This window comes from Hippopotamus amphibius, chromosome 5 (assembly GCF_030028045.1).
Source record: "Hippopotamus amphibius kiboko isolate mHipAmp2 chromosome 5, mHipAmp2.hap2, whole genome shotgun sequence".
Classification (NCBI taxonomy): domain Eukaryota; kingdom Metazoa; phylum Chordata; class Mammalia; order Artiodactyla; family Hippopotamidae; genus Hippopotamus; species Hippopotamus amphibius.
The window spans coordinates 79,488,370-79,559,684 of record NC_080190.1 but is presented as its reverse complement, the minus strand read 5'-3'; the positions used below and the strand labels follow the sequence as shown (position 1 = coordinate 79,559,684).

The 71,315-nt window shown below is 46.2% G+C and overlaps 2 protein-coding genes across 5 annotated transcripts; one reads left to right on the top strand and one right to left on the bottom strand.

Annotated features, from left to right (window-relative positions):
• The first annotated feature begins 4,811 nt into the window (after positions 1-4,811).
• On the top strand, positions 4,812-17,263 carry AGT (angiotensinogen). 2 transcript variants are annotated; one of them, XM_057737553.1, is made up of 5 exons: positions 4,812-4,858; positions 9,816-10,673; positions 13,716-13,983; positions 15,717-15,861; positions 16,557-17,263. In XM_057737553.1, exons 2-5 carry the CDS (start codon positions 9,845-9,847, stop codon positions 16,746-16,748), a joined length of 1,434 nt encoding a protein of 477 aa, XP_057593536.1. In that variant the 5' UTR covers positions 4,812-4,858; positions 9,816-9,844; the 3' UTR covers positions 16,749-17,263. The 2 variants fall into 2 exon arrangements, with proteins under 2 accessions (XP_057593536.1, XP_057593537.1); XM_057737554.1 differs by lacking the exon at positions 4,812-4,858 and adding an exon at positions 6,695-6,715.
• A 3,642-nt stretch (positions 17,264-20,905) lies between these two features.
• Positions 20,906-63,636, bottom strand: COG2 (component of oligomeric golgi complex 2). Of its 3 annotated transcripts, none has more exons than XM_057736193.1 (18): positions 63,441-63,636; positions 54,487-54,648; positions 53,211-53,276; positions 51,007-51,087; positions 47,833-47,936; positions 45,201-45,309; positions 43,978-44,157; positions 42,165-42,289; positions 38,962-39,088; positions 35,424-35,563; positions 31,181-31,242; positions 29,931-30,082; positions 28,086-28,283; positions 27,152-27,224; positions 26,709-26,851; positions 24,970-25,109; positions 23,349-23,532; positions 20,906-21,578 (listed from the first exon to the last, which is right to left on the bottom strand). In XM_057736193.1, exons 1-18 carry the CDS (start codon positions 63,510-63,512, stop codon positions 21,477-21,479), a joined length of 2,220 nt encoding a protein of 739 aa, XP_057592176.1. In that variant the 5' UTR covers positions 63,513-63,636; the 3' UTR covers positions 20,906-21,476. The 3 variants fall into 3 exon arrangements, with proteins under 3 accessions (XP_057592176.1, XP_057592177.1, XP_057592178.1); XM_057736194.1 differs by having other exon boundaries at positions 26,709-26,848; positions 63,441-63,610; XM_057736195.1 differs by lacking the exon at positions 63,441-63,636 and having other exon boundaries at positions 53,211-53,334; positions 54,487-54,575.
• Between the last annotated feature and the right edge of the window lie 7,679 nt (positions 63,637-71,315).

Sequence of the window (71,315 nt, the reverse complement as noted above, 5' to 3'; positions counted from 1 at the left end):
ACACCCCCCCACACATACACACACCACCCCACACACGTACATACACGCACCCCCCCACACACATATACACACCCCCCCCACACACACACACCACCCCACACACTCACATATACACACCACCCCCCCACACATACACACAGCCCCCCACACACATACACACATCACCCCACACACGTACATACACGCACCACCCCCCCACACACATACACCACCCCACACACTTACATACACAGAAAAACATACCTGCACCACACACATACACATACACCACGAACACACACACACAACCCACATGGACCATCACACATATACATACACACATCACACCACACACACACACCACACCACACACATACACACACACATCATACCACACACACACACACACCACATACACACACCACACACATACACACCTCACTGCACATACACAAGCACCCCACTGCAAATGTACATACACACAAAAACATACACGTACCACACACATACATATACACCACAAACACCCCCCCACCACACACATACACACACACATCATACCACACACACAGACCATCACCTATACATGCACACACCACACTACACCATATACATACACACACCACATGCACACACACCTCAGCACACACATCACATACTACACCCACCCACACCCAAATATGTATACACATATCACACCATACCTGCACACCACTTGTATGTACACACATAACACACGCACACACCACATCCCGCCACACACATACAGTGAAAGAAACCTTGTGCCAGCCAGCAAGAGTGATTCTGTTCGTCGATGGCCTTCCCAGAACTGGGATGTTCCAGAGGCAAGAGTCCTGGAGCTACTTGGACTTCTGGTCAACCCCTGGTGCCCCCTGGGGGATGAGTGCACTGAAGGGAGAAGCAGGAGTGAGGGACCACACAGGTCACGGTCCTGCCACCCCGCCAGTCCCAGGTGCCAGAGAGCTTAGAACATTTAGAGGAAGGTGCCCTGGAGCGTGACTTGTGGGATCTAAGGCTGGCCCTGTTGGGAGGCCCCTTCTAGTTCTGTGGTCCCAAGATTCAACACTTCACGCCTCAGTTTCCCCACTGCCATTAGGCCGTTTTGAGATGATGCAGTAAAACCTAGTTACACACATAAGTGGAGTTCAGGGCCCCTGCCCCCCAATTCACTAGTTTAATAAAAAAAAGTATGCATTTTGATTTGACTAGATAGCAGATGTCATTCCGCCACCCTCCTTGATACTGTCATTTTTGGGAAACATTTGTAGTCCTTTTGAGAGCTGGGCTAAGACCCATTTCAGTGCCACATCAACAAGCACAATCTCAATTTTATCTCTAATGCCCAAACCAAGAGCCTGAAGGGGAAGTGGCCAAGGGGGAGAGTACCATCCTCAGCCAAGACTCTCCCCTGGGCTGCATCTTTCTCTAAGTGCAGGGAGATCTGCGGGGCCAGCTGAATTGACTCAGCAGGTAGATAAGGGACTCCCAGGGCCAGAAGGGTGCTCAAGGTCACTCAGGTCAGAGAGAGTAGTGAAGGGAAGTTCCCAACCCAGCAGAACAGAGATCTGCCCGGAGGACAACGTGGTCCCTTGGTCGGTCCTGCCTCTGCGAGAGTCGTAGACTGTTAGACGTGGGTCCAGGTTGCCCCCGGGCAGTGTGGGCCCCTGCCCCACTAGCACTGCACCAGGGCCACTCCCGCTCAAGGCCTTGTCCTGCCTTCTCCTTTCTCAGAGTGCATCTTCCTGACCGTACAGGCTGGACCAGGCTTCCTGTTATACCCTCACATGGCTCGTGGCTCTTTTCCTCCCTAACATTTATCCAAACTGCAAATAAATCATTATTTATGCGATTATTGATTAATTTTGACACTTTGCAAATCTCTGGGTTTCATGAGAGTGGGGACTGTGCCTGATCTGTTTCCAGTCGTCACCTCAGAGATGAATTCCATTCTCGGCATATATGATAACAGGTTTTCAATAAATGGTTGTTGGACGCATGAACAAAAGTGATAAGAAAAGAATGGATGTTGGGGTCAGACAGACCTGGATTCTTTCTGGGTGACATTTGCCAAATAGCTGAGCCTCTTTAGACCTCAGTTTTCTCTCCCTAGATGGTGGGTATAGTAAAATTTGTACTGCAGCCATGTTGAAAGATTTATATACCCGGCATGTAGCAGCTGTTCAATAAATATTCATTCTTTCTTCCTTCTATTTTAGAGTTGAGAATACAAAAGAATGCTTCTACTTTCATTATCATATTTCCATAAAGAGGAGCTCACGGGACTTCCCTGGCGATCCAGTGGTTAAGACTTTGCCTTCCAATGCAGGGAGTGTATGTTCGATCCCTGGTCAGGGAGCTAAGATTCCGCATGTCTTGCAGCCAAAAAACCAAAACATAAAACAGAAGCAGTATTGTAACAAATTCAATAAAGACTTTAAAAATGGTCCACATCAAAAAAAAAATCTAAAAAGAAAGAAATTAAAAAAAGAGCTCACAACTCAGTCTGCCCACTTCTCCTTGCAAGTCTTTCCTAACTATCTCAGCCTGGTTCCTCCCTCAATCTTCCCTGAGGCCGCCCCTCCAACTCACCCATGACCTCTACCCACCTCCTCTTAGCCTTTGATTAAAGGGTTAGTAGGACTTCCTTGGTGCTACAGTGGCTAAGAATCCACCTGCCAATGCAGGGAGCACAGGTTTGATCCCTGGTCCAGGAAGATCCCACATGCCACGGAGCAACTAAGCCTGTGTGCCACAACTACTGAGCCTGCGTGCTGCAACTAATGAAGCCTGCTTGCCTAGAGCCTGTGCTCTGCAACAAGAGAAGCCACCACATTGAGAAGCCCACGCACCGCAATGAAGAGTAGCCCCTGCTCGCCACAACTAGAGAAAGCCCGTGTGCAGCAACAAAGACCCAACACAGCCTAAATAAATAAATAATTTTTTTAAAAAAAGGGTTAGTAAATGATTGATCAAAAGTGCTTTGGGTGGAGCTCTCTCAGTACAAATGACCCTAAGCCATTATGACATCCTGCCCCAAAGACCCCTTTCAGGCCCTAACTTCTCACTTATCAAAACTGCCCCCTGGCTTCTGGAACACCACCTCCTGTTTCTTGCACTGCCCCCTTGGACCCCTCCTGTGCTAGGCTGACTCCTTTCCCATTCCCTTTCTCCCTGGATTCCCCCCCACCTCCCCTCTCCTCTCCTCCCCTTCCCTTCTCCTCACTTTGACTCTCCCTGGGTAAACCATCTCCTCCCACAGGCCTTGGATTATGTGGTGGTACATCCGCCTCCCACATCTGTGTCCCCAGCCTGGACCTCCCGCTTGAGCATCAGAACTGTCTACCCAAGTGCCCAGCAGTGAGTTCCAAAAGAAACCCATCCAAACTCAAATTCTGTGCAGTCCTTCCCCAGAGCTCTGGTACCTCCCGTGTCCCTCTTGGGGCCATTGGTTTCGTCATTCTCTCTGTAGCCTGAACTTGGAAACGTGAGGCTTGCACCTGCTCCACCTTTCCTCCAGCCCTCCCATGACCATATCGCTGTAAAATGTTTTCAAGCAGAGGTCGGGCATCACACCCCCTGCCTTGCTGCCTCCCTCTTGGGGCATTGCCTCTCCGCTCCGATGTGGTGTTCGGGAGCTAAGCAGCGTCCTTCCTTCCCTGTCACTCACTGCACACGGCCCAGACCCGGGCTGGCATCTTGTGTGTCAGCTCCAGTCCCTGCAGAGTTTGGCCTGCAGCTCTGTGTCCGGGGCACGCTCGCCGTCCCGGGGGTCAGCCCAAGAGCACCAGCAGTTTTGCTGCCGTCACTGCCCGCCCTGGGCCTGTTGGGGACCCCCAGGCCAGCCCCATGCGTTCCCACCTCTGCTACTATCACATCAGCCTCGACCTCTGAAAAGCCCTTCTTTAACCCCAAAATCCAACGGATTTATCCTTGAAGGTTTGACTTAAAGGACAGGGAGAACGCTGACACCTTCCCCAGCTTTTTTTTTTTGGACACACCGTGTGGCATGCAGGATCTTAGTGTCCCGACCAGGGATGGAACCCATGCCCCCTGCGTTGGGAGCGTGGAGTCCTAACCACTGGACGGCCAGGGAAGGCCCCTTCCCAGCTTTAACGGATTGATCTGTCTCACAATCTTTTGGCATTTTGTGGGTACCTCCACATCTGCCTTACTAGTATTAGTGTGTAATGGTCTCCCCAGATAAATCACAAGCCTCTAGAAGGTGCTTTTGCTTGGTTGTGTGTTTCTCCCCATGCCTGTCAGAGGTCCTCGCGTGGAGTGGGCGCCCAATGGCTATTTGGACGACCACTGAGCCGCTCAAGGCCGTGGGGCTCGGCCACCCCCCGGGCCACCTGAGCAGGGCTTTCCCCTTCCCGCTGGGTCCATGAGCCCTCACATTCTTGGGGTCTCTCAGAAGCACTCCCCAAGGGGGCTCGGTCCCAAGGCTTGGGTGGCTGGCCTCGGGCCATCACATCTGGGGGCAGAGACACCATCACACACCCACAGGGGACGCTCCCGTGTCCCAGAACAGCAGCCCCAGCTCGGACGAACTTCAGTAAATGTGTAACGCGACCGTGCGGCAGCTCACTCTGTCAGAGGCAGCAGGGTGCATCGATCACCCCAGCTTCCTGGAAGGAGGCCCGGCATGAGTGTCGCCCGGCCTGGCGTCTGAACTTCTGGCCAGGCGGCTGCCGGAGGCCCCCACCCGCACGGCCTGGCCAAGGGATGTAACCCCACCCCCCGGCCTGAGCACAGGACGGCCTGGGAATGGCTCCAGCCCCACCCCTCACGCATAAATAGGGCCTCGTGGAGCAGCCAGAGGAAGAGGCCACCCTTGTCCTGGGGACCAGAGCAGAAGGTAAGTGGGCGCCTCCTCCACACACGCCCCTCCGCACCTCTCTCCGTGTGCGGGACTTGTCTGCTGGGAGGAGAGAGCTGGGGGCTCTGTGGGGAGGCGCTGCTGGAAGGCCGAGGCTAAACAGCACCCAGGGGCCAGGGGCTGCAGGGGACATCACTACTGGAGACGCAGAGGGCACCTCTCCCCCCAGGCGTGGGCTGTCCCTCCTCTGAGCCCACCCTGGGTCTCACCAGAGGACTGCTCCCCTCAGCAGCAGGGAGGCTGGCCAGGTCCTCTGCTCCCTCTGAGCAGGGCTGGGCCCTGGGGGGCTAGCGCAGGACCAGACTCACTGTGGTCAACAGTCCATTGGGTCCTCTTCTGGCCAGAGGAACAGCAAGGCTTGTGCAGGCAGTGGAACGGGAGGAAAGGGTCAGGTCAGTGAGCCTGGGGCTGTGTCCCCACAGGACTCAGGGGAGCAGTGGCCTAGTCTCCTGCAGCTCTTTTGAGGCAGTGCTGGCTCTGGTCCTAGGCTCAAGGCCCGGGTCTGTGCCATCAAGCTCAAAACTCTGTCTCCTTGAGCCTCGGTTTGCTCACCTGTAAAATGGAACCAATGGCAATGCCTGGCCTCCCTTGCTCAGGGACTTAGCTGTAAATTAGGAGTGTTAATACAACCTGGAAGTGCTTTCTAAACTTTAGAATAAACTAAAAAGACACGGACATTATTTTTGTTCAAGAGTAGGATAGATTAACACTTCAGTGTGTGGGCTGTGGAGTCAGGGCTCTGGGTTTGAGTACTAGATCTGTCTCTTACTAGCCATGTGACCTTGAGCCTCTTTATGAACCTCTCCGTTCCTCTGCAACACAGCATTAATTGATTCATTTAGCAACTACTTGTTGAGTACTTGTTGGCACATTTTGGGGAATGTGGAACACATCAGTGAACAAAACAGAGCGAGAACCTCACTCTCCTGGGATTTGCATCCTCGTGGGAGGAGAGAGGCAGTACACCCTCAACATAAGAAACAAACGAATAACTCCGTGATAGAGGGTCGCAGGTGACCTATGCTGTGTGCAAAGGAAAGGAGGGCAGGAGCAGTGAGTTGAGTGCCAGGTGTGGCAGGGTCTGTCGCAGCATGAAATCTGGTGGCAGAGAGCCCTGGGCAGGCAGGAAGGGCTGCTGTGAGGGTTTGAGAACTTGATCCTTGAAATTGCCAGAACAGTGACCAGCCTTATATACGCGTTAGCTGCCGTCCTCACTGCTGTGCTTAAGCGCAGAGCCCTGAGAAGCAGGGAAGCCTGGAAGGAGGCTCTGGTGAAGGGGAGGCCAAGGAGGGGCGGGCAGAAGAGAGAACCCAAGGAGAGGGCTTCGGGCTGGGCTGGCTGTGCGCAGACTTAGAACCGGGGCTGCAGTGACAGCCCACAACTGAGAGCAAACAGCAGCCTCGGCGATCACCTGAAATGATGCCTGTGCTGCAGGAAGCCGGGATGGGGCTGCGATGACCTGCCTGACCACACCCAGGACCCTCAGGCCTGTCGCTGAAGCAGCTGGGCCCCAGCGGTTTCCTCTGGAGACTCGACTCTATTTGGCCTTTTCCATCCTTTTACATGAGGCATCAACTGGCAACGTGGGCCCGCCTGACAGGAAGGCCTCCAAAGAGGGGAGACTTTTCCGTCCCTTTTTTCCGTGTCGTGTGGCTCCTCGTGAGAGCAGTGGGTTGAGTCAAATGCCTTGGAAGGAGGGTAGGTGGGGGCTGAGACCAGAGGTCAAAATTCCCCCGGCAATTCGGCGCCTAGAGCAGAGCAAGCACAGGCCGTGGAAGCTGGATGCCGAGAGCAGTTGCAGTGAGCCCACCTGGGAGAGGAAAGCACCCTGACCCGGTATGCAGGGAGGTGCAGGAACCATCCAGGCCTCCGGGTGACCTGGAGTCACTGGTGACATCCCACAGCTCCGAGGAGGCCCGGGCCAGCTCTGGGAGGGCAGGGGTGAGTGAGGAGGAGCAGGGGGAGGCTGAGCAGTGACTGGGTAGTACAGCACACCCCTCCACAAAAAAGGAGGCAGGTGTCCCATAAAAATGGCCAGAACTGAGTGAACCCATACGAGGCACATTCGTCCTCTCAGGGTGAACCATCGTAGAATAAATGAGCAGAGCTGGCCCAGGAGCCTTCTGTCCCAGGGGCTCCGTCCACTCCCAGCCAGAGATGAGGCTGGGGCAGGATCGCAGGCCTCCTGAGCAAGAAGGATGCTGGAGGCTGTTCCGCCCACCCCAGGCTACCCGTGTCTAGGGAGAGGTTCTAAACCATCGCTGCACATCCGCCTCCCCTGGGAGAGCATGAACCCGGCATGGACCAGTGAAATCAGGCTGTTGGTGGGTGGGGCTGGGCAGGGTGACGTAGAGCTCCTCAGGGATTCCACTCTGCAGGGAAGGGCTTGCTGGCGTGGGGTTGAGACAGGTGGGGAATGCCTGGGCTTCCCTGCACTGAGCCCACGGTGCTTAATCCCAGCTGCATGTTAGGACCACTGGGAGACTAAAAACCCCTTCCCAGACCCCTCCTCAGGGCCACTTAATGAGCATCCTGGTGGTGAGACTAGATCTTCATAGTGCCTGAGGCTTCCTGAGTGAGTCCCGTGAGTGCCAGGGTGAACAGAACCCATGAGAGTAAAGTAGGTTGGAATCAGATCTCTGTTACATCCTTGCTGTATGACCTTGGGAACGTTCCTTCACATCTCAGAACTCCCCTTTCTGTGTCTGCAAAGAAATGAAACAATTCCTTCCTTTCGTGATTGTGTAATAGGTTAGATAGGATAATCTATGGGAAAGGGCTTTTGTGAACTGTCACATACCATACAAATATGAACTCTCCGTTCTTCGATTATACACTGTAGCTGAGAAATGAGGGGAACATTCCCCAGGGGATATTTCATAGCTGGATTTTCTTGCCAGGCTGATTTATAACACAAGAAAAACCTCTGTGTGTGTTTGTCTTGTATTCCAAACTGGTTTACCACCTACCCTGGGGCTCGGAGGCCCACAAAGCCCTGCTGTCTGGGCCCCACATTTTGTTCTCTGGGGCAAACTTACAGCCAGAAGCATGTGGGCATATTAGTGTAAGGGGCTGTCACAAAAAGTCCAATACCACAGACCAGGATCTTTTTTTTTTTTTTTTTAAGATTTTTTTGATGTGGACTATTTTTTAGTCTTCATTGAATTTGTTACAATATTGCTTCTGTTTTATAGTTTTTGGATTTTTGGCTGCGAGGCATGTGGGATCTTACCTTCCTGACCGGGACCAAACCCCGACTCCCTGCATTGGAAGGCGAAGCCTTAACCACTGGACCCCAGACCGGGGTCTTAAACAACAGAAATCTATTTTCTCATGATTCTGGAGGCTGGAAGTCCAAGATCAAGGTGTTGGCAGGGTTGGCTTCTTCTGAGGCCTCTCTCCTTGGCTTGCGGGCCATCTCCTGGCTGTCTTCTCCTTATATTTTCACGTGGTCCTCCCTCTGTCTGTGCCCTAATCCCCTCTTGTTTGAGGACACTGGTCAGATTGGATTAGGGCCCATCCAGATGACCTCATTTAACCTAAATTACCTCTTTAAAGACTCTGTCCCCAAATATAGTCACATTTTGAGGCACTTGGGTTCAGGCCTTTGTTGACAAAAATTATCAATAAACAATCTATAACAGGAATAGGAAACGGTTTTATCTGAGCCCAAGCTGAAAGACTATAGAAGGGAGACATGGATTCGGGAAGCACTTGAGTTGGGTTCCACCACACAACAAAATAGAGGAGGGAAACACTGCAAAATTACATAAGTTGTTTGTCAAGAATTAGGATTGGAACTGGCAAGAAGTAAGGGTGTTTGTTAAGCAAGGATTGGTTGGGGTCCAAAATAGTTGCATAGTTACAAAGGGAGACCTTGAGACCAGAAGGTTGCGGCTCACAGCTGCTAGCAGATATTGTTTTGAGAACGGCCGGTAGTGTCCTTGAGTCTGACAGACTTCAGAAAATTCAACTTCTCAGTGATGTAGGAACATGGCTGAAACCACATCCAGGATGGCCACCCAGCTCCATTTTGGATAAGCCAGAATGACTTCCCCAAACCTCAATATGTAAACATTTCTTCCATCAACTTCAACATGTGAATTTTAAAAATTTTGCATAAATATCATGATACTTTTTCATTCAAGGGGTTCCTTTAAAAATAAATTAAAATGGAGACTTCTTTGGTGGCACAGTGGTTAAGAATCCGCCTGCCAATGCAGGGGACACGGGTTCAAGCCCTGGTCCGGGAGGATTCCCCATGCCTCGGAGCAACTAAGCCCATGTGGCACAGCTACTGAGGCCACGCACCTAGAGCCTGAGCTCTGCAACAAGAGAAGTCGCCACAATGAGAAGCCTGTGCACTGAAACAAAGAGTAGTCCCCCCACCCCCACCACAACTAGAGAAAACCCCGTGCAGCAACAAACACACAAGACAGCCAATAACTACATTAATTTAAAAAAATTAAAATGTTTCCATATTACTTTTTTATTAAACATGTAATTACTGACGAAAGCACTAATTAACACAAGGCAAAAATAATACCAGCCACTTGCATATTTTTGAAGAAAAATGCTTGCAATATTTTGTGAAAACACTTGTTTACATTTTTTCTTGACTTAATGAACCATTTCATATTTTTCTTTAAAATCTACAGATGTCGTAATATTCAGACAGCCTCAGCGCTCTGAAATTTAAACAAAACAAAACCCAAACCCAACTCCCAAGTAAAACCCCACAAAATCACAACTCAGTCCATGACAGTGCAGTCTGCACCTGGGTCATATATGCAGATATTTTCCACAGAGCTTTGAACAACTTCTTCTCTTTAAAATTTGTAAACCATGGATGGATTTCTCCCGTGCTAACTGGTTGTAGGGAATATTGCCAGAGGGCACTTACTAATCCCCTTTCACCCTTCACAAAATATTTCAGGGCACGCAGAAGCGAGCACCCCATCAGAGATGGCTCCTGCTGGCCTGAGCCTGGGCACCACCGTCCTATGCCTGTTGGCCTGGGCCGGCCTGGCCGCTGGTGACCGGGTGTACATACACCCCTTCCATCTGCTCGTCTACAGCAAGAGCAGCTGCGACCAGCTGGAGAAACCCAGTGCGGAGACGCCCCCAGACCTGACCTTCACGCCTGTCCCAATTCAGGCCAAGTCGTCCGCCGTGGACGAGGAGGCCCTGAGGGAACAGCTGGTCCGCGCCACCGAGGCGCTGGGGACCGAAGACCGGCTGCGGGCAGTGAAGGTGGGGATGCTGCTTAACTTCATGGGCTTCCACATGTACAAGACGCTGAGCGAGACGTGGAGCAAGGCTGGCGGGGCTGTGTTCTCCCCGGTGGCTCTCTTTGGCACCCTGACCTCTTTCTACCTGGGGGCCTTGGACCCCACGGCCAGCAGACTACAGGCATTCCTGGGCGTCCCTGGGGAGGATCAGGGCTGCACCTCTAGGCTGGACGGTCACAAGGTCCTGTCAGCCCTGCAGACCATCCAGGGCCTCCTGGTGGCCCAGGGCGGGGCCGGCAGCCGGGCCAGGCTGCTCCTGTCCACGGTGGTCGGCCTGTTCACGGCCCCTGGCCTGCGCCTGAAGCAGCCGTTCGTGCAGGGCCTTGCTGCCTTTGCCCCGGTCACCCTCCCCCGCTCACTAGACTTGTCCACGGAACCAGAGCTCGCTGCTGAGAAGATCAACAGGTTCGTGCAGGCCGTGACGGGGTGGAAGATGGGCAGGCCCCTGGAGGGGGTCAGCCCAGACAGCACCCTGATCTTCAACACCTACGTCCACTTCCAAGGTAAGGCCAGCCCTCGGGGGGCTCTGCCCCGGCCAGTGCAGAAGGGTGGTGGTTCTCTGTCTGTACGGACTTAATGTCCGTCTCAGCTCAGCTGCGCAGAGCTGGGCCTGGAGAGGGGCCGGGTGGCAGATGTGAGGAAGTACGTGGGGCCACCGTCACGGAGGATGAAGTGGCTTCCCCACTGAGCTCCTTGGATGAGCCCTGGCTGAGCACCTACCTCCCTTCCTGCTGCCCTACTATGTGCAGTTACTGCACTGCATCCTTTTACTTTCATCACTGAATCCCCTCGTGATGTGGTAAGAGGTGTGATTGTCTTCGTTGACTGGTGAGGAAACAGACTCAGACAAACAAAGTGACAGCTCCCGATAGCACAGCCACAAGCGGGGGTCCCAGGGCCCAAACTCACATCTCATGGCCCTTTGGCCCAGCTCCATGCTCAGAAGAGATGGGGTCCTGTCTGTTCAGAAAGTCAAGGGTTCTTGTCCTTGAGAAGGTCACTGTCCCATGCAAAAAATAACGGGTTTGTTTGCTTAAATCACTTTCCTTTTGGGAGTGAAATTCACATTTTTCATTATCACCAAAAAAATCCCTAATACACAAGTTGTTCAGAGGGGACAAACAGGGAGGGCCCACAGGCCCCGACCCCAGCCTGCTGACTGGTTGACCAGAAAGCTGGATTCGGCAGGCAGTGCCTCAGCCCCAGAGCTGCAGGTTGGGCATTCTGGGAAGGTCCCCCAGGGCTCAGAGCACACGGCAAGGGGCGTCACCTGGGAGAGGACAGAAGGAAGGCCTGGGAAATGGCACAAGTTTGCAAAGGTCAGGCTGAGGAACCAGAGCAGGAGCGGCTTTGTTTGGCCTGAACTCACAATAAGAGAATGGGACCAGTGTTAGGCAGGACCGGAAAGATGGGTCAGGGCCAGATTTGGAGACTTTGAATGTGATGCCGGGAGGTTGGAGCTGTGGGTGGCTGGGAGCTGAGCAGCAGGCCTTCTGCTCAGAGGTCATCCCTGGCCTGCGCTGCAGGGACTGGAGGCCGGGAGAGTGGCTGGGAGGTTGCGCAATTGCCCAGCAAACTCTCCCGAGAACAAGCCCTGAGGCCGTGGCTCTGTGAACGGATAGGTGAGCTGGGGAGGCTGCGCGTGAGGTGCTGTCGAGATGTGCAACCTAGGGGAGCCGAGAGACAAGGAGGCAGGCGGTTGGAGGACAGAACTGTGGGGACAGGGGAAGTTTGAATAGAGCACGGTGGTCTTCTTACTCTGACAATATCTGGGAATTCTGAACATCTGCAAAGAAAAGGCCTCCAGCCTGCCTTTGGGAGCAGGAGGCAGGTGCCAGCCCCAGGACTGCCCAGGTCCCAACACTGTCAGGTCCTGGGAGCAGAGTCCAGGCAGGGGCCATGCAGCCGAGGGCAGCCGCACCCCTTGGAGGGTGGAGGGGGCCCGTAGTCTCAGCTCACCGGGCCTAAGAGGAGCCTGGGAAGAGAGCTCACTGAGAAAAGCCTGTCCCCCAAAAGGCAGAGCCAGAGAGCCACTGGCGCCAGAAATGGGCCACACGGGGTGTCCTAACCTGGCAAGATGTGCTTCATCTGTGGTGAGGAGGGAGTGCTGTGCTCTTCAGACAGCAGCCACCCTCGTTTCAGACTCCCATATCTTTTTGGAGGCAGCACCCTTTTTTTACCTTTTAGTTCGCTGGTGGAAAAAACCTTCGTCCCTTTTTCCCTATAAACTAACCAGCCTCTTGCCAGATCTGTGGGCCGGCGCGGAGGTCCCCCGGGGAAGCCCGAGGACGGACACGGCAGCTCCTCGTGCGCAGCCCTCTCTGGAGCTGACCCTGTATGTAGACACAGGGCTCCGAGGATAGAGGACAAAGAAGGGCTGGGTGCCCCTGCCACGCCCCTCTCACAGACACAGGCTCCCTCTCCCCAGGTCCCGGCCCCTCTCTCCTTGGAAACCCTGGGTTCCATAAGAAGGGAGCCCTGACTCATTTCAGTCACCTCTGCTCAGACCACCAAGGGCCAGGTGCCCCGGGGCCGCTCGGTGATGGGCTCCTCCTCACCTTCACCTTGTTCTCCCAGAAACCACCACAAAGTGGGCCTTTCAAGGGCACTGGGAGGACTTCAGAGGGAGGGGAGCTGGTGGTGGGCCTGGCTGCAGCTACGGAGACTCCCCGAGGGACAGAACCTTCGGCAATCTGCTCAGTAACAGCTGAGCCGGCTGGCAGCTCCACACGCCACAGCCTGCGGTGGGGGTGGGAGGGGACGGGGCGGGCTCGGCCACCCCCTCAAGGCCCAGCACAGAGGATGCACGCAGCACCTCTGCTCACGTCCACTCGTCACCCTGGGTGGCCTCTCGGTCCCCAGCAGCAAGGGGTACCAAGAAACGTGAAACGATTCTGTATGATAGGATAACGGTGGATACCTCATTGTGTGTTTGTCCAAACCTGTCACGTGTCCAACACCAGGGGTGAACGATGTCCGCTCTGGGCGCTGGGGGTGAAGGTGTGGCCGTGGTACCACATGGGCCATCTCGTGGGATGGCGGCAGTGGCGAGGCTGTGTGTGGGTGGGGAGGGGGTGCAGCAGGGGCGATGTGGGAAATATCTGCACTTTTAATTTTGCTGAGAACCTAAAACCGCTGTGAAAAATAAAGGGTTTTTTTTTTTGTTTTGTTTTTTAAAGTAAGCATGGCAGAGCCCAGGCTTGGGGCCAGGACAGCTCTGGGTCTGAGTTTCCCTGGTCAGTTATGAGCAGGGTGGGATCCTCAAGCTGGTTTCCTTCGTGGGCCTCAGGTTGGGGCCTGGTGTGTGCTACATCTTCAGAATCGGCAGTTGGTGGGTTTTGCAGGAGGGAGAATGGATGGCTGGGGGTCCTGGGGCTCGTGAAGTTTTGGGGTCAGGAACGTGCAGAGCAGCCTGGGGCGTGGGGAGGGTGGGGCAGGGGCGAGGCCTTGGTGGTGGGGTCTGCGGCCCAGCCCTGCCCCTCTGCTCAGCGGGACCCCCGCCCTCTCCCTGACTCTTCCCTTCCTGTCTCCTGCCGGATCCCCAGGAAAGATGAAGGGGTTCTCCCTGCTGCCGGAGCCGCAGGAGTTCTGGGTGGACAACACCACCTCCGTGTTGGTCCCCATGCTCTCGGGCACCGGCACCTTCCACCACTGGAGCGATGCCCAGAACAACCTCTCTGTGACCCGCGTGCCCCTCAGTGCCAACGCCGGCCTGCTGCTCATCCAGCCCCACCGCGCCCACGACCTGCGGCAGGTGGAGGCCCTCACCTTCCAGCACAGCTTCCTGACCTGGATGAAGAACCTCTCTCCCCGGTATGGCTCCAGGAAACTGCTCGGACCCTCCTGGGCTGCCCGCCCGGAGAGTGGGGAGTGGCGTGGGCGGTGCTGCCCAGGGAGTGGGGGGTGCGGGTGGGCACGGGGCGGTGTCGGCCATCCCTGGGCACCGGGCAGGTAGGGTGGTGGTGGGGCCTGTGAGCAGAGCCCTGAGCACGCACCCACCCACCAGTGCTCCCGCCATCCAGGGACCCAGCTGGTGCTTTCTCTTCTCTCTCCGGGGGCTGGTGGGGGGTGGCCAGGAGAGGGAGGGGAGGAGGAGGCCGGCTTCTCCTTGCCCTTCTACTCGCCCACAGGGTTGGGAGGTCCGCAGTCAATATGCCCTCCGAGAGGGGACCTCTCCGTGTGTGTGATCCGCTGCCTTCCAGCAGCTTCCTGGGGACTGCCTTTCCAGCAGCCCTGGGGCCCCTCCTACAGCCCTGGGAGTGGGGGGCTTTCTCGGGGTGCTGCTCTTGACCCCAGGACTCCCCTAGCTGGCTGCCTGAGTCCTCTGCTCCTCTTTCCTACTGTGACGGGAATAAAGTAATTCCCCTCCCCGGGACTTTAGACTCGCTTACATATCAGGCCCAGAGCGGCTGGTCCAGACCTCGGCTCCGAGAGAGGCACTAAGGGGCCCAGGGGGCCTCCCGGGGTCAATTCTCTTTAAGTCATTTTTTAAAAATTGTGGTAAACACATAACATAAAATTTACCACCTGAGCTATTTTTAAGTGTCTATCAACGTGGCATCAATACCTTCACACTTTTGTGCTACCAACCATCCGTCTCCAGAAACGTTTCATTTTCCCAAACTGAAACTCTGTCCCCACTAAACACTAACTTCTTATTCCCCTCGCCGCAGCCCCTGGTGACCACCCTCCTACTGCCTGTCTCTATGAATTCGACTCCTCTGTGTACCTCCTACAAGGGGCATCACACAGTATTTGTCCTTTTGTGTTGGGCTTATTTCACGAGCATCGTGTCCTCAAGGTGCATTCATGTGGTATCAGGCGTCAGGATGTCCTTCCTTTTTAAGGCTGAATAGTATTCCATTGTGTGTATCTGCCACGGTCTCTTTATCCAACCAACCATCGATGGACACCTGGTCACTTCCACCTTCTGGCTGTTGTGAATATTGCTGCGATGGACACGGGTGTGCTGTCCATCCTGTAAGGGTGTGGTGCATCACTGGAAACATCTCTGGGCTCTCAGGGATGCCCAAGGAAGGCAGAGGTTCTACGTGGAGGTGAATCGACTTGACATAAGTGACGTGCCCGGCACAGAGGCTGACATTGAACCTTCTCCCTCCTCTCCCCCTCCCATGAGGAGCTCACTACTGAAGGGTAGTCAGTAACACACGACGCATCGTTTTAGACGATAGCATTTTAAAATTATCCAACGAGTATGCTTTCGATGCAGCCACCCTAAAAAAGGAATAGAAGAAAGAACAACTATTCACATCAATCCCCCAGAGAGCACCGTTGTTAAATACTGTACATCCTGCCCACAGTATTTCAAAGAAAATAATGGGTTTTTTTTTTATTATTGTATTTGTTGCTGAAAAATTTCCCAAGACCCCCTAGCTGCGCGAGGGTGGCAAATGTCCCCTCTTTCAGGGACACATGCCACCTGGCTTCCTGGGTCTTCTGTGAGCCTGGTGCGGCCTAGGGCCTCACAGCAGGAGCCAGCTGTGGCCTTGGTAACCGTGTGTGGTAACCTTGTGTCATCTCCCCAGGGCCACCCGCCTGACCGTGCCCCAGCTGACCCTGAAAGGGTCCTATAACCTGCAGGACCTGCTTGCCCAGACCAAGCTGTCCACCCTGCTGGGCGCCGAGGCAAACCTGGGCAAAATCAGCGATGCCAACCTCAGAGTTGGAAAGGTACCGGGCCACCGGCGTCTGTGCCTAAGTGGGCTCTGTGTGTTCACGGGGTGGGAGGCACGGGTCGGGGCGACAGAGAGGAGGCTGGGGGGCTGAGGAGGATGGAGAGGAGTGCATGGTCAGGTGGCTGTGGGCCCCGGGTGGGAGAGAAGTGACCAGAGCTCTCTGGGGCCTTCCAGGGACAGCCGGAGAGCAGCAAACCCCTCTCCACCGTGTGTTCTGTGGCTCTGTCCAGCCTGGCCTAGCCTCTGCTCCTCCCCGGATCCTACAATAGGGTTGGGACCAGGCCCTGGAGAGTAGTGCCACTGGCCCTGCCACCCAGCTCCTGGCTTCAGGAAAGCCCTCGGCAGTAGATGGACTGTCCAGGAGCACGTGGGGCGATGCAGCCCCACAGCCGAGAAGTGCCTGGATGCCGGGAGGGAGGGGAGGCAGGGTGGCTCACAGTCCTGGCCTCGGAGCCCTCTGTGCCACGTTAGCAGAGAGGAGCAAGCCCCGGCGGGCCGTGGCCCAGGGGCCAAGGACTCCACCTGCCCAGGACAGCAGGGGATGGCGGAGACTGGCGGGTTTGAGGGACACTTTGGGGAGGAGCTGTCACATCATGTGAGTCGGGCCGAGTGGGGGTGGGCAGGCTGGAGAATGGTCCTTCCCCTGGGCCCGGGCCTTCAGGAGTGACCCCCAGGCTTGCTGCTTTACAGGTGTTGAACAGCGTTCTTTTTGAACTAAAAGCAGACGAGGGAGAGCAGCCCACGGAGTCCGCCCCACAGCCGACTGGGCCCGAGGCCTTGGAGGTGACCCTGAACAGCCCGTTCCTGTTGGCCGTCTTGGAGCGAGACTCGGCCGCCCTGCATTTCCTGGGCCACGTGTCCAACCCACTGAGCGCCGAGTGAGGCCCACCACCAGTCACCAGTGTCACCACCCTTCCCTTTTCTCTTCCACTGAGTCCACCTGGAGCCGAGAGCGGCCGCTCCTCCCGGAAAACATGCGCTCCTTCCGGGAAACACGCGCTCCTCCTGGGAAACACGCATGGTGTACAACGAGCATCCTTCTCGGGGTGGGGGTGGGGTGCTACGGGACCATGAGCCCGTGCTCTGCACAGGCCACAGCTCCTGAACGAGCTTGAACACACCAGCCTGTTCGTGAGCAAAAATGGTTTCCTTTTTCACTGAGAACAGAAACTGGTGTTTAACATTAAAACACCCCTTCCTCATTGCCCCAGGCTCACCTTTGGCTTACTGAGTGTGACGATGACCTGCAAGTGGTCCTATGATGTCTTCCTTTCTCTGGGTTTCTCAGTTTTTCTTTCCCCTGATACGTGTGGTTTTTGAAAAACACATTATGAAGAACGTAGGTTAGACTGTAATCCCACGGCTGATTATCCCTGCGTTATTAATAAATGTCTTGCAACAATAAGCAAAAGAGAAAAATTCTTTCACGTCGCAGCAGCGGGACAATTATGTGTGAGGCAGCTGACAGGCGGTACTGACAGAAGGGCTTTTCAGGACTTGGAGCCGTGGTTGGATGGGGCCTCCATGGAAAGCACAGGCTGTCCTCAGCCTCATCTGGACGCGTTCCCGGTGATGGTGACCAGCTGTGCGGCCCCGGCTGGGAAGGCCCGGGCAGGGAACAGCTGGCACAGCACTCGTCCTCCGGATACCTCCTCGCCCTGTGCCCAGGACTGGATGACGGAGAAAGAAACCTTCACCCGTGCACATGGGCACAGCCCTCTTCTGCCTGTTGAACACCTGCCTGTCGCCCTCGGTGGGATTAGACCCCCACCTTCTAAGTCTCTTCTAAATCTAGAGCCTGAGAGGGAGGTGGGCCCTGAGAAATGCACGGAAAGCAGCTTCTGTCCCTCCCTTCCATGAATACCAAAAGGACTAAGCAGGCTTGTAGCGTGGCCCCTGTCGATGAGGGCAGGAGAGGGAGCGGGGAGGCTGGAGGGCTGGGAGTGGGGCAGCGTCTATGCTCTGCTTGTAGGAGCTGCCCCGCCCACCCTGGGCTGGGCCGCTGCAGACACTCCAAGGGCTGGGCTCGTCCACAGGGAGCTGTAGGGACAGGAGGCAGGTGGAGGCCAGCACAGGATAGCATCTCAACTTCCCCCCGCCCCACGCCCAAGCACCCCCTCTATAGTCGAAACACCTCTCCCTAGTTTCAGTGTCGGGAGAGATGACTGTCCTTCCCACCTCTGTGGGCCTGACGAGGCTTCTAGTCTGCTGAGCCAGGCACACGAGACAGCATGGGAGCTACTTAGGAGCGTGGGTTCCAGAGATGGGCGGGCTGGGCAGGAAGCCCAGCTCCAACACTTACTAACTACTGTGTGACCCAGATCCAGTTACTTTGCCTCTCTGGGCCTCCCTGCCCTTATTTGTAAAATGGGAAAGACTTGAATGAGTAAGTGATTAATAACCACCATTACATCAATGGCCCTCAGTCCACACAAAGGTCATGACCTCCCTGCCTGGAAGTCCTGTTCCATCCGTGGAAGTACGTCAGGAATGGGGGTGTCTATCTGTGGACAGCTGTGACGGGCTAAACAATGGCACCCAAAGATAGCCAGGTCCCAGTCCCTCGGACCTGTGAACGTGGCCTTAGATGGCAAACGGGGCTTTGCAGATATAATTAAAGGTCTTGAGACTAGAAGGGACCCCGGATTATGCGGGTGGGCCCTCGGGGCAGTCGCAAGCCTCCTTGTAAGAGGGAGGAACAGAGAGACTGGAAGAGGAGAAAGGAGATGTGACGCGGGGCCGCAGGGCAAGGAGTGAGGACATCCCTGAGAGGCTGGAACATCAAGGACAGGATCCTCCCTTGGAGCCTGTAGAGGGAGCACTGCCCTGGGAGCCTAGGAGAAATGCGGGCCCACCCAGACCTCCTGAGTCAGAAGCTGTAGCTTTACAGGAGGCCCAGGGATCACCTAGAGTTTAGGAAACACTGCTATAAGCGACGCTCAAGACCTCCCTTCCAAGCACAGGCTTCTAGAAAGGAACGTGGCCACCACCAGTCAGGACCCACCACTTAGATTTAGGATCTCAAGGGGACAGACACATCTTCAAATCCACACCACAACCATCGCAGTGTCTTCTGTAACTCCTAAAACAACTTCAAGTGAAAAATGGTTTTTTTTTTTTTTTTTTTCAAAACATGTGCTGACTACTGGATTCAGAGCTGCTTTAAAAAAAAAAAATCCCCCCCAGCGTATGCCTTCCTTCATTTGACAAATATTTGTGAGGGCTCCACTGAGTGCCCAGTTTTGTGCTGGGGGAGGGGACCCGGCAGGGAGCCTGAGAGTCACCCTGAGTCGTAACAGCTCTACCACGGCAGCCGGTAGAAGAGGAATGTTTGTGTTTTTAACCTTATTTCAAAAAGCAACTGGCAGTAGACTAACGGGCTTGCTGTTCTCTGCTCCGGAACTCTTTTATAAACGTGAAGTTGGGTCAGGACGTACAAGGATACTCGATACCAGCATCTTGCAGATTACTTAACACAAAAATATTAATGGTAGAGGCTTGTTTCTCTTACATGTTTCTGCAGCAACTCCTACGTCTTCCTGGGGTTGCAAGGTGGTTATCTGGTACACAAGCTCATCATCCGGCAACTACAATCCCTTCAATCTGAGATTCCGGCTGGGCACGGGCCCGGGCCCAGGGATGGCCAGGGGGACACATCTCACAGTCCACCGAGGCACGTCATCAGATCTCAAACCTGTTACTGACTCGACTCCTTAATTTCTGTTTCCTCCTCTGCAAATTGGGAATAACAGTGTTGGAGGTGGAGGCGCTCATTAACTGCATCTCTGTCCGCCACATTCTGAAACAACCAAAAAAGGCAAAGCAGCCGGGGAGATGGGGACGGCCCTGGGCCCTGGAGTCTATCGCTGACCGAGGCTGGGCCACGTGGCTGCCGAGGTAGGTTGGGCCGCGCATGGAATGAGGCTGGCGTGGCCTCGAGGGAACTCACGTGATGCGGAAGATGCAGCGTGTGCGGCGCACCCTGTTACACTGAGCTGCAGGCTCGCCTGTTGGCACAAGGCTATTCCCCAAGTCCTACGTGTGTGCAGCTTCGAGGTGGCACAGCTCCTGCGGGCACCCCCGCACTGAAGGTGAGACCCGAGGCAGCAAGAGTCCCAGTTCATCCCTGCAGGCGCCAGCTCGGCCGGCTCCCCTCCTCCACATCCACCTCTCCTCCCCATTCTGCCCCTGTGGCCCACGTGTCCAGCACCGCACAAGGCAGCACCAGCCTAGACCGGCGAGCTGGCTCCCCAAGCCGAGCGGGCTCAAACTCTTCTCATGAATCCCCTCTGCTGTCTCACTCATCATTCTGTTTCTCTGACCAGCTTCCTAATATGAATCAGAGTTAAGACATTCATCCGCCCCAGGGCAGGGCCTTCCCCGCTGAGACCAGAGCACCCGCTCTCCACCGGGAGCAGAAGGATGCCAGAGCGCGACCCTCTGGAGGCTGATGGCCTGGACAGAGCCTGCAGCCCCGCCTGCCGTGCTCGCTGCTCTTCCCCAGGGCTCCCCTCCCCTCCTCCTCCCACTTTTCCAGTTCTGCCGCATCCTCCCTGCTAACTCCCAACTCTGCTCTCCTAACTGTCACTTCCTCTCCTTTCTGTCCCTAGAGCTAACTAACCTTTGAACAGACTGAGACACAAAGAAACGCAAAGCTAGAGGACGAGGCATACCCACTCTCATATCATCGCTGGGCTGAAGGGGCAGATGCCACAGCCAAGCACAAGTGCTCTGTGCACGTATGCGCGTATGTGAGTCAAGGAACCAACCACATGCTTTCAATATACCTCTTTCCAACATTCCCAATTCTTCTCCCTCCCCCACATGTAGGAGTAGGCTGCTGGCAGGGGTCCTGCTGACTTCAGTGGGAAGGCGAGTTTGGTCATGTTCCCCGGGACCTGAACTGCCACACACCTGAAGGGTGGCTCTGTGATGGACAGGACCCTGCAGGTGTGACGCAGAGGGGACGTGTCATCCCAGGTACGACTGAGGAGGAGTAACTGACTTGTGCTGAATTCACAAACAGGAGGTACACATGCTTTGGCAGACTCTTCTTTTATTTAGGAAACCAATCTCCCCACTGGTTCTTGCTCCTGACAGAGGTCTAGGTTCCTGAACACCTACTGGGGGAATGGGGGCCACCAGGACAGCCTCTTCTAGAAAGTTAGGAAGTGAGCAGTTGCTTTCATCGTGGAGAAGGGCATCTGTACACAGTATGGTCACCCCTCTGCAACCGGTCACTTCTAACTGCAGCATCAGGGAGGCGACTTTTTATATTCATACATATTTATATATTTACTTCAATCACGTTTTAGAAATCAGCTCTGCCACACTAAGATTTACAATAAAAATAAAATAATTTGCTCTGTAAACTATAGTAGAAAGTTTCAAATGTCTTAGTTAAAAACTATCTTCCATACAACGGAAAAAAGGCTTTTGTGTTCTTTTTGGGTGAAAGAAGACCCAAATACGCTGAGGGAGGCTGCCCCAGCACGCTGCTGGGACCCGGTGGAAGCACATCTTTGCTGCACGCCGTGAGAGAACAGAGCTGCTTTCTTCCCTGCAGGCTCAAGGCCCAGCTTTCTTTTGCCCTGGGCTCTTCTCAGATGCTTACGGCTGCTCCGCTGTTGCCTGGTCCTTGGCAGCAGCAACGAGTTCTGCAAGAGCTGGAAAGCTTCTTATGTCCTTTGTCTGCAGGCCCATCTTTTCTATCTGCAAAGGCCACGGGGATGAATCAAGTTACTGTGATGTGAGCTGAATGTGGAGAAGACCCTTACAAAGAAGAAAACAAAATAGCCACCCTTACCTCACCCTCCGCTTAACCAGAAAAAGGCAGTTTCCTAAAGACTGGTAGAACATTTTTTCCTTTCAAATAAATGAAATGAAAAAAAATTTACTTATTGTAAAATTTATTTTGGGGGGGTCATTTTAAGAAGCCAGTGTCAATTTATCTTAGTTCATTAAATCAGACTCTCACCAGGATAAGAGCCTCTTTTGTGCACTGAAAGAGAAAATTCACGCTAAAAGAAATAATAAAGTAATTTTTTAAGTGGATAATATTCAAAAAATGACTGGCCTGAGATCTTCATCTCTTAGCGCGTCATCCACAACCTTTGCTTAGAAACTGAAGAAATGATATGGAATCTAAAAATGGTACTGATGAACTCAGTGACAAGAACAAGGACGCAGGTGCAGAGAATGGACTGGAGAACTTGAGGTTTGGGAGGGGGCAAGGGGTGAAGGGGAAGCTGAGACGAAGCGAGAGAGTAGCACAGACATATATATACTACCAACTGTAAAATAGATAGCCAGTGGGAAGTTGTTGTATAACAAAGGGAGTTCAACTCGAGGATGGAAGATGCCTTAGAGGACTGGGACGGGGAGGGTGGGGGGGACTCAAGGGAGGGTGGGGGGGGAGTCGAGGGAGGGAGGGAATACGGGGATATGTGCATAAAAACAGATGACTGAACTTGGTGTACCCCCCCAAAAATAATAAATAAATTAATTAAATTAAAAAAAAACAACTGATGAAATGAAACAACTCTGGCACAGCAACGCTGTGGATTATTTTGGTAACAGAGGATCTGGAAAAATCCAGACTGAGTACTGAGTCTCTGCTGGCGTGCTGTGGCTCACCTGGGGGCTGGGCTGAGGACTGACTTTTCTTTCCCTCCCCCACCCCGATCTTTTGCTTATTTGCTCTTCATGTGTCCATAACCAACTTTCCTGCCTGCAAAAAGCCTTTAACTTTCTCTTGTGAAATAAAGAAACAAGGCAATGGATGCCTGCCAGATATAGCTCTAAATTCACCTGAAAGGGGAGAAATTCAGATGTTCAGTGATGACCCTGAACTGTAAGAAAGAGTGACTAGAAAACCAGGCATCTTCTGATGGGAACGTTATGATCTCATTTTTTTTTTTCTCTAGCAAAAAGGTCTTCCTTGAGGATCGACTGCTACAGAAAACCTAAACGGTTTAGAAAGCCAGTTTCTGAACATCCAAAAGCTCTGGCACTCTGTGAGGATGGAAGGCCCTGTGTGGAATCCACAGCTGCCCCTACGTGATGGTACCTACGTGAATGCCATCCACATACACACCGTGACCCCAACATCTGTGTTTTATAGAAAGCCTACAAAACGCAGGCAGGGAAGCAAAGCAGCTGTGCTGAGATGATTTCTCAAGCACCACAGTGAGAAATCAACAGCCTAATGCTTCTCTAGTCATTCTAAAGCCAAATCAACAAATATCTCAAAAGACCTCATCTGGCTTTGGGAGCACGAATGCCAGTGAGCTAGGAGGATGCCAATTCCCTGGACCTCACGAGGTCTTTACTTCCCTAGAGGCACATCCTCTTCCTTCAAGGGTCTGGGGCCCTGGCCCTCTTTTCTAGCACTGGGAATGGACTCCTGCTCCCTCCCAGCTGGCTGCTGGGTCCTTGGAAAGTGGAGTTGGGCCCCCTGGGAGGATGGCAGCGTGGGGTCACCTGCTCTCCTAAATGTGCGACGTCCAAAGCCAACTGCAGCCTGATCTTGTCATCGTCACTCATGCCACCACCGCCGGGCCCAGCGGGGTTGGCGGAAGCAGTTCTCCTGGCCTGTTTGAGCCTCTTCAAGCTCTCCTCCATCTTTCGCACAGAGTTCAGGACGTCCGATACGGTCTCGTAGTACCTGGAACGCAAGACACACAGACTGGTGAAAGCTACATGACACCGGACACGCCCATTAGTTTTGTGGGCCAAAACAAGGACTTTTAAGATAAAAATTCAATTCAAATAAAAATCAGCCATGGTAAATACTGTTCCTTGAGACTGATAGAAAAACAGGGTCGTGACTCTCTAGCACTGCATCCCCTCAGAATTTAAGAACCATGTATATGAATTGTGCCTAAAATTTCAGTCCTAGGGGACTTCCCTGGTGGTCCAGTGGCTAAGACTCCACGCTCCCAATGCAGGGGGCCCGGGTTCGTTCCCTGGTCAGGGAACTAGATCCCACACGCCACAACTAAGGAACCCGCCTGCCACAACTAAGACCCAGTGCAACCAAATAAATAAATAAATATTTTAAAAAATAAAATAAAATTTCACTCCTGAACACTAAGAGAAAAATCACAGGCCAAACTGTCTTTCTTGTATCAAGGGTGAACAACTGCAGCTCATTCCCCAAATGCAAGTAACAAATTCATTTACAATGGGTTTTGGAACAGCTCACCTTTTAAAGAGTAAAAGTATTTCAAAAATTTGAAATAAAACTAATTGCCTTTAAAATATTTTCAATATCATTTCCAAATTATAAATTTCAAAATTTTGTTTACAAGCTGGTTACTTGGCATTTGGAATACATCTGCCCACAGAAACAGTAGTATAACTCACTGTTATGTTCTAAATTAACTCACAAATGCTGCTTACCTAGTAAGGAGTCAAAAGAAACAAAATATTACCGCAAAATTAATAATTAAAATCCAACAATAAAATCAAATAATCCTTTTTTGGACATAACTGAGTGCTGCCTTTGGGGAAAAGTAGGTTGAATTAGAAATGAAGAGATGTGTGACCACAGTGATGCTGAAGGCCTCCTCCACTCTCATCAGCGTGAAGACTTGGACACCAATCCTTCAACAGCTGTAATTACCCCTCATGGTGAATGTTTTCACTTCCTTGATTACACTGGTCTCCCTGATGCAAGTCTGCTGATTACCTGGCATGACTGGCGCCAGCATGGACTGACAGAGCTGAGGAGAAAGGACCCGAAAGCGGAAAGCATGCCTGGACTCGCAGAACATTTGTGCACGAAGTGACCTTAAGGACAAAGGCAGCGTGCCTGGGGGACCGTGGAACGTGCCTGGGGGACCGTGGAACGTGCCTGGGGGACCGTGGAACGTGCCGGGGCCCCAAAAGGTGTGTGAGCTGGGAGAGGCCAGGCAGAGCTCGGGGGAGTGGAGCGAGCACAGGCGGGAAGGGACTGAGTGCCCGCACCCTGCCGTGTCCAGCCCTGAGGCCACTGGATGTGCTTACTACCGATCTACAAGCAGCCTGTGATGGTCCCAGTGATCTCTGACTTAGGGCTTTTCTAAGAACGTCCAGCAGAGTCCACTGGTAAGTTACTCACTTGTGCGTGCTCTCAGAGAGTGCGCCTGCCACCCACTGCTGAATCATGGCTTGTCTGACCTTATCCTTGTGCCCGCTCTGAAGCTGGTACAGGGGCTTCAGAGCGCTGTCCACGTAAGAGGAGGCTGTCGTCGGCACCTCCTGGAATAATGATGGTAGGGGTTAAAGATGAACAGGAAAAAAAAAAAAAAGAAAGAGTAAGTTACTCCAATCTCACATTCAAAAGGACATTACTCAGGTACCAGCTGTGAGACACATACAAGTGTCGTCTACAGAAAGACCCCAGGAAACCTAAAGAAAGCTGCAGAGAGTGAGCGGGAGAGGACGATGCCCGGAGCCGACTGGACTCAGGTTCCCTAAGCTGGTGTCCACACGGATCACCTGGCCCCCTCGTTAATTCCGGGTCTGATTCGGTGCGCGTGTTGGGGGGGCGGGGGGGTGGGGAGCAGGGCTGAGTTTTGAGACGGTGCGTTTCTAACAAGCTCCCACCAGTGACCATTTGCTGCTGGTCAACAGACCACCATTTGAGAAGTGAGGATCTAGGGCATTTGACTTTCCTTAGCTTTGGTTTCTTCACCTGTAAATAAGGACACTGGCACTCACTCTGTAGGACTAATGACACTACAAAGTGTTCTGCACAGTGTCTGCCCCACAGTGCAAGCACTCGGCAAATATTACACCCCGTCGAAAAGAAAGGGAAAGCTGGGAGATTCCTAAAGGAAAAGTAATGAATTTGGCAAAATAAAACAGGTCTGTCTCTCCCACTTCAGACCAGAGAATCAGGAGATAAGGTACTCTCGCTAGAAGTGGGAGTCCTGCTGCGTGTCCCAGACTTTAAAAGGAAAAAGAGGACAGCCACAGAGGAGACGAGCTCGGTCTCAGCTCTGCGCTCAGCCCGGCCACCTGCTGCACCCAGAACACAGGCTGCGTGGGAGAAGCAACACCGACAGCAGACCAGGCCCCACACTCAGCGCACAGCAAAGAAGTGCTCCACACCAGGTGTGCTGTGGGATCTCCAGGGCTGTTCCAAAATAGCACAATGTTGTAGGAGGTTTTCACCGCTCCTGAGAATAATTTTGGTTGTAAACTGCCTAAAATCCAACTACACAACTAGGAGAAAAGAAAATTACAGGGAAAATAAGTGAGAACTAGCAAGAATGAAATGAGCATAAACTCATGAAAGTGAGAGTTCAGGAGGGAAAACTAAAACACTGGTAAAAACGAATTCCCCAACCCCCATTCTATAAAGGGAGGACACAGGAGAATCTGACTTTGAACACCAGTGTGAGCTTAATTTCTCATCTTATAAATGCCTTTAATATTTTTAATGTAGCTTTTTTTTATACCTTATCAAGTAAAAGACAGGAGAAAGCAGGTACTTCCAATGATAATGTAAAAGAAATAAGGTAAATTCAAATCTTTTCAAATATAAGATATGAAGACCAAAAGAAGAGGAGGACTTAAAAAAATATTTTATTAAAATGTTTTCTTTGAAAATACTATTTTTCTTTAAGGCTGAAAGTCCATCCTGTCCAAGTCCAACTACCTAAGCTGTGTTTGGGCCAAGCCCCTGGCCATCTACCGAGGAGCTCCCTTCTCACAAATACAGTTTCTTTGAATGAGACAGATCCTCCCCTGGAGAACCTATTTCTGTCCCTTGCTTAACTATCTCCTCCCTCTCTGGCGTTCCTGATATATATATTTCCCCACCTCAAAATTCTTTTCGATGAGGGAACTGACCTTATTGGTTCTTCGGTACAGCCTGGGAACCTCCAAGGCACTTTTCAGGTGACTGAAGCAAGACTCACTCAAGTCCTGGGTGATTCTGTCACTCAAGGCGGGCACACAGGCAGACAGAGACAGCCGGGAGTCCTCCAGGGCTGCTGCGGAGACAGAAGAAGGGTTTAATCATGCTATTCAGGCCCAGGTGGGAATCTACTTTAAATACTGTCACAGTATTTACAGAGAGTGTACGACCATAAACTGGATCGCATCAAATTATTAGAATTAAACAAAATATCTCATTCAGGGAAGTTATAATAACAGAACAGAATACAGAAACAACCAAGGGCTTACAACTAGAGAAGAAAATGATTAGTTAAAATATATCCTACAGTCTCTAAAATTCTATTGTAAATTATTTCTTATTCAAAGATTTGCTGAATCTAAAGATTCAATTTTACCTGAGATAGAAGAAAAATTCTTAAAGCCAATCACTTCAAGTTTTGGCTTGATTGTTGCCAAGAGTTCTGGAAGCTGAAATAAATATGCACTTTATGTATGCAGTTACTTTTTATAAATCAAAGGAAGAGGCATCTACAAACATCTACATGCATCTACAAACTCTAGAATATTATTAACGAACAATAAAACTAAACTCGGAACTTTCAATAATTTTCATCAGAAGAAAACAAAACTCTTAATTAATGCTTTCACTATAAAAGAATCTAACAACATTGAAAATAGCATTTTCACGGCTATTAACAGACCCAGAAAATAGGCAAAATCATCTTCTATCCTGTAGCTCTCCCCAGTACCAAAAAAAACCTCACAATAAAGACCACGTTCCTGCTCAAAACATACAATATTTGTCCAAGCACCAAAAAATATTTAAACTTGAGAAAAGCAGGATTATATATCATAGCACTTAAACACATTTATACCACAAAGTTCTGTTAATGGTAAAAGCAAGAACATGGAATCTATATGGAGAAAACAGAACGAAGTTTTAACAGGTCAGCACTTTCAAAGTAGAGCTGAAGATTAAATATTACCCTGAAATACTGGGTGAGTGAATTAGAAATAACTAAAATCCAACCCACTGAAGATCATGCCTGCACAGAGCTAACGCAAAAAGCAGAGGAGCCGGGCTTGCTGCAAGCCTGTGGCATCCCTGCTGCAAGGGAAGCTGAGGCTCGGGACGAGCACATCCCAGACGGGACTGGTAAGTGGGGAGGAATGAGCACACCGGGCAGGGGAGTGGGAGCAACACCCAGAAGGGAGGAGAACGGATGTCCCCACTCAGGGTGCTCTGGGCCCACAATTCTAAGCCCCATGAGGTCGGACGGTGCAAACACTGACACCACCACTTAGAATTCCTGTGGGACACAGGCTCACCTGCTCCTGAAGCCTGTGCAGGTCTGAGACCATGTAAACAAGCTGAGTGCTGGAAACGGGGACGATGGGCTTCGTTTCGGAGAGGGTGCTTCCTTGGCCTTCGCAAGTTCCTTGGGTGACGGAGAGATCTTTGCTGCCAGTTACCAAAGGCTTTTTAATATCCTTGGCACTTTCATTAGAGATGGGCCTGAGTAAAAGCTGGAAAAGGATTTCAATGATTAAATATGTTTCCACCAGCAAGAAACATGAGCATTTATGATATATGAGCATTTATACTGGTCAACAACGCACTGTAAAATGCCAGCTGTCTACAAAGCATTCGGTTAAAGTTTAATCATGAAAGAACACCCCATCCTCTCTCTCCAGGCAGATGTGAAAAATAAAGAAACGACAAACTGCAACCCCACGTGCATTCCCCTCCTTGACTTAAGTAACAGGCGGAAATAAAACAATAGGTCCCTAAACTAAAGCACAGTTAAGATCTGGAACATCACAGGTTTTAAAAAATTAACTAACTATTTAAGGTAAACAATGTACTGTATTTACTTAATAAATTTACTATTATCATAAGGGCAAAAAAATCAAAATCTAAACCTCAATTATGCTTCAAATAATACAGATGAGAGAAGTGTTCTTTGCATAATGGGTTGCTACAAGGGAAAAAACCAAAGAGAAGTGCAGTGGCATTGAGAGAAGAATGGAATATTCTGGACGTGAGAATTACTGACTAGCATCTTGCTGGGCGTGACGCAGCAGGCCCAGGCCTAACAGAACTGTACTGACCCCACCGTGTCCCAGGAACTGCACAGTCTATGTGAACACTTTCATGGAGCAGGGTGGTCTGCTGAGACCCCTCTGAGCAGAGGGGGGCAAAGGGGGAGGAGGAAAGGAACTTCGAGGGGTGCCGTTATCTGCCAGGCACCTTGGTTATCAGTTTGCCAGTGAACAAACCTCTCTCTACTCTTCATGACAAGCACAGATAGAAGCTGTTTTCCTACGTTACAGATGAAGAATCTGAGGCTCAATTTTCCTAAGACCATAAAATTAAAGAGCGGTAGAGCCAAGGTCTGACGCTGACTTGAAACCTGTGCTCTCTCTGCCGAGATTCTCTCCTCCAGTAGCCAGAGCACTTTGCTTTCCATGGATGATGCCTACTCCACGCAGTCCTCCCTAAACTTCTGCTTACGTCTCTCTTTTATACGCATCGCCATGCCATGGCCAGGGTGTGCGTCTGTCACTGAGCTGTGCAGAAAGCATCTCTGAGATGCTCGCAGGACCTGGGGGAGCCGGGGCTCAGCACTGGCCCACAGGAACGCTCCTGTGGCTCTACGCCCTATATCTAATAAACCATCAGAGGCCTATGGACACTTAATGCATCCAACTACTTGAAAAGGGAAAAAGTAGGATATTCTGAAATGAAGGGATGGTTAAATTAATTTTACCACGTTTTAATCTCAACCATTTGGAGTTTTTAAGCTTCCAAATATTAAATACTAAAATATGTACATTTTTATCATTTTCACTGAAGGCAGCATCTCTGTTTTAGTTTGGGGGAACCACACAATGATTCTGGTTTTCAGAAGGGGAAATGAGGGGGGTCAATGTGGTGCTTTACAAAAAGACAAAGCGCTGAATATGTGACAACAGATGCCCCTGTAGGCCATGCATGCAAGAGTGAAAAGGAAATTCAGAAATGGAACTGGATAGAAATTGAGAAGTCGGCCCTTAGTCCCCGCATCAACCTCTCCCGACAGCATGGTCTTTACAAATCTCGGCTCGCCTAGCCTCACCTATCTTAAACTCATTTCAGTCTTGACTAGGGATGAGCCACCCACCGGCTCTCACCTCCTTGACGAACACGGAGTACCGCGCCAGGATCTGCAGGGTGAGCCTCCACAGACGGTGCGCCAGCAGTGGCAAGAACATCTGGTCAGACCAGCACCTCTGCAGGCTGCTCCACGTCCTGTGAGAAGCCAAGAGGCAGTACGAACTTCCAGCTAGAGAAGAAACACACAGCTAAGGAATCTCAGCTGAAGGGCTGACAGCTAAAATCTTCAACGTACAATCTGAGAGTGAAGCCAGTGGCCTTCTCAAGACCCCTATGTGGTCAGCGAAGCTTTAGGGAGGAGGCGGGGACGGCCAAGAGGCCATCACGTGGACACATTACTACATCTCTCCTGTCACGCCGTTTTCTAATTTTACATGACTCCTCCTCCCAAGCATTTGATAAACATTAAACATAAACAGCTTTCAGAAATAATCAGTTAGCAGGTACTTTTTACCAAAGCAACAAAGGCGAGCTGGAGTGGCAGTCACTTGCAAGGGTTTCCTCTTTGGTTCTGAATCTGTCCTGTTTTCTCTTTCCCTCCTGAATACGCTATTTAAATACAGGACGTTGATTACATATAGCCATTTTTGGTAAAGACAGCTGAAAACTAACTTTGAGGCTAAAAGAGTGCAGTTTAGATGGAACTTGGCTGCATGAATGGGAACAGAGAGTGGAGTGCAGCTCCACTCTCCCCGAGACCTCTGTGGCTATAGCAACAGCCACCTACTAGGTGAGTGGCCACCGGGGATGGCTACAACGTGACACAGGTGAGCGAGGCTGCAGGGATGCAAACATGTCTGGAAAGTGTATCCTGACCCCCATCACATGCCCGCTGTCCCAGGACTGGGTCAAGGGCTCTGGAGGCCTGGGGCAGGAGCCCTAGTTGTGAGCCATCTCCCGGAGGGAAGGCCACCTTGATCCTTCACCTCCGCCTGGGAGAGAAGCACAGAGTGGCCCCTTCGCTACAAAAAAGGCCACTCACTTAAGCACAGCAGGGGTTACATCCCCTTGACGCATCATATTCAGGAATGAAAATGAGGTCTCCTCCTCGTGTTCTTAAAGCGGCCTTTTTATCATCTCTATCCAGCAAGAAGCTCTACAAACCTTTTTTAAAAAAAGAAGTCATACTATGACTTTAGGGTCTAACTTACTGGAAGACAGGAAAAGGTGAAAGTGCCCCCAGGGTACTGAGGTCACCAATATGACTTGGTGAGCCTAATTAACTCCCTTCGTGACAGCCTGTCATTTGTCACTTGGAGGAAGTTACCTGGTGCGTCTTCCAGGACATCCGTAAGTGCTGCTTCTAAGGATCCCGCGATTTCTCTAAATCTGAGAGAAAAACAAGAACATAAACTGCTGTTTTCTCTGCCGCAGGCGCCTATCCCACTCATCCCCTTTCCCCATGCAACAGGACCTTCCTTCACTGGCCTGTCAGGGAGGCCCCCAGTGCTTTCAGAGATGCCCCACCAGCCCTGATGCCTGTTCTCCAGACTCCTTTTTTTTTTACTGAGCAGGAAATAAATGTGTCTCAATTAATCCACCAGGAAGCCATTTCCGGCAAGTCCCACCGGCTATAGTCAGGTCATCACTTCAAGCCCGTAAGACTGGCTTCTCCAATCCTCTTATATCAGCACTGCCAGGAGAAAGTAAATGTCTCCCAAACTAAGCAATGGGAACGCTACATTCTGTATCTGTGTGTGCAGCTTGAGAAAAATCACTGAAAGTAGGCAGTTAAAGCAGTACAGCTCTCTGCCTGGTGCTCTTTGAGTGTCTGCTGCCTGTCTCTCATGCTGCCATGGTAACTGGCCCGGCCGGCTCCGAGGCTCAGGACCTGCCTCCTGGGTTTTTTCTCTCTGTCACAGACGTCTATTTTCATGGCTGGCGTGGGCACGTTTTACGACTCCATGGAATGATGCTGTGTGTGTGTGTATCTCCTTAACCAGCTGCTGCGCAGCGCCCCTCTTCCCAGCTATGTGCCTCTCCCATCCTCACACTCTCTTCACCACACACCCTTCTGTCACCTGCTGGTTCCCTTGCCAGCAGCAAATTCTGACACCTGCTTCACGTCAATTTACCTAACTTGTAATTTTGGTTTTTTTGACAGTACTTATGGGCTTTCAAAAAGCAGTTCAGAGACTGATTTTCAGGAAACTGTCTGAAGAGTAAAAGAAGCAGCACTTCACACAAGGAGCAGCAGCCCTGCCCTCCACAAAGGCGGAATGGCTGAGAGCGGAGGACTGGACTGCCCTGACCGCTGGAGTAAACGGTCCAGGGAGGAAAGGAACTCGCCCACCGCCCCGTGAAGCTTGCGAAAGGCTAGTGTCTCCAAGCAGCAGGGAGAGGCACAGACGGAACACGTGACAGAAGAAAAGTGGGGGAGGAGAAGACAGTGCCGGGGCCCAGCAAAAGAGGGGGCACCCTTGAGCACGGTGCAGAGGAGAGGGGAGGGGCTGCCCCGCAGTGGGGAGAGTAAACCAGCGCCCACATTCGGCCTCAGGCCCCTAACCCCACCTCTCCTCCAAATCCACTCAAAACACAGAACAGGCCTGACAGTGAACACACCACTGTCTGTAACAGGGAACCAAGAGCAAGCTCCACGGCCCCAGCAAGGGAAGGGGTCTGGTAACGCTCAGCACAGTCACACTGAACGCAGCAGGGAAAGAGGTCGGCTGGAAGCTCTTCAGCCATCAGAAGAACAGGTATAATTCAGTGTAAGTAAAGACACGGGATAAAATTATATGCACACCTATGACAATTCTGAAAAACATACAAATGAGAACGTGCAAGAAATAAACGCAGCAGACCCCCGACACCAGTGCACTTCACAAAGACCTGCTGACTATGTGTGACCAAGTGTTGGATCCTTGAAAGTAAAACTGTCCACATCATGGGATCCAGCTGTCTCCCCACCCCCACCCCGAGCCAGAAGCCCAACACCAGCCCCTCGCATAGCTCTGCTGGGCAGTAACTTCCAGGATTGAAGTGATAGGTTGTACTTCTTCTTAGAAAATAAACAAATGAAACGTTACTTTGGTGGAATTTGAAAGGTTGTGCTGTATTTTTCACATTATATGGGATGCCATTCTACTCTTGATAGGAGATCTGTAAGAAAGGCAACCTCAAATACAAACATTCCTAAATTCTTACATTTGGGTTTGGGGAAGGTCTGGAGACAGCACGTCTCCCCTTTGCGCATGCGCACACTTGAGGAGGGTAGAGGGAAAGGGAGGTACGTTAGTACCACACAGACTCCATATCAGGAAGGAGCTACACCATGCTCAGCACGTACTGAGTGTAACAGACACAGAACACACGTGTGACCATCCGGGAAGCAAAGAACATTCTAGCAAGATTCCAATTAAAAAGACCTAACACTTTGTCTGTGGCATTTCAGGGGCCAACACCCCAGTTTCCAGGCAGCTACTGATTCACTGCCATTTGAGACTGTTTTGGGCACGTGTGCATTTAATATTTAATCTCTTGCTATGAGAAACTAAGTCCTAACCCTATTTTCTGATACTCCTGTAAGAGCAAATGAAGTGCAGACACAGTAGGGTACCAGGGACAGGAGGGGCACACATGTGCTCACAGAACGGCAGTGGCGGGGAAGGCTGCCTTTTTTCCTGATGGTGACGGGGACATGGGCATAGGGTCAGACCTGAGAGTACCCACCTGCTACTGAGACTGCAATATTAATACTTCTTCCTAGAAACGTGTCAAAACACCACCACCCCACTAGCTTTTAGGCTTACTTTACATGACCCTGAAGTGAATCAGAGAGTACAACTCTACCCCAGCCATGTTTGCAGAACATTCTGTCATCCCTCAGAATAAACAACCTAACACCTGATAAAAACCAACAGAAAGGTGTCCTATAAAGTATTACTTGAATTTATTTTTTAAATGGAAAAACAAATGTATTGAAAACAAGTTCCACACTTCATAACTCAAACGTAATTTGTTTTTAATTTTATAAATTTTAAATAAAACTTTACAAAGAAAAGTTAACCAATCCCTTTGAGTGCTTATGGCTGAAATCTGGTGAAGGTGAAAATGTCTTTCAGGGAACCGGTTGAGTTTCAACATAGTTTAAGGCTCAATCACCAGCTTTGAGAGAACCCATAAGGAGAGGAGAAGCTGCCGAGGCCAGGTTCTGTGCCGTCCCTGTGGGGCCCAAAGCGCCAGGAGGTGGGGTGACAGTGCAAGATTACCAAGCGTGGGGTCATGGGATCTGAGGAAAATGACTTGGGAGGCAGTAGACAGGAGTAGGGGCTGTGATGGCGTCACACCTCTAAAGCAATCTAACTCCGAACCTGGACTACAGAAGACATGGGAGAGTGTAACACTATTTCTCCACTGCAGTCTTACATTATAAAATGATGCTTCCCATTTTAAATTCCTCTCACAGACCAAAAGGGCTTCTTGCCCTGGATTTATCCTGATCCTCATGTAAACGAGTACTTCCCATGCAGTCCGTGAGTATCTTAGATGAACAAATCCTTAATTTCCTACCTACATGATAATGTAACCTTGAAAAATTAAGCATAAAAGCCAGTACTGTATGTAAATGGGCACCTTACTAACAGTCTGACAGCTATGATTTCATTATCAAAAGATGATTACATACATTCTCAATCATGGCAAGTAATTGCAAATCAAGGTATCTAATTCTTAATATATTTCCCTCTCCATAATGATTCCTCAGAATTCTGGGGAGGACTGCATCATAATTAATGAAAGCATCCGGCAATTTAAACAAAAACCCTATGATTCCTTAAAGAGCATTCTAACTAAAATGCTCTAGTTAACACCATTACTGTGATCTCATTCAAGAGAAGCTGCAAAAATGGCTATCATCATCTATTTTTCTAGGGGAACATATATTGTTAAGAATTTATCCTAAATGTCCCCAAATAGTCTATAGAACCTCTTACTGACACAGGTGATATCTTTTTAATATCTGGAAGAAAAGTGTCACCATTTTCCAGAATAGAGAGGAAAAAATGTTATAAAGATTTATAAAGGAAGCCAAAACAATAACTAGAATTCGTATAAATCGAAAGATGTTATAAGCTACAAAGACCACTTGAAGAAAGAACACTTCTCCCGACTCCCTCTGAGGATAAAACGGTTACAGATGGAGGGTAGGTCTGCTATGTGAAGCAGGTGATGAGAGAGGAAAACGGAGAGAAAGAGCTGAGAGGTGACCCGCTCTCTGTGTCTCTTAACGAGGAACGAGGACATAGCACATGGGAATGAAGCCGGGCATGACCTAGCTCACTCTGAGTCTAGTGTTCTCAGCTCTCTAATGACCAAAGAGTGCAACTTTGGTCATAGAAGCCAGAACTTTGGCAATCATGATAGTTCTTGTGCATTTCCACTCTCAATTTTGTTTCCCGAGGAACAGTATGACGATCACCAAGAAGGGGCTGCTAGCTGGAGCCCACAGCCTTAACTGGCATTCAAGGTCTACTTTGGAAGGGTGGAGGGGGGGGGAATAAATTACTGACCTTATTTGAAAATAAACAGGCAAGTTCCACTTATTATTGAAGCTGTGATAGGCGGGATGTGCTCTTAATCTTTTTACACTGGCCTGTGATCCACATTGCCGTTCAAATGTTCTTACAAAATCCATACTTATGGTATATTTCTAAAATAAGAACAAACAGGTGGCATTTTCATTTTAAGTGAACTAACCAGAATTGGGATCATACACTGAAAATTGTAATCGAGATAAAGACCAACACACAGAATCACAGTTTCTAGATCTTATAAGGACCTTACGGGATCTTCCTTATAAGGTCCCCACTTAAAGATCAAGTAATGCCCAAAGTGGTTCTGTGACGTGTTCAAGGTCTTATGTGGCAAGCTCATCAAGAGACTCAGGCATTCTAAGTCCAGTGGTCTTCAAGCAGTTCTCACCCATCTTCGAGGGCACCCCTAACCCAGTCCATTGGGATCACCAGAGATCGCAGATAAAAGGGTATACTTTTCATTGCCTCTCCAGAAGAAGGAGAAGTAGAAAATGTTAAAAAGGAAAGAAAGACGCACACCATGTAATTACATTCTTTTTATACATGGGACAGCATGAAGACTGACGGGGGAATCTAATAACACCATTAAGAGCAGCAGCTAACACGTACTTAATATTTATCATCTGCACACAGTGCTTAAAATTGTATTATTTAATTTAACCCAGTAAACGACCCTACCAGGCAACTACTTTTACTATCATCCCCCATTTTATAGATGACGTTTCCTCTTCTGCTTAGGCTTAGAGAGAATTCACCCAGAAACAAAGCAAGGAAATAGGGGAAACAGAACCCACGCCAGTCAGCTGTGCAAAACCGCAGCTGCACGTTCCTTTGGCGAGGGCCCCACTCTGCTATCCCCAGGCTCTGGGGAGAACACTGCAGGACTTCACATGTACTTCTCACCTAGGACGGGCTCTGCTCTGGGTCACCGAACCAATCACCTCAATATGATGATGTCTGTGCTCACACAGGAATTTTAGTGCAGTAAATACTACTATAGGTGTTACACTTCTCTCGACTCGTTTTGAGCTACACTTACTGAATCCCCTGAGTGTGCTCTAGATGTGCTGAGTTGAGACAAAGAAAGGTATTACTCATCCGTTTTGGGATAAAACTATACCCCTGCATATAATGGATGTTAAAGGAATACAAAAATATTTCTCTCTTCACAAAAGCATGTCTCATTAAAGCTGAAAGCTAAAAGCATCTCTTGCAAGAAATGTACCCACAAACATTAAGTACTGGTTTAGAATTCTAAGGTCAACATTCTATCGGGAAGCTTCATTTCTGAGCTGAAAAACCTCCTGAGCCTAACATGATCAATATGATTCTATGTAAAGGCACTTAAAGTGCTAATGCTTAAGACCATTATTTAATTCTGCTTATGGTATCTATTTTTAAAAGCCCTACTTTTTATTTATTTATTTATTTATTTGTTTTTAAAACTTTACTTTTAGAGTCACAAAAATCATTGTCACACAACTTGTTGAAAATCATATTAGTCATATTGTTCAACGTACTGTAACATGGGCCAAGAGAACAGATAAGTGGTATTTCTGGGATAATAAGTTCCAAATTTGTTGTCTTACCTGTTTTGAAGTCTACCAGGCCCCAGGCGCACCACACTCATCTTGTGCCTCTCTACACTTTAAAAATTAACAAGCAAATTGACCAAGCAGGATTAGAAAAAGAAGCAAACAGAACTTGTAGAAATGAAAATAAGGATAAATTGGAAATAGGTAAAGAGTTTAGACACAACTGAAGAAGGAATTAGTGAACTACAAGAAAAGTCCCAAGAAATTATGCAGAATGTAGCAAAAAGAGATGAAAAATTAAAAAGTGAATTCAGGAAGCACAAAGGATAAAGTGAGGAAGTCTCATCAAGAGTTCTAGAAGAAAATAACAGAGGAATCAGACAGAAGCACAATTGAAGAGTTAATGAATAAAAATGATATAGGAACTGATTTAAAAAAAATCCTCAGATTCAGGAAACCCAACAAATCCTAAATACAGTAAATAAAAAGAAGTCCACACTAGATATATCACAACAAAACAGCACACCGAAGTCACAAAGAAGATTTTAAAGGAGCCAGAGAAAAAAGGCATTAAACCACAAAGAAACAACAGCAACACCTAGTTTCATAACAGAAATCAAGAGACAGTGTTCAAAGTGCAGAGAATTCTACTTCCAACAAAACTAGCTTTCAAACACAAAAGGTATAAAGTCATTTTCAGACAGATACAAACTGAGGGTTTATTATAAAAAAGTGAAATTTATTATCAACAGACCCTCCTAACAGATGAATTTCAGGAGGAAGGAAAATGATCAAGAAAAAAGGTCTAACATCCAAGAAGGAATAGTAAGCAAAGGAAATGATAAACGTGGAATAATTCCAAGAGGAGGAGGATGACCATGTAAAACAATAAAAATCATGCCCAATTTGGGAGATTAAAAAAGTCAAAATAGAAATAAGACCCTGGAAACAGTAATATATACCCTGGAATGGGGTGACTGGCATCAAAGTGCTCTAAGAGCCCTGGGCTGTTTGGGAGGCTGAAGAACACCAGTGAGCTTTAGATTCTGTTAGGCAGCCACTAAGGTTACTCAACACACAAAGAAATAAAGGGCAGAACTTCCAAATTAGTAGCGGGGAAAAACAGAATAAATAAGGAAAACAAATCCCCAAAAGTCTACAATACAAAGAAGGTGGAGAAGGAAAGAAAAGAAGGGAGAAAGGAAAAGAAGGAAGAAAGTTAGGACAGAGGAAAAACCAAAAAAACTTCAAATATATCAGTCACTACGACCACTGTAAACTTAACAAATTACTGAATTAAAAGACAAAGATTATCATGTTGAATAAAAAAATCAAAAACTAAAAATCAAAATCCAGAGCAGGAAGAGGAGAGGCACCGAGGGGCTGAGCAACACGGTACTGAGCAGGAGAGCTGGGCGTGGGCTCAGGTCACGTGGCCAAAAATGGTACAATGGAAAATTAACATATGAGTTTACTTTTGAAATATCAGCCATGAAGTCTTTTAAATGATAACACGATTTTTTTTAAAAAAAGGAAATATCAAGGCCTCCTAATCTTTCAAATTATATAGGGCATCTATATACTGCATTTTAAAATCCAATTAATACTTCTTGTTTTCCTTCAAAATGATACAGTAGAGATCTACAAACTTAATTTTTCATGGAAAACAACTGCAAAGAGACTTATTTTTAATGGTCCTTAAGACCTTTTTTTAAATTTAGAAAATAACATCCATATCTAGTCACAATTACGTCTAGACTGAATTTTACTTTACATTGTACAAAATACTCTTAGTCCCCAAAGTATTAGAGGCTGTGACTTGAATAGAACAATGTGTGTATTTTAGGTAAATGCTCGCTCCACAACTCAGATTTTGATTTTTAATAAACCACAGAACCAAGACTATGCAGAAAAGACATGATCATCCTAAAGTCTCAGGTTAACATCTTCAAGAATCAAGACTATGGAGCAAAAGGTACCTGGTGAAATGCGTCGGGATTCCCAGGATTAAAAAGTGATGGCAACTTTTCTTCTAATCCTCGTACTATTTCTGGCCAGACAGAATTCACCAAGAAATCATATCCAGGAACAGTATTGCCTTTTTCACTGGAAGATAAGGGAAAAATTTCAGTCAAATACACCAGAATGTTCTACTTAGAAAAAGCAAAATTCCATTGTGGTGCTTTTATTAAAATAAAAATTCCTCAGCCTAAAATTTATTTCAAACTTTTTAAAACAACTATATTTGTCAATTAGTTTGTTTTAGACCCAAACTTCTATTTCACCTTAAACTTGACACATCCTCTGTCCTGACTCCTAGATCTACCATGCGGTAGACAGGCTGGGGTCAAAGATAATGGAAAACTACACTGACTTGCCGTGGCAGAATTTTCTTCCCTAGAATGGGCTACTGTGTTTATACTCTGTCTTGAAAAAGAAGCAGTCTAACACCACAGGAAAAGCCGTCTTTGTATTCAACCTTAACACACTCAACTCTAAAGCACTGTCAATCACGCTAACTGGCCAAGTACTAAGAGCTTCTGATTCAGCTATCTCTAAGATTACCTTCGGTTCAAAGTTCTATGACTATTTCATGTAAAATCTCAATCACAAATCTTGATACAAAAAACTGATAACATTAGTGGGTTTTGTGTGTGCATACTTTATTCTGTATTTTTAGCAAAAAGATTGGACTCTGGGTTTCTAATTCACACACTTAGATGAGAGGCAACACTGAGATAAAAGCACGCACTTGGGAGCCAGAGTACCTGAGTTCAAATCTTGGGTCATTTAACTTCTCTATGTTTTGGTTTCTTCATCTTTAAAACAGGGATGATAATAATACCTACCTCATAGCGTCACTATATGGATTAATAGTTGTAAAGCATTTAGCACAGTGCACAGCATGTCATAAATGCTATGTTAATAGTGGTTAAATACGCAAGTCCATAAAAAAGGCAGGCTCCTTAAGTTTCTCTTGAACGTAAAGACTTGTAGATATCTTTGGGCAACACCATCTCACTGATCGACCCACTTTGCTGCATTATTAATATGCTCTGTATTAAGATAATTTTCTTTAAAATTGGTCATCAATATACGGTCTTATTTTAGCAAGACGGGGAGTTGTGTAGCTAAGTGGTGACAACAAACTAGCATTTAACATTCTGATAAGTATTAAAAATAAACAGTAAAAAATTTTCATAATTCTCCTGCTTAGCAAAAACTATGAAGACAAATAGCTTATTAAGGAAGCTATGCTTTACTGTTCAGAAAGAGCTACCAGATAATCTCATTCTATAATAGGTAGGAGTTGATGAGAAATTACTGGAGGGATTGGAGGAGGGTCGAGGAGGGAAAGAAGATGCCCATGTCCCACATACCCAACTTTTAATCATAATAAGAACAAGCTCTATTGAGGTATTGGAAGAAAGAACAGAATTGAAGATTTTAAAATACAAATGCACATAATCTGAGCAACACTGAATGACAAGATCACCTCGTTCCCCATGTAAATATCTAATTAAAGCTCCAAAGAGAAAATTTTAATCTGCGAGATCAACGATTAGAAAAGCTAATCCACATTCTTCAGAAGATAAATCCTGAACGTCGCTGCTGTTGCCAGTTATAAAGCACACCCGAAGGTGGAAGCTGAACAAAGGAAGGTCAGGGGCATGAAGCAAATGCAGGTGACCCACCAAGGTACAGTTTAGAGTCCTCAAATTTCTGAGGTTTCTACATGAATTCTGCCACGCTGAAAACTGTGGAAAAGAACATGTGAGGCTTTGAAACTTGACATTTCAGGACCAAGACCAGGCTGGTCAAATCTAACGACTGGTTGTTTCAAAACTGTGGCTTCTTTAATTTTACACCATGACTTCTATTAAATTCTTACCCCAAATCCAAATCCAACTAAATTTTCATGATTACTAGTGGCAAAACAAGGCTTCATCTGAAGTCGCAGTGGAAATAGGGTACTTCACAAGTCAAGCAGCATATTTATTCCCCAGATTTTTTTTCTTTTCAAAGAACAAAAATTGAAGAACAAATATAATGTTTACCCTGCGAAGACAGGGACCTGTTAGCCTTTCTAATGCTGCAAATAGATTAAGTCTTTCATTTTGCAAACACTGGGTAGTTGCTGTCTTCAAGACACTGGGCCAGAAGGGAGGTGTGGGCCGTGCAGGAGGGGAGCACACTGCTAAGGTTGAAAGGAGTCCTCAACAGAAGTGAAGACAACATGCAAGGGTCTGCAGAGAGCAGGACTAAAGCTAGACATCAGGATAAAAGATGGTCTCTTGAAGGAAGTGGCATCTGAGCTGGGGCTTCATGTGGAGTGACAGGTCCACAAAAAGAGCAAACAGGCAAGGCAGCGGAGCCTGAGGAAAGACAGTGTGTGCCGGGGTGGGCAAGTCCAACTGTGTCCTGGAGACCAGCAGGGGAGGGGAAGCCACAGAGAGAGCCACCCCCGAGGACCAGTGCGGCCACAGCACAAAGGGCCTCGTACTCTGCGTCAAGAAGCTGGACTCTCCTCGATAAGCAATGAGAAGCCACTACAGACTTAGGAGGGAGGCAGTGCACGAATCTCAGAATCGTGGGTAAACGCAACAGCCGCAGGGCGGACTGAGGAGCGACAGGGCAGAGGCAGGGAGAGCAGGTGGGGAGGCCCTGTCATTCAGGACAGAAAAACGACAAAGGCCGGGACTAGGATAGTGGCAATGGTGAAAGGTGATGGGATATTTACCAAACAGAACTGAGAAGTCGAGAAATCATACAAAAGGGGGGAAAACTGAAGAGGACTTTAACCACAATTAATATAAAAATTGTTGAATTAAACTAAATTGACATTTATAAACAGATTACGACATTAGAATAATGGAAGGAAACCAACTTTTATTTCAAACACAACTTAGGAAAAGGACAGTGTAGAAAAGGGAAAAGCACGGGCTGTGGATTCAGAGATGTACCCTGCACCTCAGCTGCACCCACTACAGCCTCCTTCTCTGTAAGACGAGACTAGTGAGCCACACCCACTGCAGAGCACTGTGTTAACAGTCACACGGGAAAGGGCCTCTGGCCCCGGTGCACACGAGGTGCACAGCAGACGGCAACAATCAGGAGGGCACGAGCAGTTTCCAGGTGCAGCCCAACCTGAGGGAGTTCTGAGCACAGCTGCTCAAACTACCTTGAGATGGCGCCTCCCGTGACCTCTCGAAGAAGGCGGCAGTGGTGGGGAACAAACTCCAGGAGCTTGCTGTACATGAGCTGAAGATCGCTCGGCTGAGTATCGACCATCTGCTCTAGGATCACCTATTAAAAGGAATATCGTTTTTTAAAAAACCATCTAAAAGAGAAATATGAATTGCACACTACAGGGAAAAGAATAAAGAAAACTTTAAAAGTATGTCTCTTCATGCCCCACTCCTCCCAAGCTGACGTGTTTTCTAATAGCAATAGTCACACTGAGAACTAGCTCCAGGATGCGGGTGCACAGCTCTGACCCAGACTGGGTGACAGAGTGGCCTGAAGCTGAAAAGTCAGGCACATTCGCCTGCTTCCCTCCTGAGCTTGAAAACGACATAAAACCACAAAGTCCCACGACAACAGCCCTTCGCTGTCTTGACCTTGGCCTTTTCTTCTACCAGTGTTCAGATTAGGGGAAGCTTTGAGACAGAGAAAGATGGAAGAAAGTATATTTTATTTTACTTTATTATTATTTTATTTTTTGTGTTAAGGTTGAGAGTCAAGAGGTGAATGACAAGATAAGCATACGAATTTAAATAAAATTAAAATGTGGCCATGGTTTATTTAATATGCCACTGAAACATCAAATATTTCTTTAATTTAGCACATCAGGTTCAGTTCAATGAAAAACAAAGGCATAAATTAGTAACCATTTTCACTTACTGATAAAGAAATAATGTGAGTAATTTGTCTTTTTCACTCCTATAGAGACAGCTATGAAATACAACAGGATACAAACAGAGGAAATTGACAGATCACTTATTATCAGTAATCCTAACGAAAGCTGACCAGATTATTGAAATTAATACTTAAGGTGCATTTTTATCAATGAGATTCAATTTTCCCCATTTATGAATGGGAGACTTTCATCCATGGTGAGTAGGGCTTTGTACTTACTGGACAGAGAGAGCATCCACACTGACAGGGGGCTGAAGAATGTCTGCAAACACTGAGGATGGGCCTGTGACTTCTATCAGCTTGAACCAGACGAAGTTGCCATTTTTGCATCAGAAAATGTTGAGTACTGGCAACCGTATATGGTACAATCTATACTGTGGCTGCTCAAAGGCAGAATACGCTTACTTCCCAAATTTTAACTGTATCCTCATAGGTGAAGGACACTGAATAGCCAAGTTCTGGATTGAAGGTATTATGCTGTTAATTTGCCTATGAAAGTCCTTCAACTGTGAATATTCCCTCCCTCCCACCTTCCTGGCCCACAAACTCCTCTGTATTTTTCAAGACTTAGGCCACATCTCTTCTGTGAAGACAACCCTCTGCGCAGACTTTCCACACTCAGGGTTCTTGGCATGCTCCCCTACCAGGCACTCGCGCTGCGGTGCTGGCATCTGCTTACTTGCTCCATTCTACCCACTAGACCAGTAGTGAAGAGTTCGTTTTAACAACTTCATTGACAAGTAATTTACAAGCCATAAAACTGACCTAAAAATATTTTGATTTTTAGGGAGAAGTCCCTAAAGTCCCCTCTCCCTAGGCAAGACCTGCCCCCCACTAAATTAAGATGACCCCTGGGCTACGGTATCACTAGAAAATACTGACTCCTGCATGCTGGTTGTAACCACCAGAGACCAACCTTTTCTTACAACTGATGCTGCAGTAACTATGAGAATCTTTACAGAAAGATCTCTGAACTACCCCTCACATCCAGTGAAGCATCCAAGACAGGGGGGACGCTCTATGAACATCTGCTGAATGAAGGCCGCGGTGGGGGGGCGGGGGGTTGGGGCACCAACCTCATCCACGTATGGTTTCACCAGGACTTGACCAACTAATGCCTCCGCGTCCCGTGTCTTGTCGATCGTGGCATAAGTTCGTAAGCAGTGCCGGATTATATCGACATTGGAAGTCTGAAGACCTTCTAATAGGAGGCCTTCCAGTGACTGTTGTAACATGGCTGTAATGCCAGCTATACGCTGCAAGAAAAACAGGTAAGAAAGCACCAGTTGGAACACTTTCTAAAGATTCAAATATATACATAACGAATCTCTTATTCCAACAGAAGATAATATATGTAAAATTAAATATTAACATTTTCTGGAGAGAAACAATGAATCTCTCCTCTTCCCCACATCTCTTTATAAGTAAATCTTTGCTATATCAAAGGAGGATTTAGACAGAATTGTAGAGTGAGAAAAAAAGTTATTTTCCTTTTAAGCTACAGAGTAAGTCTGACAAACATCATGAATCTGGCGGCCAGTCAAGAGTTTTGGGTAAATTAACTCTGACTCCATCATATAGTGTGTCAAGTTACATGAAATTCAGAATTGATTTTACCCTCGTAATCCAGAGAATATGCCTATGTCTTTACACAAAATAGACAACGTGTGACACTTAGGGGGCGGGGCCCCAAAAACAAAAACCGAAAGTAAAAATTCAAAGCTAGTTTCCAAATCCTGCAGATCAACAATTACCAGAGGCATTACCAGCATCCCTTGGAGACACTGTGGGGTGGGTCCGGACCACCACAATAAATTAAGTAGTATCACAATAAAGCCGGTCGTGGGATTTCTTGGTCTCTCGGTGCATATAAAAGATATGTTTATACGATACTGCAGTATATTAAGTCTGCACTAGCATTATGTCTAAAAAAGCAAGGTATATACCTTAATTACCTTAATCAAAAAATACTTTATTGCTAAAAAATGCTAATCATCATCTAAGCCTTCAGTGAGCTGTAATCCTTTTGCTGGTGGAGGGTTTGAAATACTGCGAAAATGACCAGAATGTGACATAGAGACATGAAGTGAGCCAATGCCGCTGGAATGGTACTGGAAGGCTGACAGACTTGCTTGATGCAGAGTTGCCGCAAACCTTCAATTTGTTAAAAAAAAAATGCAGTATCTGTGAAGCACAATACAGCGAAGGGCAATAAAATGAGGTCTGCCTGCACCAGGGAAAACAAAAGTATTTAGCAAATTCCTAGATACCACAGTGTGAAATCTAAAACAGCACTTACTGGTCTTATTTTGTCCAAAAGAGGCATGCCTTTGCTTTGAACAGCATGAAACTGTAACTGGTTAAATTCTGTGGCAATTCTCTCCAAAATCTGTCCAGTCAAAAGTGGGCTAAGTAGAGACAATTAGAGAAATTTAATTCCTAAAGGTTTTTAATTTCCAAGAGAATACATCACATGATTGGTCAGTAGTGGTGACGCTTTAGCACCCACTGAGTTTTTCCACAGCCCCCTTGTTACAAGGTAGAAGCTAAAGCATCCTTTGTGCCATCAGTTTTCACAAGTCACACACACAACATGGTCTGGGACATTGGACAGCTTCTTAAGTATAAGCCACTGATGCTGCCTGGCCTCGGCCACAGGGTCCGGGCAAGAAGCAGGAGCTGGACCAGGCCAGTGTGGGTGCGACAGGTGTTCCCACCGCCTCCCCTGGGCTCTCCCATCCGTGGCCTTCTTCATCTTTAACCTCCCTTCCCTCTTTCCTGCCCTATCCTATTATTTACACCTGAATCCTATTCTACTGCTCTCCCTGTCTCATTCTCCCTTCCTCAAAAATACCTCTAGTACTTCTAAAATACCAAATACTGCTACCTCCTCACTATATCAAATAAGTCAAAAGAGCTTACTTTACATTTTCATTTATCAGAGTTGAAAGAGCAGTCAATCTGTATCCTCTGGGTCCTAGTGAAAGGACACTCAGTGTGTATCTGCCACAAAGTGTAATAAATGCACTTTTTCTCCCTAAAACACATTATAGAGCAACAATGCCACTCAAAAGGAAGCTAAATACCAAAAGAAGAAAAATATAAAGGCACAGAAGCATCTGCTGGGCTTCTCTGAGGCATCCTATATCTAATGAGGACCAACCAGTGAGTGAGGGGAAAAAATCCACATCACAAGGAAATGAAATACTATCCATTTCAGGTCTACCCAGCCCTGTATTTGCAGCATTCAAACTAGTTTAGAGGGAGAGCAATTTCCCTGCAGGACCAACCCAAAAGGTTAATCCCTCATTCCTGAGTAACCTAGTGTGGACCTATTATGTAAATTATCTAAACATTTCTTGGCCTAACAAGCGTGATATAGTTACCATTCACTTATACTGCCCTGGTTTTCCCTTCTCTACAACTCAAAGTTGCTACCTGAATTTTTAAAGTTCTCAAAGGTGATGCTGAGCAAGAAACAGCATAATGTCTATTACATTAAAGATGGAACACTGAGGGACTTCCCTGGTGGTTCAGTGGTTAACACTCTGTGCTTCCACTGTAGGGGGCCTGAGTTCAATCCCTGGTTGGGGAAACTAAGATCCCATATGCCGCACAGTGCGACCAAAAAGTGAAAAAAAAAAAAAAAAGATGGAACATCAAAAAGGAATAGTATTATAGAAAAAGACGTCAGTGAGACAGAGTAGGGACAGACAAAAATGCAAAGAAAACAGGGAGGCAGGTATGGTGGATGTCGAGTGAGGACAGGTCGGCAGGAGCTGCCAATGCTGCTGAGGGCAAGAGAGACTCAGGGCAGCTCAAGACAAACAGCTCCGGCAGATGCGCCAGAAGGGATGACAGCAGAGACGCTCATCCACGCAGGTAAGGGCAGAAGCACAAGGGCAGTGGGCTGAGGAGACAAAGACCACAGGTGCTGACCACTTGTTCGTACATCTTGATTAGGAAAGGAAGTAGAGACCCAGGACAAGAGAATCACTTCCTTTTCGGATGGCGCAGTCCTTAACGTATACCACGGGAGATATGGAGCATACTGTCTTTAAGGTGCTCCCAAATCTAAAATTTTGATTCCTAAAATTAAGAAATCCAACACGTCTTTATCATATGACTAAGACTGTGGTATCGGTATATTCAGTGTGGCTTTGGTTGGTTTTACAGTATTACTCAGGGAAAAAATGTTATGGCTGTCCACGTGACCTTAAGAAAAGTCCACACTAGACCCAAACCTAGACACGTGTGAGGGCCTACTGCGTGCCAGGTTCGGGCTGATGGCAGCTCCGTGACTGTGCTGCTCCCCTGGCAGCACGGTGCTTCCCATGGTGCTGCTACCACCTGCTCATTTTCTGAGTCACTCATCTACCTGGCTGACTGAAAATTCAGACTAGGAAGGTAGGAAGACAGTCGCTGTATAACAAGGGACGCGGTCATCTTTTTCTCACTTCACAAAGCTTTTTTTTTCCTGTTTATACATTTTAACTAAATGTGTCCTACACTGTTTCTTAATGATATAAGGCTAGTGCAAGATACATGCATGGCAATACCCTGGGCATGTCTACATAAATTTTAAGAAAGATGAAAGCTATTCCATACCTTGAAGATGAACAAGGATTTTGCTAGTGCTGACATAAGGCAATTTCAAAGATAAAAGATAAAAGCCTTCCACTAAAAGCACACTCCTCTGACTCCCTGTAAGGTGATGTGTTGGAACTACAGCCATCACCACAAAGGTTTTAAAAGGATGTATTACAAACTTTACCATCTCATGCCCTCCACTTTTCATGACGTACATTCAAAAACACTGAGCCACAGACTTGGCTTTTCTTCTTTTTCAGAAATGAGTTTTATCTTAAAAAAAAAATGTAGCCTGGGTGTGAAGTATTAATTTATGTGATATTTGGTAAAAAAATACTTACCTGCTTGCCTCTAGTGTGGATGTTTCTTTAGAATGTTGAGAATTTAAGATTTTTTCAATTTTCTCCACTGATCGAATAACCTGTATAAGCCTCAACACACATATCTATAAAAATAAAAATTAAGCAAAAAAAAGTTATCATTATGTTTTATCTTAATTATCTTATTTCCCCATTCTAAATGGAGGAAAATACAAAGCCGAAAGTCAGCTTAGGTTACATAGAGCACTCTACATTTTAAATATATCTACATAACACTGAATTCCCAAGAATGCAAATCTTAATTTTAGCTGTCTAGAAGCATATTTCAATATTCGATTGCAAGTTTATAGTTAAAAAGAAAACCCCCAAAAACCTAGACTTTTTTGTTTTCTCATCTCTTGCACTTTTGTTCCTTCTTTCTTTTCCCCATCTTAAACGAACTCCCCTACGGACACTACATTTATTCTCTTATGACTCCTTTTTCATGTTTTCATTTTAGTTTCCGATCATCTTTACCCTCTCTATTTACAGGTATATAACACAATAAATATTATCAAAGAGGGTGAGGAACATCATAAAAACTCTCATCCTTCAAAGAACAGAAAGATACGAAGTCTTTCATTAAACAAATAGTTACTAGAACCTACTGTAGAGCACAGGGAACTCTCCTCAATGCTCTGTGGTGACCTAAATGGGAAGGAAATCCAAAAAAGAGGGGATGTATAACTGACTCACTCTGCTGTGCAGCAGAAACGAAGACAACATTGTAAAGCAACTGTACTCCAATAAAAACTAATAACAAAAAAAGACAAAAAAATCAGATGGTTACTGAGTACCTGCTGTGCATCAGACATTCTTCCAGACAGTGAGCACGAGTGAATAAAAGAGGCAAAAACTCCCTGCTCTCACAGAGCTTACAATCTCTTCCAGAAAGGCACAGCATTCTGGAAATCTTTGGATAGAAGCTGATATTTAAAGGAGAATTAAACAGAAGGTCTCTAAAATAGGCCTCTCCCTTGAGATATTGAAAAATATGCTATTAAATCCAGAAAACACTGAAGAGAGCACCAGGGTACCCTTAGAAGTCTAGACTTTTAATCCTAATTCTGCCATTATGTCATTAAATAATATAATTAAAACACAACACCACTAAAAAGTAAAAGTCATGCATACAGAGGTAGAGTTAATAAGTGGAAACAGAAGAAATAAACGTGGCAAAATGAGAGCACAACAAACTACTTTTTCAACCTGCAGCGGAACACTGGAAGAGTTGGCCTTAGAAAGCCCACTCACTCCCTAATCTCTAAAATCTGAATATCCTGTTTCTAAGGGTGCTGAGAAATTAGTTACATGCCTGTTAAACTGTAAAGTGCTTCACGGATACCAGTTATTACTGTTTCTTGTTTTGGAAAAATTGAGGAATGTTAATTTTGTGATCACTTGGGTACGTCTAAAATTCTTATTATTTCAAATAGTTAAAATGACATAAGCATAAGTATATACTGGGTTGGTCAAAAGGTTCGTTCATTTTTTTCTGTAAGATGGCTCTAGTAGCACTTAGTTGTCTTTCACTGCATTCGAAACAATTTTGTTATTGTATGTGACGGCTGTCATACCAGTGTGCATATAAAAAAAAGATTTATCAAAATTGGTGAATCTTTGTGTAGCCATTTTAATATTGAAGATGGAAGAAAAAAGTAACATTTTCATCATATTATGCTTCATTATTTCAAGAAAGGTAAAAATGCAACTGAAATGCATAAAAAGTGCATTGTGCAGTGTATGGAGAAGGTGCTGTGACTGATTGAACATGTCAGAAGTGGTTTGCAAAGTTTCATGCCGGAGATTTCTCGCTGGACGATGCTCCACGGTTGGGCAGAGCAGCTGAAGCTGATGGCGATCAAATCGAGACATTACCTGACAATAATCGATGTTATACTACGCGGGAGACAGCTAACAGATTCAAAAGATCCAAACCAAGCGCTGAAAATCATTTGCACCAGCTTAGTTACGTGAATTGCTTTGATGTTTGGGTTCCACATAAGTTAAGCAAAGAAACCTCCTTGACCGTATTTCTGCATGTGATTCTCTACTTAAATGTAATGAAAACGTTCCGTTTGTAAAACAAATTGTGACCGGCAATGAAAAGTGGATACTGTACAATAATGTGGAATGGAAGAGATCATGGGGCAAACGAAATGAACCACCAGCAACCACACCAAAGGCTGGTCTTCATCCAAAGAAGGTGATGCAGTGTATGTGGTGGGATTGGAAGGGAGTCCTCTATTATAAGTTCCTTCAAGAAAACCAAATGATTAATTCCAACAAGCATTGCTCCCAATTAGGCCAACTGAAAGCAGCACTTGACAAAGTATGTCCAGAATTAGTCAAAAGAAAACACATAATCTTCCATCAGGATACCGCAAGACCGTTATGTTTCTTTGATGACCAGACAAAACCTGTTACAGCTTGGCTGGGAAGTTCTGATTCATCCGCTGTATCCACCAGACATTGCACTTTCAGATTTTCATTTATTTAGATCTTTACAAAATTCTCCTAATGGAAAAAAGTTCAATTCCCTGGAAGACTGTAAAAGGCACCTGGAACAGTTCTTTGCTCAAAAAGATAAAAAGTTTTGGGAAGATGGAATTATGAAGTTCCCTGGAAAATGGCAGAGGGCAGTGGAACAAACGGCTGAATATGTTGTTCAATAAAGTTCTTGGTGAAAGTGAAAAATGTGTCAAAACGGAAGGCACTTTTTGGCCAGCCTGATCCATGGAATAAGAGCTTTGAGAAAAACCAGTTTCGTAGTACTGAAAAGTGTGAGCAGACATGAGGGGAGGGCTTTTAGCTGGCATGCAGCATAAAAAATCTACAGTTTTCTTTAAAAATATGAATGCCATCATGAATAAATTAAAGCACAAGAAGAATATGTAATTTTCTTTGTCTTTTTCTTCGATCAGTTACTTTACCACCCTCTCTTATTAACAGGACCTTAATCAGCCCAGGAGTGAGAAGACCTGGGCTTCTGCTCTGCCTCGACTGCTCACAAGCCTTGCTGAACACCAATGCCTAAAGGTAAAGGAAGGACCCCACAGTTCCTCTCTGCAAACATACCAAGAGGAGTAAATCAGACCACACGCATGAAAGTACTGTTAACTCCAAGGTGCTACCTTGAGCCCATGTGCAACATACCTTTTTTTTCCTTATGTCCTCTTGTTTAGACATTCGTTCATCTACTGCCCGAATTCCTTCACTGACAGATGACCTAAGACTCTTTAAAAGAATAAAGAAAACGTATCGCAGAAACTGTTTTGTGACATTATGAAACTTACACATTTAATTAAATTCCATGGAATTTAATTATCTTCGGGCCAGTATTGTGCAGATACTGACAAAAAATACAGAATATCAGACACAACTGCTATTGAGGGTACTCACGATTTGAAGGCAAAATGACATATAAAGACAAGGTCACAGAAGATTAATGGCCAAAAGAATATAATACATATACAATCAATATCTATCAAGAATCATCTGAATCAAAGTATAGGAGAGTCTGGCACAGAGGATGGGACTTGAGTCCAGCTCTGAGAATCTGTGGAAGCTGACGATGGTGGAGACGAGGTTATCAGAAGACAAAAGGTGGGAAGACACAACTGACAGGACACACTCAGGGTGAGTGAGGCATGCACCTGGGTGCACTGCAGGTTTCATTTTGGAGAGAAGTAGGAATAAACAGGGAGGGCTGATTTAGAAGAACTTCAGGTTCTATACATTTTAGGGAACTGGAGAATCCTAAGGCATTGATATTTCATGATGAGATATTGTTTTGGGGATAGTAGGAACCAAGAAGTAAGGTACAGAATGGCCAGGAAAGGGCAGAGGTCACAGGTGGAGAAACATGTCCAGAAACTAATAAATTAAGCCAAGTATGAAGAATTAGGGACAAAACAAAGGTAACGGAAATGACTAGAATAAACTGGACAAATCATAAAAATTTTATAGAAAGGTGAATTCATTCATTCAATAAACATTAGGAAATGTCTCCTAAATGTCAGCTATTGTGGGAGCCAATGAGGCCACAACGATGAATTAGACAGAAAGTCTTATTTCTCAATGATCTTAAAATCTCAGAGTAGCTTCATGAGTTGAGATCAAAAAGGCAGGTAAGGTCTGTGGCTGATGAGGAGAAAGGTGGCAATAAAGACAGCTGCAGAATAAGGGAGGCGACATGGTGCCGGCAGGTGGCAGCGCAGGACCAGAGCACGAAGGTGTGAAAGCAGCCCAGGAAGTTTAAGCACAGGTCGGCAGAGAGAAGAGTGGGAGGTTAATACAGGGTGAGGAGGCGCAGGAAACATCACAGCTCCAAGGCTGGGCAGAGGAGGAGAAGAAGCACCCAGAAGGAGGCAGAAGAGCCACGCGGAGGCCGCTGTGGAAGGAGCAGCAGGCCACAAAACCCCTTTCTCTTCCATTCCAAGGAAAAGCACTTTAATAAGCTTTTGTAAAATTCAAACAAGACATAAACTTTCAAACATATCTGCTAGTTCAAGGCACAGCTCAAGACATCTCTTTTATGAATTCTTGGCTGCCTACCCCTCCTCAGGACTTATCCTGCACTTCCTTCAGCTCTATCCGTGCAGGGCCTCTTTTCCTATGCTATGTACTGAGAGCCTTGTGTGTGCCAGGCGCTGTCTCAGGGGCAAGGTACATAAGCCCCCTGGTCTGAAGTGGTCCAGCGGTGACACACACAGGAAATGATGGTGCGCTACATCACAAGTAAAGGAGAACGGGGTTCGGGGTGCCTAGCACAGACTAGGGGTGAGGGAAGGATGGCGCAGCATGGTTTCCTGTCAGAGGTGATGCCAAAAACCCCCCTCCACTGTTCATCCAGATGGAGCCCCTGTTCTCGTGGTGCAGAGGTGGAAAGTCCCATCCCCACGGGAGAGATCTTCTCAGAGAAACTAGGTGTTACATGACATTTATATTATCCTTCAGCTACATCAGGGGTTAAACAGCTTTTGTAGACTGGTCCAGGAACCTAACCACACATAAAATATTGTCTGGGAAAATACCTGTAAAATTACAAATTTTAAAACATAAGTAAGCCAGTCTTAAGTCAGAGACCACTTACATATGGGTGAGTTCTCCTCCTAACATTTAAAGGTGTCTACTCTTTGAAAATCTGTCATTTTCAAACCGAACATGTTTTTCAGGTTGTAATATCACATGCAAAAAGTAGAGAATCATTTACAGCATTTTTGAAGGTGAGCGCTATAATCGTGGACCATTAAAATACAAGCACCACAACAACCTAACAGGTTAACGGAATTCTTGGAGAAGGCAAACAAGCAAAATATGCTTTACGGTAAATTGTTTACTGTTACTTGCGGACTTACCAAAACCTCTTCTCGTAACTGTCCCAAAGGCACAGAAAGCTGGTTGAGGGCTTTGTCCATGCCAACCTAAAGGCAAAATCACGTGGGCACAGACACATCAGAGTCAGGAGTAATAGTGAAGCTTCTGTTTAATGAGGAAAGCAGTACTAGACTTAGGTTATTCTTTCCGTACAATCATATGTTGCTAGTAACTAAATAACAGAAATGTTATATTGCCATAAATACTGCTCACAGAATGAGGAAAAATCTGTTGATATACACGCGACTATAAAAATAAGGAAAATCATAATAAATCAAAGAGTCCTTATGTACAATTTGCCTTTGGATGAAATTTTAAATGAATTAAAAAAAACTCTAACAGGAAAAAAAGCTCTCTGTATTTATGATATTCAACCAGCTGATGTGAAAGTCGGATGGGCTATATCTCTCTGAAGCATTATCACAGCCCTTGAGAAAATCCAAATTAAACAGAATGGAAATAAAATTGTCAGGGCTTCTAATCCTACTGGAACATTTATCTTAGTGGTGTATTCCCCAAAGCAAATACGGCTCACTATTCTTAATGCTTCTTGAAATTCCACAGAGATAGCTACTTTCTGTACTCCTTTGGACAAATAGGTTTAAAAACAAAATAAAATATGAACAATAAGACTTTAACAAGTATTAAAACTCAAGCATTTCTAAATGACTTTTCCAAGTAACTGATAGCTTCTTACGAACCATACATATGTTTTTATAAAACCAGGCCTCCTAAAGATCAATACTGGCCAATGTTTCCTCAACCTATCTCTGGCTAACACATGTACCTGAAAGTAAAGTAAGCCTTTCCTTAAGAATAGTTGATATCTGCTCTCGCAAATTAGTCTAAACCAGTGAGATTTCACGGTAATCACTTAGCAACTAACAAAAACCACCACTCTTGAGGTTGTGATCCTTTACTTTTCACTACCTCTTAACAAGTCATTCAAAAAAATAGTCAAACCAAACTAAGAACGAAAAATGTATATCAAGAAAGTTTAGTTCTTTTACTAGTAAGATTAGTAATCTCTTCAATTTCTGGGGGAAAAATCAACTAAAATGTTTCTAAACACACTCAGCACTTTTCAGAATAAACATGGAGTGAGAAAGCAAGTGTGTAGTATGTGCGTAAATACACTGACTGGTAGGAATTGTGGATTTAAAGTTTACCAGAACTTGGTGTACCCCCAATAAATAAATAAATAAATAAATAAATAAATAAATAAATAAATAAATAAATAAATAAAATAAAGTTTACCAGGTTCGTTGACAGGTTGACGAAGTCTGCGTAGTCCTTGTTGATGAGCTCGACCATGGCCGTTTTCAGCAGCTTATAGTAGAGCTCCAGGTCATCTCTCAGCGCTTCCAGCTGGACCCGCTTCCGACAGTCGGACACAAAGTGATCGACATCAAAGTCTTCCTGAAAATAAAACAAGAAAAAAAGAAATATTGCAACGATATCACATTTTACACATAAAAATAAAAGGAGAGAGAGTAAGAGAGAAAAGCCATTCTACTCATTTGAAAGGCTACATTGCTGCTGGGAAAAAGTACTTTTAAGTACACATGACAGAAAGGTACTTGCACACTATCAAGGTGCCACAAGGGAGGCCCCTGACCAAGAGTATTCTCTCCTGTTGCCTAAATTCTACAAGGGATTTAATTTTTTTTAACTACACACGTTAAATAGGCTCTTCTCAAAACAGAAACAGCTTCTTTTTCCTTAGTTTTAAAAATAACAAATGTTCACTGTGATACTTTCAACTAACAAAGAAATACAGCCATCCCTCAGCATCCATGGGGACCTGATGTCAGGACCCCCGAGGACACCAAAATCTGGCGGTGCCCAAGTCCCTAATATAAAACGGCATAGTATTTGCCTATACTTTAAATCATCTCTAGATTACATAATACCTAATGAAATGTAAATGCTATGTAGATAACTGCAAATAAAATGTAAATACTATGTAAATAGTTGCCAATGCAACAAATTCAAGTGTTGCATTTTGAAACTTTCTGGAATTTTTTTTCTGAATATTTTTGATGCATGGTTGGTTGAATCCACAGATGTGGAACCCGAGGGTGCACTATAATTACACAAAGGAGAGTAGAAGACATCACGTCTGATGCTCTACAGATAAGCACTATTCATGTTTTTTTCACTGTTTAACACTGATTCACATCCTTCCAGAATTTTTTTGTCTTTCTCTTTAAAATATAAGTTATTTTTAAAATTGAGATACAATTGACATATAACATTATACTGGTTTTAGGTGTACAACATAGTGACTCCACATTTGTATCTACTACAAAATGATCACTGCAGTAAGTCTAGTTAACATCCATCACACGTAGTTACACATTTCCTTTTCTTGCTATGGGAACTTTTTTTACTCTCTTAAACTTTCCAATATACAATATGGGGTTATTAACTGTAGTCACCCTGCTGTACATCACATCCCCACGACTTACCTAACTACCTAGAAGTTTGCATCATGTGACCCTGTTCACCCATTTCATCCACTCCCCACATGCTGCCTCTGTTCTTAGTACCAACGAGTTCATTTCCCCTTGCTTTGTTTTGTTTTTAGATTCCACACGCAAGTGAGATTGTGATCAACTTTCTCTAACTCATGTCACTTAACACTGATGCCCTCAAGGTCCATTCATGTTGTCACAAATGGCAAGATTTCTTTCTTTTTCATGGCTGAATAACATTCCATTGTGTGTGTGTGTGTGTGTGGTGTGTGTATCACAGCTTCTTTATCCATTCATCCATCGATGGACATTTAGGTTGCTTCCACATCTTGACTGCTGCAAATAATGCTGCAGTGAACACTGGGGACCTACGAGTGTAAGCCTCACTAGCCACCAGAGCCAGGTAACGTAGAGGTGTCACCAGGCAGCAGCTGCAAAAATCAGGGCACCAGACAAATATACAAGTTCCTGTCCAGGAGATATTGTTGAGCTGGAGCGAGGCACAAAGAGAGCAAGGATGGCCCCTGCTGGCCTCTAAGACCCCAGAGTGGGTTAAATTAGAAGCCTGCCCCTCAGGCCGATGCTTTAAGGTAAACAAGCCTCTTTCTCAGAAAGTCTGGGCCCTTTTCAGTCGCTGTCTCTGTGCCGGGCCCTGGGGAGGGTGAGTAAATTCATGCTGCCCCTTCAACCACTGCTTCTCAGGTCACTATAGCCTCGTGGGTTTTGCTCCATTGACTTTCAAAGCTAGTTGTTTTGGGGGCTCATCTCACAGGTGCAAGTCTTGAAAGCAGGGGTGCCGGAGTGGGCAGGTTCAGACCCTTCTCTCCTCAGGGAGTAGCTTGGCGATGGGAGTTCCCTCCTGATTATGGGTCACCATGTTGGGGGTTGGGGTATACGGTGAGATCGTGTCTCAGCCTCTCCTACCCACTTTGATGTGGGTCTTTTCCTGTTTGCCAGAAGTGCAGGAGCTGCTCAGCTAGTTTTGGGGGTTCTTCCCAGAGGAAACTGCTCCATATGTAGCTGTCAATTTCATGTGTCCCCATGGGAGGAGGTGAGTTCTGGATCCTCCTACGTTGCCATCTTGAATGAAACCCCAGAGCTTTCTGTGTTCACAGGCACACACACACACAAACACGCACACAGAATCTTAATAAACCTTTTCTAAGCTACTTTTCCCTATATGAAAATATACCTCCAGTGTCTTTTCACAATATATATACATTTGTGTCGACATTTCATACGGATGTTGAGTATTCCATTGAACAGATGTTCAGAATCTTTCAAAACCACTTCCAAGTATTGGTCTCACAGGATTGCCATGCCCTGTTTGCCTTTATAATATTCTGATACCCCGGTAGGCGGACACACATACAGCCAGATTACTGTCTACTGCACCTGTGACTCTGCTACTAACTGAGTTGTTTAGTCATCGAGAATCAGATATGATGATTCCCAAACTTGTGAAGGCCACGTGTACTTAAAATTATAACCATTTTATTAAACGTTATATAAACCAACAAAATATAAGTGCAAAAAGATAACTGTTTTCATGAAAACTATGATGCTTTGCACAGACTTGACACTGAGAAATTGATAAGGCAATTTTCGCTGACTTATATATGAGATGACCATGAGCCAGGCAGGGCAGCGGGAAGGAGGATCATACAAATCCTGACAGATTCTAGACCAGATTCTTTGCAAATGTCTTAGGGTCCTCATTCAACTTACAGGACAACATAGAAGTCTAATGAGCAAATTTATAGACAAAAGAGCTTAGTACCACATCAATGGAGGATAAATGGACACATGTGTGATTTAAAATAAAATGTTAAGGACTATATGCACCATTCCTTAACAGTACTTTTAAAAACTGATTTTCTTAATCACCCAAACACCTGCTCTGATAGTGTCAGATAAGAGGATTTCTTACTAAACCATAATTTCACAGCCACCAAGTGAAAAACCATCTGCTTCTTTACCTAGAGCCAGAATTAGTCTAGACATTCTGTTGCTTGAGACGACCTCAAATAACACCTTACATCCACAGTTACACAGCAATCTCAGAAATAGCTGTGACATCCTGACAGCCTGACACCCTGGCCTTGCTACTAACCAGCTATATGACTCCGGGCAGAGCACTCTGCTTGCCTCAGTTCCATATTCTGTGAAGGTATGAACTTCAGATGGATGAGGTTCAGATCTGAACTTCATGGTGGCATTCTAAATAGTGTAACAGCTCTAACAAACAAACGCTATTAGGTAATGTTAGTACTCAACTTGCCACTTATTAATTTGTTCTTGGATAAACAAGTGTTGCATTGCACAAGACTAAATCACTTAGATCATCTGTGAATACTGGATTAGGCAGCTTTTGCTATGCAGCAAACCACCTCAAACTCACAGTGGTATGTAGCAACTGCCACATTTCATTTACCAGAAATAGTTTTACCTCATACTATAGATTTACTAAACATTTAAAAAGAATGAACTTTTAAAACCCATACACTTATAGTCAATTGATTTTTTTTTTACAAGAGTGCCAAGATCATTCAATGGGGAAAGAACAGTCTTCTCAACAATTGATGTTAAGTCAAGAGACTATGTACATGGAAGAGAATGAATTCGGACACCAACCTCACACCATATATGAAAAGTTAACTCAAGACAGATGAAAAGACTTAAATAGAGGAGCTAAAACTATAAAACTCTTAGAAGAAAACAGGTGAAAATCTGTGTGACCTTGAATTAGGCAGTCGTTTCTTAGATATGACACAAGAAGCATCAAGGTAATAAACTGAACGCGATCAAAATAAAAACTTGTGTGTGTCAAAAGACACTATTAAAAAAGTGAAAAGACAACCCACTAAATGGGAGAAAATATCTGCAAATCGTATATCTGACAAGGGTCTAATATGCAGAATATACAAACTCTTACAACTCAACAATAAAAAGACAAATTACCCAATTAAAAAATCTGCAAAGGATCTGAACAGACATTTCTCCAACAAATGGCCAACAGGCACATAAGAAAGTAAAACTAACTTGAGCATTTGACTGTAATGTGGAAGACAGCGACAGGACAAAGGCTAGAGGCAGGAGGTCAAGTGGAAGCGACCAAAGCAGGAGGGTGTTTGAGAGCCAGTGGGGAGGAGTACAGAGAAGGAAAGGCTAGTAACAAGGTCGGGAAAGTGCAAGAGGGCCTGGGCTCCAAGCACGGGCGGAAGGACTAACCTCAGGAAGGAAAATCCCTCTACATACAGGCAAGGAGGAGAAAGAGGATGGGTACAAATACAAGAATGGCGCTGTCATCAGCAGGATGGATTTCCCATTCGACGGCACTATTTTTTCTATACAACAGGAGATGAAGTCATACTCTGGGATAGAAGGGGGAGGCTAGGATTTCTACAGCATACCCAGGTAAATGGATCTAATTTACCTTTGTTAACAAGCTACTTTCTCTCCCCTACTACCAATATCTTATGTCCTATTTCATCTAACAGTTGCTATCAACCCTTGCTAAGGATTTTTGTACTTTTTTAAGCTGACAAAGCCAACAGTATGATGTCACCACCACCTCTGCCCCATGTGATTCTTCCATCTGTCACTCCTTTTGATCACTGCCATCTTTCACAAATCTGTCCCCTCCTCTGTATTTCTCATTAGATCTCACAAGGACCACTAAAATAACTTTTTGGTAGCCTCTTTTTCTTATTCTGTGTTCAGAAAGGTAGTTTGTTATTTATTCAGCATTTATTAAGTACCTTCCTAAAGGTCTGAGTTACCACTAACACACTGAATTAGGACTGAAACATGTGCAAGAATGTCCCGTATCAAAGTATTAGCTCATCAGTTCAAATGCAACATAATTTTCCCTTGAAATAGAACCTTATATTAATGTGAAGTAACCAGCACAGCATCCTCTAACGCAGCTCCAATGCAACTGATACGACCATGTAATTTCCTGCTTTAAACTTGACTGCAACTCATCAAGCACAAACCCCTCAGTGTAGTACACAAGGCCCAGTTCAAACTTGCAACCCCATCCAGCTGCCTTTCTACCTTTCCAGTCTCACTCCTGGCCATCCTTCCAGCCTCTCTGAACTAAGTCCAATTTCTCAGCACACACTGTGGTCTTCCTGTGACCATACTCAAAAAGTCTAAACCGTATCTTATCTGCCCTTGTACTATCCCATCTAGATTGCTGGGTGACACAAAGCAGGTGATCAGTGAAAGCCTGTTTACTAAATGAGCAATTGCTACCACTGTCCTAACAGACCCTTGTCACGTCTGGCAGACTAATGACACCGTTTCCAATCAAATGACTGGATTTCAAGTAATCTCAACTCTCCCAGTGTAAACCGGATGTTCCCACAGGCACAAATTACAAAATGTGTCGAATGAGACACAGATGTATAAATATAACCCCAATGGCAAGCTCTCCACCCATCATTTCTGCCATGTAAATGAAACGTATAAAACATCTCTTTTAAGGAAACACAAATTGCAAGCAATTTTATCTCCAGGTGCCACCTAGAAAATCAACAACATTTAACACAGGACAGCTGTCCTACGTATTTCTCTTCTACATGTGAAGTGGTCACATTTATTAGCACTACAAATTGTAGGGCACATTCAGAGACTTAGGAGCCATGAAAGAACATGGAATTGCTGGCATTCCAGCCACCTCCCCAGTTTGCTCTCTTCTTACTTTACAGAACTTTTATAAATTTCTATGAGTATTAGTCAAAAATTATCTGCACTGCGGTTATATTAAAACTTCTGTTGGCTGAACTGTCTTATCAGCGCTTTCCGTTCAAGGCTACTGTCTCCCCAGTCACTGCTGTGCAGGTGTGAACGCATTACATCAGTTCATCTGTAACTGTGGTGTGAGCAAAAATGGATGCCCCACTAGTGACCTACGTGAAAGAAGAGCAGCGTGCAGGGATTCTGTTTTTGTGGTCTGAGTGTGTGCACGTCTGTCCACTTCTGCCCACACTGTCGACACTCTGCAAAAACTTCGTTCTGAGGTGTTAAATCATCCTCCCTATAGTCCTGATCTTGCTCCATCGGATTTTCACCTGTTTGATCACCTGAAAGCAGCCCTACGAGGATGTCACTTCTGATGAAGAAGTGAAGACAGCAACAGCGGTGCATTCGTGGCTCACAGCTCAGCCTAAAACATTTTTTAATGAGGGAAGATGAAAGCTTGTTGACAGATGGACAAAGTGTATTGAAAATTAAGGAGATTATGTCGAAAAATGATGTATTTATCTTTTCTAAAAGTTAATTAAAACAAATTCTACAGGCAGAGTGTGGATAATTTTTGACTCACCCTTGTACTTTGGAACTTATATTTTGAGGTTTCTATTTTCTGAAGCTCCTCTTACCAAAGGCATTCTGTCAGCTCAGAGCAAGAAACATGGTGGGGCTAGCGAATCAGAAATAATGCTGGTGTTGAGCCTAAAGAAAGCCTTGAAGAAGGCAAATGCTGGACAAGGTGAATTTTCTGTATTCTGAGATTCCTGAAATCAGAAGTCTGAACAAAGCCCCTGATCTCTGCTTGTGCCTTTTCTTCTTCCAGTGAGCCTCCCCTCATCGTGCTCTTTCTTTCTACTCTCACTCCAGGGCAGCTCTCAGGCAGGAGGTGGAACAAAGGGCTCCTGGATCAGCAAGTTCACTCTGTACTCCCTTTTACACACCCCTTTCAAGTTACACCCTTCATTATCGCGGTTTAGCAGAAACACCACTCTTGTACAAGAACAAGAGGACATTATTCCTGAGCCTAGACAGCCCCGCATAGTAAAAATGATGTGGCAACACTGGAGAGGATCAGATGCAAATACTTTTTTTTTTCCCCACATTTAAAAACAAAAATTTATTGGAGTATAGTTGACTTACAATGTTGTGTTAGTTCCAGGTGCACAGTAAAGTGAATCCGTTCTACATATATCCATACTTTTTTGGATTCTTTTCCTATATATGTTATTACAGAATGAGTATTAAGTTCCCTGTGGTATACAGTAGGTCCTTATTACTTATCTATTTTATATACAGTAGTATGTATGTGTAAATTCCAATCTTCTAATTTATCACTTCCCCCAAAGTTTCCCCTTTGGTAACCATAAATTTGATTTTGAGATCTGTGAATCTGCTTCTGTTTTGTAAATACATTCATTTGTATCATTTTTATTAGATTCCACATAAAAGTGATAGCACATGATATTTCTTTCTTTGTCTAACTTACTTCACTTAGTATGATAATCTCTAGGTCCATCCATGTTGCTGCAAATGGCATTATTTCGTTCTTTTTTATGCACAGTATGGAGGTGCCTTAAAAAACTAAAATAGAACTATCATATGATCCAGCAATCCCACTCCTGGGCATATATCTGGAGAAAGCCATAATCTGAAAGGATACATGCACCCCAGAGTTCACTGCAGCACTATTTACAATAGCCAAGACATGGAAGCAACCTAAATGTCCATCAACAGAAAAATGGAGAAAGAAGATGTGGCACATATATACAATGGAATATTACTCAGCCATAAAAAAAAGAACAGATGTAAATACTTTTTAAAACCAGAGATGTGATCTGAATGCGACTATCAAAAAGAGAGATGGACTAACGAACCTAAAAGAAAGAAAAAACACATTATGACTTAAAGTCATCGAAAGAGAGCAGTAAGAGACTTAAACTCACTTGCTTAAAGGTTTAGGTGTCTACTGAGCCAAAACATTTAACTTTTTAACACTGAAACCAGCAACTAAGTGGTATCAAAAACCTCAATCCTAAAGAACGAACCTAAGGACACCAAGTGGGGAAGGGGGGTGGGGGTTGGGGTGGGATGAATTGGGAGATTGGGATTACCATATATCCATTACTAATAAGAAAAAAATATCAAATGGTACACTTTAAATTTAAAAAAATCCGTAGAAATACAACATAAATATATTTCTTGATGGTTTAAGTACAGACCCAGAGGGTTACACCAAACAGGTATGCAAAAGTTCCTCCTAGCTCTGATTCAAATCTTGGACATTCTCAACGCTGTGCCAGATGAAGCTTTATTATCCATAAAATGTTTTCAGTTAATATTTCTATTCTGTTTATGTAAGTTTATGTCCTACCATTACCTGCGCACAAACTTCAAGTTCACCTTATAAAGAGAAGTAGAGCTATTTTAGAAAAGAAACGTTTGCTTTGTTGTACTGCAACCAAATGAGTAAGAAGATTCTGATTTTTTAAATATCTCATTCAGAAGCTTTCAGTGAACGTTAAGGAAAAACTTTCGATCAAGTGCCTTTTTCCCCCACCCGATCTCTGAGTAGGGACGTAGATTCAGAGATTTGGTCAACACATTCGTACTGAGCTTCTAGGTGCAAAGCGCTGGTCAACAAACTTCTGTCCGGCCAGGGGACTGGCAATCCGACTGCACTGTATGGTAACGGGGTCGGGTAATCACAGGGCTTTTACACTCAGCTCAAAACCACTTGCCCACAACTTCCAGGCCTTTTCGCTCACTACGCACGATCTCACAGAAGTGCTTTCTCCAGGCTGCCCCGGCCACCCCTAAGGCCAGGAGACTCACTGCGAAGCGCAGAGAGGTCTCACCGGGGGCCGGTCCGGGGCGGGCGCGGCCCAGGACGCAGCTGGAGCGGCCCGAGGAGGCCCCGGAGGGAAAGGCAGGCAGGCCACCTGCCCCCGGCTCGGGGAGCAGAACCCCGGCGCGCACCTTCATGAACTCGTCCTTGTCGAAGCAGAGCGTGTCCGGCCCCTTGGGCAGGTTCATCCTACTTTTCTCCATCCTGCCGGTCGCCGCCTCTCAGCGCCGAGACCCGAGCGAGGCGAAGAGGCAGGACGCGGCGCGCACAGACGCGGCAGCCGCAGCCACGGCCAGCTTCCACGGCACACAAGGCGCCGCTTCCGCCAACATGGCAGCGCCCGCGCCGCAGCCAATCAGCGAGGGCGCTGCGGGCCGGCCTCAGCCCGCCGCCGGCAAGAGGGGCACCGGGATCGCCGCCGCCGCCACGCTCCAGGTGGTGCTGCCCCCTTTCGGCGGAATGCGGCGCTGCAGCCCGGGCGAGCTCAGACTCGGCGGTCCGGCTCCTGGGGAGGCGGGGCAGAGCGTTAAGAGCACGGGCTGGAGGGGTCCAGGGCTCCCTCCCCACCCACAGTTTCCATTGGGAAAAGTCTGCCTGCAGAGCCCTTCCAGGGTCTTTTCCCCGAGCTTGCTCCTCGGAGAAAACATCAGCGGCCGTAGTTCTCGGCCCTTTAGTTCTCGTGTCCAGGGTTGGGCTCAGATCCAGGTGGGCAGTCTGAGTGCAACTGGGTCTTCAAGGTCCTTAAAGGAGCGCCCCATCACCTGCCTAGTCAGAACACAGCGGACAAATACACGTGCATACATACTTATTTTTAATCTAAACCAGGAAGGGGCAAATTTTTGTGTTTGCGGCCAGTATCGGTGCGATTATACCCCCAAACCCAGTTTCTCAGACTTTCTCCCTCTTTCTGCCCCCATACATCCCAATTTTATTTTGGCATTTTCTTTCTTTTTCTCTTCCTTACTCTTTCTCCCATTATCCCTCCCTCTGGCTGTGAATACCATCATCAAATGATGATGAGTCATTTCTCTTTTTTTCTCCTTGAGACTCTGATAACTCAAATCACAAACCTCGGTTAACACTCTTCATCCTGCAAAGTCTTTCCTTCCTGTAGCAGCTGCCTTTATACACCAGGTATAGGCTGTGCCTCCCAAGGCTGTTTTCTCCTTGGAGATAACATTAACCCCTAACAGTCCTTAAAAAGGAGTGGGACAGAGGAAGGCAACATCTTAAAATTAGACTCTTGCATTCAAGTTACTCCAAATAAGAAACTGGTCACATTTTTTAAATGTGGGTATAGAATCCAGAACAATACACTCCCTAGCATTGGGCCTGGCAAGTCTTGTCAAAGGGAATGTTCCCTGCTAATGTCTAGAGAAGCTGATGGATAGCATGAGAGCTGGGATCTATCTGGAAAAACAAAATAAATTGCAATTATAAAAAGTACATCCTGTTTTTTTAAATATGGAATTGGAAAGCCTCATTATTTGTCTTTGGTCTGTTTACTCTTTTTTTTTTTTTAAGTATTTATTTATTTATTTGTGGCTGCGTTGGGTCTTAGTTGCAGCACTTGGGATATTTCATTGTGGCAATCGGGCTTCTCTCTAGTTGTGGCACAGAGCTTAGTGGCCCCGCAGCATGCAGGATCTTAGTTCCCCAACTAGGGATCAAACCTGCATCCCCTGCATTGGAAGGTGGATTCTTAACCATTGGACCACCAGGGAAGTCCCAGGTTTGTTTACTCTTATTATGAAAATTTTTAAACACACACAAAAGTCTGGAGCGCACAGGATACCCCACCCCCTCCACGTATTCATCACCTTGCTTCAACAATCATCTGTCTTCTCCTACCACTGCACTACCACTCCCCTTTTTGTCTGAAATGTATTTTAAGACAAATTCCAAACACCACACCATTTCCTGCTCCCCCATACCTCCGTTTACACATCAAAGGAAGAGAAGGAACAAGATATTTCCTTACAAACCCCCAATGCCATCATCACACCGAATAAAATGACCAGTTCTACTAGCCACTTTATATTGGCTCTGAGAGGTGTGACGTTTAGCCCAATGCCGCACTGTTTCTGAATAACAATTGCAAACCCAGGCAGCACAGACTGCGAAGCCCACACCCTTGACCAAGGCACACAGGTGGGGAGTTCTGGGGAAGGGTGCTGGGTAGACCAAGTAAAAAATGTCTGGGAAACCCTGCCTTCTCTAGAAGTCTAAATGAACTAGAACTTGAACTCTTTCCTTCATTATAATTCCCTTCTGAAATTGTTCCCAGGCCTTTAGTAAAGAAATGTACCAAAATTTATACAGGCTGGTGTCCTAATTGTGGGGATGCTGAGGGGATGAGGTGGCAAAGGAGAAGGAAGGTCCCTGCTGCCCACTCTCCTCCTCAGAGGAGGTAGGTAGCAGCCAAGACCCCACAGAGCAGGCTGCCACTTAGAACCATAGGATGTGGCAATGGCACTGCCCATCAAAGGCAGTGATTTCGGATGCTTGCACTGAGCAGCGGTTAGAAGCGAGACATTAGTTCCCTGACCGGGAATGGAACCCTGGTTGCCTGGGTGGAAACCAGGAATGCTAACCATTAGACCACAGGGGCCAGTGGCTAGAATCTAAATCCCCAGTCCTGTTCACCTTGAAAGGGGGAATCTGACAAGGAGACAGAAGGTAGAGAGGAAAGTAAAGCATTCACTAGAAAAGCAAAGTACCTGCGGAAAGATGTACGGGCGAACCCAGCAAGAGGGTCGCGAGAGTCGAGGTTTTGGGGAGCTTAAATCCTTTATAAGGGGGCAAACTTCAAGGTCTTTGTCTTCTTCTTGGCCAGTCGGCTTGCTTTGTCCCCATGGCTAATTTGTCTCTGGACCCTCCGCTGGGTGGGCACGCACCCCTCAGTCAAGACGGAGCCCATCATAAAGGTGTCTGGGAGGGAGATAGCAAGACTTATAATGGCCTAGCACCCCCTGCCTTTTTGACCCGGTGGAGCCTTTCTGCGCATGTGTAGTGCCTCCCTTGCACCAAGGATGGGAAACGTGTGACCTCGTGATCTCTTAACAGGGTTTAGCCTCTCTCTGTTCCCGCCATAAGGGTCCAATGCCTGTTATCTTCCCTATTCCTGTGGTCGTTTCTTATATCAAAGATCAGATCCCGAAATGCAGACAGGAGTCCTGTCATAAATATGTAGCCCGGAGCCCACTTGTCTCTTGTCTCAGGAAACGTAAACTGGAGGCTGGTCGTGAACGTCTGGCCTGCGGCCCATCTTTTTCTCACCCCAGGAAATATGAACAGGAGGCCAGTTGTAAATGTCTAGCCTGGAGCCCATCTATCTCCTGCCTCAGCAGAAACAGCAGGAGACACCCCAGAAGCTAGGGAAGTGTCTTCATGGAGAGGACAAAGTGAAGACGGAGATTAAGCCAAACCTGCCCAGAGGACACCTCCACTCAGAGCTGATATTCAGTTGGTACACATCATTTCACTCGTGAAAATATTGGTGGGTGGCCTTTGTCGAGAGCTTACTTCCTGTCCCCTTGCTGCCCTGACCCCTTCCCAAGATCCCTACCGTGGCCTGGGGAGCCAGTCATTAGAGGGTTAATACCTGGGTCAGCAGGGGTCATCTGGCAGCTTCTGATTGGTTAATTGTCTGTGCTGTTTAATATTTGTCTACTGTTAGGTATTTGAATATCGCCTTTAGTGAGAAAGCTATTTCGTAGGACATAGGAACTGGAAGATTAAGTTAAAAGTAGATATAAAGTTCCTAATCAGTGCAAGACATAATAAATAGTCAGTGTATCCTAATTTTCTTCCCTCATTCTTTTTTTTTTTAATATTTATTTATTTACTTATTTATTTGGTTGTGCTGGGTCTTAGTTGCAGCAGGCAGGCTCCTTAGTTGTGGCATGCAAACTCTTAATTGTGGCATGCATGTGGGATCTAGTTCCCTGACCAGGGATCGAACCAGGGCCCCCTGCATTGGGAATGCAGAGTCTTAGCCACTGGACCACCAGGGAAGTCCCCTCTTCCCTCATTCTTTGATCTGTACTTTTCGTAAGAGCAGGACTTCAAGTTGATACATTTTTCTATCTTTAGGTCTCTCTCTTATATGCCCTAACTTCACTCTTCTGCCCTTCATTTCATTCTAAAGATTGCACCTGCTACTCCACGTCTAGGTAAACATTAGCCTCCTTTGACTTTGACTCTCTGGAAAGTTCTTAGTTCCCTATTTTCAGTGATGTCGTGACAGGTCCCCATTTTTCCTTCCCACTCTTCCCTATTTATAGTTTTCACATTTTTGGCAGACTTGCCACGGAACACTTAAAAATTGCAAAGAGAAATACTGTGCTCAGGGAATTCAGATGCGCATTTTCTCCAGTAATCACCAGTATGCTCTCCTTCTGATCCCTCCTGAACTGTTGTGCTAGGGCAGCTAAGTCTTCCAACAGCAACTGGAGTTATCCTCGTTCACTACTGCAGGGGAGGAGGGTTTCCATCTTTACATAGATCATACGCTTGAACTGAAGGCTGAGTATACAGTCTGACACTCTTTCATTCCAAGAGGATGGCAGACACGGGCTGGGGCAGGGGAGGGGGTGGAGCAGGCATCATGATCCAGGCCTCCAACCAACTCGGGGAGCTGGCAGAGAGCCGCCAGGACCATTTCAACAACTTCTGTATTTGATTTATACCTCACTCCATTCCAGAGTGGACTTGAGGTAGTTTGGTTTGATTCTCAGAATTTCCCATTCTAACTAGGAGGCAGCTTAATCCTAAGGTATCCCAGACTTGGCCTCATCTCCCTCATCAGTTAGCACCCATGTCTGGACATGGTGGTGCTGAAATATTCTTCCATAGCTACAGACAAGATGAATTTTCATTGATATCAATGATCTACAGTTTACAGGATTGTCAATAGAAAACACAGACCCAACTAATAAAAGTAGGAAGGAGAGCTCTTTTTTTTTTTTTTAGCATTATAGGGAAAATCATGAAAGACTTTGAAATAAATGTGAAAGAGTACAGTGTCTTCAAAGGAAAAATACTTTTTTTTTAGGTAAAATGGGATAGTCCAGGCTCTTTCATTTATGTATTTATTTCATTGAAGTATAGTTGGTTTATAGTGTTGTGTTAATTTCTACTGTATAGCAAGGTGATGCAGATATATACTTTTTCATATTCTTTTCCACTGTGGTTTATCACAGGATATTGAATGCAGTGCCCTGTGCTATACAGTAGGACCTTGGTCCAGGTAAAAAGAGGTGTTTTCTAGCACACCATTCTGGGCTGATTCTGTGGGAGTGTTGTTTGCCTTTCTTGTCTTTGAGCTATTGACAATCCTGAAAATTGTAGATAATTGGTATCAATGCAAATTATTCTTGTCTGTAGCAATACAAATAAATTTTGTCCACTGGAAGTACAGTTGAGCCCCTCTTTCCTTTGGAAGAATCCAGTTTTTCATCTATTTGCATCTGTAAAAGAAAATTCATTGAAGCATTAGTTCGTTTATGTGTCTGTTCTTTGGATTCTCCCTTGAAAAGGTGATAATATCTTACTGACTTCCTTGTTAATTAATGAATTAAATAAAATCTTTACAGGTGTTCATTTTATATTTGTACAAAAGTTACCATTTTACCTTTAAAAAAATTTCCCCTAGCTTCATTTCAAATAATAAACTGAGGTAGGATTCTAGTAAATGAAAGTTCAGAGAAACCGCATCAGGGTGAATTTTAGAATTAACTTCTGTGTGGCCAGCACTATGCCAGAGGCGGGGAGCGAATGAGGTGCCAGACCTGGCATCTGGCCCTGGGGAGATGGGACCTGTTTTGCCATTGTCATGCGTGACCAACGATGTGATTTTCTCATCGGTGTTCCTCCGGGCTCAGTCAACCTTCCTCTCCTGTGCTACCCCCTCCTGTAGTGATCCCAACCATGCCCTTGGCTTCAACTCCCATCCACAAGGCAGCTGCTCTCCCACTGCCTCCCCACTACCCTCTTCTTTCCTCCCCACGGTGCCCATGTAACTGACCACCTACTTGTGCTACTTCACGTTGATGTCCCACCGGTGCTCCACACTCAGCATGTTCAAACCTTGATTCAGCATCTTTTCTGAAAGATCTGCTCATCCTCCTTCATTTTGTTTCTTGATAAATGGCTTCATCAAATGCCAGCTGCATATGCCAGACACCCGGGAATCATTCACACAACTGAGCCCACCTGCTGTACCACGACTTCAAATGCACGCTCAGCCTTGCCTGCAAACTCCCCTGTCTCTGCAGAGGTTTGCTTCCTCTCTAATGGAAGTGACCATTTCCCACCTTCAAGACTTGCCTCAGCACCTCACCCTCCCCTCCCTTCTGAACAACATCCCCTTCCTCTCAGTTCACACCTGGTGTCACACTTTGAGAAAATAAAAGCAAATTTTTCAGGAATTATCCTCACCACCAAATAAAATCTATACCTGCATCCGCACCCATTTTTATCTGTTTTTTTTTAACATTTATTCAACAAATATTTATTAAGCACCCGCTGCGTGCTGGGCACTGCCCTGAGGGTTGGTAATTCCGTGATGAACGATGTGGAAAAGTCCCTATCATCATGGGATTTACAGTGTCATTGGAGAAATGTACCATAAACAAAGAAAAAGAGAATGTTTGCTAAAGATAAAGCAAGTTGATGGGAAAGAGATGTGAGAGACCATCATGGGGGAGCCTGTGACCCAGCTCTCATCAGGTGGGGCCCTCCTTGTGCTTAGGATTCATTCCATACAACACTTTCAAGGCTCCCACTCCCAGAGTTAACATCAATGGTCCTTTCTAAAGGACCATTCCCATCAGCATACAAACCAGCTTCCATCTTTAAAAAACAAACAAACAAAAACTTCCTTTGACCCTATATCTTCTCACTCATAGTATAACTTCTAAAATGTTTGTCTATACCTGTGGTTGCCCAACTGGGGTAACATGCACTTGAAAACTCTCTAAAGAATCCTGTGCACACAGCAAAGGAAACCATAAACAAACAAAAACACAGCCTATGGACTGGGAGAAAATACTTGCAAATGATGCGACTGACAAGGGATTAATTTCCAAAATATACATACAGTTCATACAGCTCAGTATCAAAAAAAAACCAAATAACCTAATCAAAAATGGGGAGAACATCTAAATAGGCATTTCTCCATAGAAGACATGCAGATGGTCAACATGCACGTGAAAAAAGATGCTCAACATCATTAACTATTAAAGAAATGCAAATCAGAACTAAAATGAGGTATCACCTCACTCCAGTCAGAATGGCCATCATCAAAAAGTCTACAATTAATAAATACTAAAGAGGGTGTGGAGAAAAAGGAACCCTCCTATACTGTTGGTGGGAATGTACACTGGTCCAGCCACTATGGAGAACAGAATGGAGGTTCCTTAAAAAACTAAAAATAGAGCTACCATATGATCCTGCAATCCCACTCCTGAGCACATATTCAGAGAAAACTACAATTTGAAAAGATACATGCATGCACCCCAATGTTAATAGCAGCACTATTTACAATAGCCAAGGTGTGGAAGCAACCTAAGTGTCCATCAACAGAGGAATGGATAAAGAAGATGTAGTACAGGGACTTCCCTGGTGGTCCAGTGGCTAAGACTCTGCATGCCCAATGCAGGGGGCTCTGGTTCAATCCCTGGTCAGGGAACTAGATCCCACATGCCACAACTAAGGGTTCACGTGCTGCAACTGAAGATCCTCCACCTGAATCAAAGATCCTGGATGCTGTGACTAAGACCCAGTGCAGCCAAATTAAAAAAAAAAAAATGTGGTACATGTATACAATGAAATACTACTCAGCCATAAAAAAGAATGAAATAATGCCATTTGCAGCAACATGGGTGGACCTAGAGATTATCACACTAAGTGAAGTAAGAAAAAGAAAGACAAATACCCTATGATATCACTTATATGTGGCATCTGAAAAAAAAAAAGGTACAAATTAGCTTATGTACAAAACA

Coding starts and splice junctions, on each gene's coding strand:
- AGT (XM_057737553.1), top strand. CDS start 9,845: ATGGCTCCTGCTGGCCTGAGCCTGGGCACCACCGTCCTATGCCTGTTG. Junction 10,674..13,715: donor CACCTACGTCCACTTCCAAG/GTAAGGCCAGCC, acceptor CCGGATCCCCAG/GAAAGATGAAGGGGTTCTCC. Junction 15,862..16,556: donor CCAACCTCAGAGTTGGAAAG/GTACCGGGCCAC, acceptor GCTGCTTTACAG/GTGTTGAACAGCGTTCTTTT.
- COG2 (XM_057736193.1), bottom strand. CDS start 63,512: ATGGAGAAAAGTAGGATGAACCTGCCCAAGGGGCCGGACACGCTCTGC. Junction 31,243..35,423: donor CCTGTTTATTTTCAAATAAG/GTCAGTAATTTA, acceptor TTTTTCTCTCAG/ATTTAGAGAAATCGCGGGAT. Junction 28,284..29,930: donor ACTCCGTGTTCGTCAAGGAG/GTGAGAGCCGGT, acceptor ATCCTTTTCCAG/CTTTTACTCAGGCCCATCTC.